General features: G+C 53.4%; 1 protein-coding gene across 1 annotated transcript; it reads right to left on the bottom strand.

Annotated features, from left to right (window-relative positions):
- Positions 1-42,031: 42,031 nt before the first annotated feature.
- Positions 42,032-67,315, bottom strand: CHMP1B (charged multivesicular body protein 1B). The gene is made up of 7 exons (XM_089665872.1): positions 67,082-67,315; positions 64,627-64,773; positions 61,171-61,239; positions 60,972-61,079; positions 57,343-57,386; positions 53,485-53,557; positions 42,032-43,192 (listed from the first exon to the last, which is right to left on the bottom strand). Exons 1-7 carry the CDS (start codon positions 67,298-67,300, stop codon positions 43,148-43,150), a joined length of 705 nt encoding a protein of 234 aa, XP_089521998.1. The 5' UTR covers positions 67,301-67,315; the 3' UTR covers positions 42,032-43,147.
- Between the last annotated feature and the right edge of the window lie 4,774 nt (positions 67,316-72,089).

Here is a 72,089-nt window from a genome sequence, read left to right as displayed (position 1 = left end):
CGGCAGAAATTGTGAAATGTTGGCATTGATATTGAAAATATGGCGGATCTGCCAAACATGCTCTTTTATTGGAGGACGGTGATCATGTGACGCCATTTATTATCACAGAGTTGTTTGGCTCCTTTTTAAATCATAATGATAACAGAAATCACCCAAATGGCCCGAATCAGAAGTCTCTGCCCCTGGATCAGAAGTCTCCGCCCCCGGATCAGAAGTCTCCAACCCCCGGATCAGAAGTCTCCACCCTCATATCCGAAGTCTCCGCCCCCTGGATCAGAAGTCTCCGCCCCCGGATCAGAAGTCTCCGCCCCCGGATCAGAAGTCTCCGCCCCCTGGAATGTTGGGCCTTGGTACAGACACACAAGGGGACACACATGGGGTACAATGCCAATTAGAGGTTCATGTCCCACATCTGTGGCTTCTTACATCACAATCGGTGTCAGTGTATAAATAGTCGGGGAGTTTGTTCGCTCTCACATGGAAGCACTGACTAGGCTAGATACTGAGCCATGGGGAGCAAAAAAGAACTGTCAAAAGTCCTGCATAACAAGGTAATGGAACTTTATAAAGATGGAAAAGAACATAAAAAGATGTCCAAAGCCTTGACTCTGCCAATCAGTTCTGTTATGTCACCTATTAAGAAGTGGAAAATTCGGGGATCTCTGGATACCAAGCCGAGGTCAGGGAGACCAAGAAAGATTGCAGCCACAACTGACAGAAGAATTGTCTGGGATACAAAGGGGAACCCCCCACAGGTGACCGCAGGAGGAATCCAGGCTGCTCTGGGAAAAGACGGTGCGGTTGTTTTTAATGAGTACAATAATACGGTGATACTTGAACAAAAATGAGCTGCATGGTGGAGGTGCCAGAAAGAAGCCTTTACTGCATCAATGACACATAAAAGCCCGGCTACAATATGCCTGACAACACCTTCACATGCCTAGCCGGGCCTTCTTGTGTCATTGATGCAGTAAAGGCTTCTTTCTGGCACCTCCACCATGCAGCTCATTTTTGTTGTAGTGTCATCATATTGTACAACCACAACGTCATTTTCCAGAGCAGCCTGGATTCCTCCAGCGGTCACCTGTGGGGGGTTCCCCTTTGTATCCCGGACAATTCTTCTGTCAGTGGTGGCTGCAATCTTTCTTGGTCTCCCTGACCTCGGCTTGGTATCCAGAGATCCCCGAACTTTCCACTTCTTAATAGGTGACATAACAGAACTGATTGGCAGATTCAAGGCTTTGGACATCTTTTTATGTTCTTTTCCATCTTTATAAAGTTCCATTACCTTGTTATGCAGGACTTTTGACAGTTCTTTTCTGCTCCCCATGGCTCAGTATCTAGCCTAGTCAGTGTTTCCACATGAGAGCCAACAAACTCCCCGACTATTTATACACTGACACTGATTGTGATGTAAGAAGCCACAGATGTGGGACATGAACCTCTAATTGGCATTGTAACCCGTGTGTGTCCCCTTGTGTGTCTGTACCAAGGCCCAACATTCCAGGGGGCGGAGACTTCTTATCCGGGGGCGGAGACTTCTAAAACGGGGCGGAGACTTCTGATACGGGGGTGGAGACTTCTGATCCGAGGGCCGGAGACTTCTGATCCGGGGGGGCGGAGACTTCTGATCCGGGGGGCGGATACTTCTGATCTGGGGGACGGAGACTTCTGATCCGAGGGCCGGAGACTTCTGATACGGGGGGCGGAGACTTCTGATCTGAGGGGCGGAGACTTCTGATCTGGGGGTGGAGACTTATGATCCTGGAGGTTGAGACTTCTGATCCGGGGGCGGAGACTTCTGATATGGGGTGGAGGCTTCTGATCAGGGGGCGGAGGCTTCTGATCCGAGGGTGCAGACTTCTGACCCGGGGGCAGAGACTTCTGGTCCGGGGGCGGAGACTTCTGATCCGGAGGCGGAGACTTCTGATCCGGGGGCGGAGACTTCTGATCCGGAGGCAGAGACTTCTGATCCGGAGGCAGAGACTTCTGATCCGGAGGCGGAGACTTCTGATCCGGTGGTGGAGACTTCTGATCCGGGGGCAAAGACTTCTGATCCAGGGGTGGAGACTTCTGATCCAGGGGGCGTAGACTTCTGATCCGGGGGTGGAGACTTCTGATTCGGGGGGCAGAGACTTCTGATCCGGAGGCAAGACTTCTGATCCGGTGGTGGAGACTTCTGATCCAGGGGGTGGAGACTTCTGATCCGGGGGCAAAGACTTCTGATCCAGGGGCGGAGACTTCTGATCCAGGGGGCATAGACTTCTGATCCGGGGGTGGAGACTTCTGATTCGGGGGGCAGAGACTTCTGATCCGGAGGCGGAGACTTCTATTCCAGGGGGCGGAGACTTCTGATCCGGGGGCAAAGACTTCTGATCCGGGGGCAAAGACTTCTGATCCGGGGGCGGAGACTTCTGATCCGGGGGCGGAGACTTCTGATCAAGGGGGCGGAGACTTCTGATCCGGGGGCGGAGACTTCTGATCCGGGGGTGGAGACTTCTGATCCGGGCGGTGGAGACTTCTGATCCGGGGGTGGAGACTTCTGATCCAGGGGCGGAGACTTCTGATCCCGGGGGCGGAGACTTCTGATCCGGGGGCGGAGACTTCTGATCCGGGGGCGGAGACTTCTGATCCGAGGGGCGGAGACTTCTGATCCAGGGGGCGGAGACTTCTGATCCGGGGGCGGAGACTTCTGATCCGGGGGCGGAGACTTCTGATCCAGGGGGTGGAGACTTCTGATCCGGGGGCAAAGACTTCTGATCCAGGGGTGGAGACTTCTGATCCAGGGGGCGTAGACTTCTGATCCGGGGGTGGAGACTTCTGATTCGGGGGGCAGAGACTTCTGATCCGGAGGCAGAGACTTCTGATCCGGTGGCGGAGACTTCTGATCCAGGGGGTGGAGACTTCTGATCCGGGGGCAAAGACTTCTGATCCGGGGGCGGAGACTTCTGATCCGGGGGCGGAGACTTCTGATCCGGGGGCGGAGACTTCTGATCCGGGGGCGGAGACTTCTGATCCGGGGGCGGAGACTTCTGGTCCGGGGGGCGGAGACTTCTGGTCCGGGGGGCGGAGACTTCTGATCCGAGGGTGGAGACTTCTGATCCAGGGGGCGGAGACTTCTGATCCGGGGGCAGAGACTTCTGATCCGGGGGCGGAGACTTCTGATCCGGGGGTGGAGACTTCTGATCCGGGGGCGGAGACTTCTGATCCGGGGGCGGAGACTTCTGGTCCGGGGGGCGGAGACTTCTGGTCCGGGGGGCGGAGACTTCTGATCCGAGGGTGGAGACTTCTGATCCAGGGGGCGGAGACTTCTGATCCGGGGGCGGAGACTTCTGATCCGGGGGCGGAGACTTCTGATCCGGGGGCGGAGACTTCTGATCCGGGGGTGGAGACTTCTGATCCGGGGGCGGAGACTTCTGATCCGGGCCATTTGGGTGATTCCTGTTATGATTATGATTTTAAAAGGAGCCGAACACCTCTGTGATAATAAATGGCGTCACATGACCATCATCCTCCAATAAAAGAGCATGTTTTGGCAGATCCGTCATATCTTCAATATCAATGCCAACATTTCACAATTTCTGCCGGGGGAGGGAAACTTTGGAGCACAACTGTATATATATATATATTTGGTAGCAGAGACCCTAGAGAATAAAATGGCGATCGTTGCAATTTTTTATGTCATGCGGTGTTTGAGCGTTTTTTCAAAAGCAATTTTTTATTTAGAAAAAATACACTTAAATTAAAAAAAAAAAGATTAAAAAACCTCATAAGATAGAAATAGTCCAGAGACGGGTAACAAAAATGGTGGAAGGTCTGGGGGGAAGGGGGGGGGGTGGTAAAACATCAGGAGACTTCAGGAACATAACATGTCCAGTCTGGAGGAAAGAAGGGAAAGGGGAGCCGTGACCAGGGGCGGACTTACCATTCGAGCACTTGGGCGCTGCCCGAGGGCCCGGGGTCAGAAGGGGGCCCCATGAGACGCCCCTGGTACCTTTCATTGGCTTTTTTGAGTATGGGTGAGGATACGGGGCCCATGATCCCCTATTGCCTGGGGGCCCCATGAGTTGTCAGTCCGCCCCTGGCCGTGACTGAAACCTTTACATACATCGCGGGTGGATACAGTTCAGGAGGGCGGGATTTCCACCATGCCACCAAAATCAGGAACACGAGGACAGGACCTCCAAGTAACGGGAGGAATGTTCAGAACTAATCTCAGAAAGTATTATTGTACTGAAGGAGTAGTGGATGCCGGGAATAAACGTCCAGCAGAGGCAGTGAGCCAATCAGCAGTAAACAGCTTCAAACAAACACAGATCTATAGTCAGACAAAAAGTTAAGAAAAAAAAATCCCCAAAAAACAAAACAAACAAAAAAAAAACTAAAAACAACAAAACTCGATGGACCACTCAGTCTTCTTCTGCCGTCACTTTTCTATGTTTCAAAAAAACAATAACAAAAAATATAACCCAATTTTTAGGTAAAATTTAAAAGTTAACGTTACGCCGAGTAAAAAGATGCCGAACATGTCACGCTTTAAAATTGCACACGCCTGTGGAATGGTGACAAACTACGGTAATTAGAAATCTCCCCTGGGGGATGCTTTACAAGCCTTTCCAGGTTACCAGTTTAGAGTTACAGAGGAGGTCTGGTGCCGGAATTATCGCTCTCGCTCCGACGTTCGTGGCGATACCTCACATGTGTGGTGCATTTACATATGTGTGCATGACCTACATATGTGTTCACCACTGTGCACGAGGGGATGGGGGCACTTTACATTTTTTATCACTTTTATTATGTTACTTTGTATCTCTCTATCTCCCGTCTGATCGATGTTTATAAACAATGTTACTTTGTATCTCTCTATCTCCCGTCTGATCGATGTTTATAAACAATGTTACTTTGTATCTCTCTATCTCCCGTCTGATCGATGTTTATAAACAATGTTACTTTGTATCTCTCTGTCTCCCGTCTGATCGATGTTTATAAACAATGTTACTTTGTATCTCTCTGTCTCCTGTCTGATCGATGTTTATAAACAATGTTACTTTGTATCTCTATCTCCCGTCTGATCGATGTTTATAAACAATGTTACTTTGTATCTCTCCATCTCCCGTCTGATCGATGTTTATAAACAATGTTACTTTGTATCTCTCCATCTCCCGTCTGATCGATGTTTATAAACAATGTTACTTTGTATCTCTCTATCTCCCATCTGATCGATGTTTATAAACAATGTTACTTTGTATCTCTCCATCTCCCGTCTGATCGATGTTTATAAACAATGTTACTTTGTGTGTCTCCATCTCCCGTCTGATCGATGTTTATAAACAATGTTACTTTGTATCTCTCTATCTCCCGTCTGATCGATGTTTATAAACAATGTTACTTTGTATCTCTCCATCTCCCGTCTGATCGATGTTTATAAACAATGTTACTTTGTATCTCTCCATCTCCCGTCTGATCGATGTTTATAAACAATGTTACTTTGTATCTCTCCATCTCCCGTCTGATCGATGTTTAAAAAAAATGAGCAGTATACAGAGAGGCAGACCAGTATATGGAGAGACTGCCAATCACCCGACGGGACACAACATGAATCTACTCCACTAACAGTCGCTGACGTGCCGCGGTGACCCCGAAGGGGGGAATGTCGCGTTTCTGGGGGCGCAGAGCCGAGGGGGGTCACTTTCTGGATGAAGACATTTTGATCGGACATAAAACAAGTGACATTCTCCATGTGACCTGATCCCGGAGCTTCCACCATTCCTCCGTGGTCGTGTCTTCCCTCCGTGGAGGTCGGCTGGACACGGTCTGTCTAACTGAAAGCAACAGAGACTGCATGACAGGAATCCTTTAGATTGTCAGCTCTGTGAGCCGGGCCCTCCCACTCCTTCTGTATTGCACCGTATTGGACTAGTACTGCCCCCCTAATATTGTACAGCGCTGCGTAAACTGTTGGTGCCATATAAATCCTGTATGATGCTGTACCGGCTGGGTGCTGGGTCACCGATAGGCCCCACCATGCAGCCAAGGATAGGCCCCGTCATGGAGCCGCCGAAAGGTCCCCGCCATGAAGCTGCCGATAGGCCCCAGCAGGGAGCCACCGATTGCCCACACCACGGACCACCGATAGGCCCTACCATGGAGCCATAGATTGGCCTCACCATAGAGCCACCGATAGGCCCCACCAGGGAGCCGCCGATAGGCCCCACCAGAGAGCCACTGATAGACCTCACCATAGAGCCACTGATAGGCCTCACCATAGAGCCACTGATAGACCTCACCATAGAGCCACCCATAGGCCTCACCATAGAGCCACTGATAGACCTCACCATAGAGCCACCCATAGGCCTCACCATAGATCCACTGATAGGCCTCACCATAGAGCCACCCATAGACCTCACCATAGATCCACTGATAGGCCTCACCATAGAGCCACCCATAGGCCCCACCATAGAGCCACCGATCGGCCCCACCATAGAGCCACCCATAGGCCCCACCATAGAGCCACCCATAGGCCCCACCATAGAGCCACCCATAGGCCCCACCATAGAGCCACCCATAGGCCTCACCATAGAGCCACCCATAGGCCCCACCATAGAGCCACCCATAGGCCCCACCATAGAGCCACCCATAGGCCCCACCATAGAGCCACCCATAGGCCTCACCATAGAGCCATAAATGTTACCAATATAGTGAATCACAAACTGGCTTTATCTGGCTCTCCACTGAGGCCTCTATGGTCAAGCCCCACAGGGGTGAAACATGTTAGAGAGGCTTTCCTGGTGAGTGGAGAGCGACATTTGTGCATTGTGCAGAGTCTGCAGTTTCTAATGATGTGAAACACCCACAATGCTCCTAGTACCCATACACCCCGAGGTCTAGGCTGCTGAGGTTTTAGGGAGACCTGGAAGTTCACTTCTTTTATCTGAGGAAGACGATAATAACAGAGAAATGGAAATGTGGCGCTTCAGATGCAAACGCAAAGCTTCCGTCGGAGGCCGGCCGTCTAAATAGGATGATAAAACGCCACCAAGAGCGGCCTATCCATGGCACGGCCGTGTCTGCGGAGTAACAAGGGGGGGCGCTCCGCCTCGGGAGGGACATGAAATCATAACAGTTGATTCAGCTGATGTCAGACGTGTCGGTCTCGGAGACGAGGAGGAAAGTTGGATCAGGCGGGACGACTTTGTGAGATTCCCGGAAAAGCCGAACGTTGCAGAGAAAACATCCCGCTTTCAGCTCCAGGCAATTATGAAATCATGCGCCCAATTAGAGCCGCGATGCAAATCAGCCGCCAGACTAATCCTTCGCAGTGGTTTTGGCCGAAGATCACAAAAGAGTTTCACAGGAGAGGAGCGATTACATGGCAGGAAGTCAGGAATTCTCCGGAGAGACGATCGACCCGCAGGGCCCTCCACCGGGATGTGTCACCTCGTCCTACAGCGCCCACAGAGGGAAGGGGGATGGGGATAATCACTGGACGATGGATCGAGGAGCGGTGTATCCTGAGACCACACCCGGGATAATCATTGGTCGATGGATCGAGGCGCGGCGTATCCTGAGACCACACCCGGGATAATCACTGGACGATGGATCGAGGCGCGGTGTATCCTGAGACCACACCCGGATAATCATTGGACGATGGATCGAGGCGCGGTGTATCCTGAGACCACACCCGGGATAATCATTGGACGATGGATCGAGGCGCGGTGTATCCTGAGACCACACCCGGGATAATCACTGGACGATGGATCGAGGCGCGATGTATCCTGAGACCACACCCGGGATAATCATTGGACGATGGATCGAGGCGCGGTGTATCCTGAGACCACACCCGGGATAATCATTGGACGATGGATCGAGGCGCGGTGTATCCTGAGACCACACCCAGGATAATCATTGGACGATGGATCGAGGCGCGATGTATCCTGAGACCACACCCAGGATAATCATTGGACGATGGATCGAGGCGCGGTGTATCCTGAGACCACACCCCGGATAATCATTGGACGATGGATCGAGGCGCGGTGTATCCTGGGACCACACCCGGGATAATCATTGGACGATGGATCGAGGCGAGGTGTATCCTGAGACCACACCCAGGATAATCATTGGCCGATGGATCGAGGCTCGGCATATCCTGAGACCACACCCGAATAATCATTGGACGATGGATCGAGGCGCGGTGTATCCTGAGACCACACCGGGATAATCATTGGATGATGGATCAAGGAGCGGTGTATCCTGAGACCACACCGGGATAATCATTGGACGATGGATCGAGGCGCGGTGTATCCTGAGACCACACCGGGATAATCATTGGACGATGGATCGAGGCGCGGTGTATCCTGAGACCACACCCGGGATAATCATTGGACGATGGATCGAGGAGCGGTGTATCCTGGGACCACACCCGGATAATCATTGGACGATGGATCGAGGCGCGGTGTATCCTGAGACCACACCTGGGATAATCATTGGACGATGGATCGAGGCGCGGTGTATCCTGAGACCACACCCGGGATAATCATTGGACGATGGATCGAGGCGCGGTGTATCCTGAGACCACACCCGGGATAATCATTGGCCGATGGATCGAGGCGCGGTATATCCTGGGACCACACCCGGGATAATCATTGGCCGATGGATCGAGGCGCGGTATATCCTGGGACCACACCCGGGATAATCATTGGACGATGGATCGAGGCGCGGTGTATCCTGAGACCACACCCGAATAATCATTGGACGATGGATCGAGGCGCGGTGTATCCTGGGACCACACCCGGGATAATCATTGGACGATGGATCGAGGCGCGGTGTATCCTGAGACCACACCCGGATAATCATTGGACGATGGATCGAGGCGCGGTGTATCCTGAGACCACACCCAGGATAATCATTGGACGATGGATCGAGGCGCGGTGTATCCTGAGACCACACCGGGATAATCATTGGACGATGGATCGAGTTCCAGAGACAGGTCCTCCTTACCAGCTGTGATGCGGGGGGAGGGGTATGGCAGGCAGAGAGGTTAGGCGGTTTGGCGGGTGGACAGGTGAGGCGGGGGGAGGGGTTTGGCAGGTGGAGGAGTTTGGCGGGTAGAGGGGCTGGTTTGTATTGTGAGATGGAGGAGTACAGGTGTCACCATATTATAGGGTCAGTGATGGGAGTACCAACATTCCAGGGATCTCAGAGAGGAGGATGGGGGGGGGGGGGGGGATTACATTTCGGTGATTTAGTGAAGGTTACTCAGGTCCAGGTGGGGGTCCCCTCATGCTGGGTGCGGGGTCAGTGGTGGGGGGAGGGGGTGGGGGGGACACTTGCTGCTGTCTGTCTCAGACACTAATTGATTTGAAGGCCAGAGAGCTGATGGAGGGAATTCAATTACAGGAACAGAAATGGGGGAGGGGCAACACTCTGACCTCTGTAATGTTAGCCCTCAGCGCAGCGAAACCTTCATCTGTGACCTCATGAAGGAGTCTGGATGTTGGAGGAGTTTAATGACAGCGCTGACACCGCCACCCTCCACTAGGGGGAGACACCGCCGCCCTTCTCTAGGGGGAGACACCGCCCGCCGCTAGAGGGAGACACCGCCCCCCTCCTCTAGGGGGAGACACCGCCGCCCTCCTCTAGGGGGAGACACCGCCGCCCTCCTCTAGGGGGAGACACCGCCGCCCTTCTCTAGGGGGAGACACCGCCGCCCTTCTCTAGGGGGAGACATCGCCGCCCTCCTCTAGGGGGAGACACCGCCGCCCTCCTCTAGGGGGAGACACCGCCGCCCTCCTCTAGGGGGAGACACCGCCGCCCTTCTCTAGGGGGAGACACCGCCGCCCTTCTCTAGGGGGAGACATCGCCGCCCTCCTCTAGGGGGAGACACCGCCGCCCTCCTCTAGGGGGAGACACCGCCGCCCTCCTCTAGGGGGAGACACCGCCGCCCTCCTCTAGGGGGAGACATTGCCGCCCTCCTCTAGGGGGAGACACCGCCGCCCTTCTCTAGGGGGAGACACCGCCGCCCTTCTCTAGGGGGAGACACCGCCGCCCTCCTCTAGGGGGAGACACCGCCGCCCTCCGCTAGGGGGAGACATCGCCGCCCTTCTCTAGGGGGAGACATCGCCGCCCTCCGCTAGGGGGAGACATCGCCGCCCTCCGCTAGGGGGAGACATCGCCGCCCTTCTCTAGGGGGAGACATCGCCGCCCTTCTCTAGGGGGAGACACCGCCGCCCTCCTCTAGGGGGAGACATCGCCGCCCTTCTCTAGGGGGAGACACCGCCGCCCTTCTCTAGGGGGAGACACCGCCGCCCTCCTCTAAGGGCAGACACCGCCGCCCTCCTCTAGGGGGAGACACCGCCGCCCTCCTCTAAGGGCAGACACCGCCGCCCTCCTCTAGGGGGAGACATCGCCGCCCTCCTCTAGGGGGAGACATCGCCGCCCTCCTCTAGGGGGAGACACCGCTGCCCTCCTCTAGGGGGAGACACCGCTGCCCTCCTCTAGGGGGGAGACACTGTCGGATTACGGAGCACCTCCAAGGGGAACTTGATCTAGAGCCAGGACACTGCCAGATTATGGAGCGCCTCCAATGGGAACTAGACATAGAGCCAAGACATTGCTGGATTTTGGAGTACTTCCAAGGTGAACTAGACCTAGAGACAGGACACTGCTGGATTATGGAGCCCTCCAATGGGAACTACACCTAGAGCCAGGACAGTGCTGGGTTGAGGACTCCAAGGACTCTGCCATCGGGGAAGGTATGCACTGGGCAGCCTGCAGTAGACAGTTAGGGATGAGCTCCTCCTCTGGTTGTTGCTGGGCTGTACCCTGTGGACATTCAATAAAAGTTCCTGGCCTGAAGTCACTGCGAGGGGTGCATGGCGGTGTACAGATGACCAAGAACACGGCCTGTTCCACGCACACCGGGATGAAGGGGGAGACATGTAGTTACCAAGGGCAACCAGTACTAAGGGCATGGCAGCCAGAGAGTGGAACATACCAGTGGGGGGAGGGGTTCTCTGCTGAGCGAGTTCTTTGATTCTCTCCTTAGTGGTCAGTGACCCAACGGACCGATCCCCCATAGCAGAGACCCAACGGACCGATCCCCCATAGCGGAGACCCAACGGACCGATCCCCTGACAGCAGAGACCCAACGGACCGATCCCCCATAGCAGAGACCCAACGGACCGATCCCCCATAGCAGAGACCCAACGGACCGATCCCCCATAGCGGAGACCCAACGGACCGATCCCCCATAGCAGAGACCCAACGGACCGATCCCCCATAGCGGAGACCCAACGGACCGATCCCCCATAGCGGAGACCCAACGGACCGATCCCCCATAGCAGAGACCCAACGGACCGATCCCCCATAGCAGAGACCCAACGGACCGATCTCCCATAGCAGAGACCCAACGGACCGATCCCCCATAGCGGAGACCCAACGGACCGATCCCCCATAGCGGAGACCCAACGGACCGATCCTCCATAGAAGAGACCCAACGGACCGATCCCCCATAGCGGAGACCCAACGGACCGATCACCCATAGCGGAGACCCAACGGACCGATCCCCCATAGCGGAGACCCAACGGACCGATCCCCCATAGCGGAGACCCAACGGACCGATCCTCCATAGAAGAGACCCAACGGACCGATCCCCCATAGCGGAGACCCAACGGACCGATCCCCCATAGCGGAGACCCAACGGACCGATCCCCCATAGCAGAGACCCAACGGACCGATCCTCCATAGCAGAGACCCAACGGACCGATCTCCCGAGAGCGGAGACCCAACAGACCAATCCCCCATAACGGAGACCCAACGGACCAATCCCCCATAGCAGAGACCCAACGGACCGATCCCCCATAGCAGAGACCCAACGGATCGATCCCCCATAGCAGAGACCCAACGGACCGATCCCCCATAGCAGAGACCCAACGGACCGATCCCCCATAGCGGAGAGCCAACGGACCGATCCTCCATAGCAGAGACCCAACGGACCGATCCCCCATAGCAGAGACCCAACGGACCGATCCTCCATAGAAGAGACCCATTACATACTAAATGCCCACATACAACGCTGAGCCTCCATGATGGAAAGAATGAATGAGGGGGGCGGGCAAGGATTGAAATCCAATGAATGAAGGGGGCGGGCAAGGATTGAAATCCAATAAATGAAGGGGGCGGGCCAGGATTGAAATCCAATGAATGAAGGGGGCGGGCCAGCGACAGTCAGGCTGGGGAGGTAAGTGCTAGATGATGCTGGATGTCCTCAAGCCAGGAAATGAGGCAGGCTCTAATGAATGAAAGAGGCAGGGTCAGGGACAGTCAGGCTGGGGAGGAAAGCGCTAGATGATGCTGGACGTTCTTCAGCCAAGAAATGGGGCGGAGCTCTATCTGGCTGCAGCTTCTAATGCAAATTGTCAGATGCTCCCAGTGTGCAGTGACACCAGAGGAAGCCATTCCAGTCCATGGGAGGAGCCGATACATCTGTGCAAGACTGAAGGGGAGGAGCTGGTACACCTGTGCAAGACTGAAGGGGAGGAGCCGATACACCTGTGCAAGACTGAAGGGGAGGAGCCGGTACACCTGTGCAAGACTGAAGGGGAGGAGCCGGTACACCTGTGCAAGACTGAAAGGGAGGAGCTGGTACACCTGTGCAAGACTAAAGGGGAGGAGCCGGTACACCTGTGCAAGACTGGAGGGGAGGAGCCGCTACACCTGTGCAAGACTGAAGGGGAGGAGCCAGGAGACATGTGCAAGACTGAAGGGGAGGAGCCGGTACGCCTGTGCAAGACTGTAGGGGAGGAGCCGATACACCTGTGCAAGACTGAAGGGGAGGAGCCGGTACACCTGTGCAAGACTGAAGAGGAGGAGTCGGTACACCTGTGCAAGACTGGAGGGGAGGAGCCGGTACACCTGTGCAAGACTAAAGGGGAGGAGCCGGTACACCTGTGCAAGACTGAAGGGGCGGAGCTGGTACACCTGTTCAAGACTGAAGGGGAGGAGCTGGTACACCTGTGCAAGACTTAAGGGGAGGAGCCAGTACACCTGTACAAGACTGGAAGGGAGGAGCCGGTACACCTGTGTGGAAGGGGAGGAGCTGGTACACCAGGGGAGGAGCTGAAGTAATGAATTCAGACTGAGGATGAGGCGGTGACACGTTTCCTGGAGACAAAGTTATTTGCATGTCTCCGCCCACCTCCTTCCATTTGAGGGCTGTCACAGTTACAATGTTTCAGTTTCACACCTTCCTATATCCTTGATGACGTCACGCCTTCCTATATCCTTGATGGCGTCACGCCTTCCTATATCTGTAGATGACATCACGCCTTCCTAAATCCTTGATGATGTCACGCATTCCTATATCATTGATGACGTCACGCCTTCCTATATCCTTGATGACGTCACGCCTTCCTATATCTTTGATGACGTCACGCCCTCCTACATCCCTAGATGACGTCACGCCCTCCTACATCCGTAGATGACGTCACGCCCTCCTATAAACGTAGATGACGTCACGCCCTCCTATGTCCCTAGATGACGTCACGCCCTCCTATGTCCGTAGATGACGTCACGCCCTCCTGTCTCCGTTGATGACGTCACGCCCTCCTACGTCCATAGATGAGGTCACGCCCTCCTACGTCCGTAGATGAGGTCACGCCCTCCTACGTCCGTAGATGAGGTCACGCCCTCCTACGTCCGTAGATGACGTCACGCCCTCCTACGTCCGTTGATGACGTCACGCCCTCCTACGTCCGTTGATGACGTCACGCCCTCCTACGTCCGTAGATGACGTCACGCCCTCCTACGTCCGTAGATGACGTCACGCCCTCCTACGTCCGTAGATGACGTCACGCCCTCCTACGTCCGTAGAGGACGTCACGCCCTCCTACGTCCGTTGATGACGTCACGCCCTCCTACGTCCGTTGATGATGTCACGCCCTCCTACGTCCGTAGATGACGTCACGCCCTCCTACGTCCGTAGATGACGTCACGCCCTCCTACGTCCGTAGATGGCGCCACGCCCTCCTACGTCCGTAGATGACGTCACGCCCTCCTACGTCCGTAGATGACGTCACGCCCTCCTACGTCCGTAGATGACGTCACGCCCTCCTACGTCCGTAGATGAGGTCACGCCCTCCTACGTCCGTAGATGAGGTCACGCCCTCCTACGTCCGTAGATGACGTCACGCCCTCCTACGTCCGTAGATGACGTCACGCCCTCCTACGTCCGTAGATGACGTCACGCCCTCCTACGTCCGTAGATGACGTCACGCCCTCCTACGTCCGTAGATGACGTCACGCCCTCCTATGTCCGTAGATGACGTCACGCCCTCCTACGTCCGTAGATGACGTCACTCCTTCCTACATCCGTAGATGACGTCACGCCCTCCTACATCCGTAGATGACGTCACGCCCTCCTACATCCGTAGATGACGTCACGCCCTCCTACATCCGTAGATGACGTCACGCCCTCCTACATCCGTAGATGACGTCACGCCCTCCTACATCCGTAGATGACGTCACGCCCTCCTACATCCGTAGATGACGTCACGCCCTCCTACATCCGTAGATCACGTCACGTCCTCCTACATCCGTAGATGACGTCACGTCCTCCTACATCCGTAGATGACGTCACGTCCTCCTACATCCGTAGATGACGCCACGCCCTCCTATATCCGTAGATGACGTCACGTCCTCCTATATCCGTAGATGACGTCACGTCCTCCTATATCCGTAGATGACGTCACGTCCTCCTATATCCGTAGATGACGTCACGTCCTCCTATATCCGTAGATGACGCCACGCCCTCCTATATCCGTAGATGACGTCACGCCCTCCTACATCCGTAGATGACATCACGCCCTCTTACATCCGTAGATGACGTCACGCCCTCCTACATCCGTAGATGACGTCACGCCCTCCTACATCCGTAGATGACGTCACGCCCTCCTACATTCGTAGATCACGTCACGTCCTCCTACATCCGTAGATCACGTCACGTCCTCCTATATCCGTAGATGACGCCACGCCCTCCTATATCCGTAGATGATGTCATGTCCTGCCACGCCCTCCTATATCCGTAGATGACATCACGCCTTCCTATGTCCGTAGATGACGTCACGCCCTCCTATGTCCGTAGATGACGTCACGCCCTCCTATGTCCGTAGATGACGTCACGCCCTCCTATGTCCGTAGATGACGTCACGCCCTCCTATGTCCGTAGATGACGTCACGCCCTCCTATGTCCGTAGATGACGTCACGCCCTCCTATGTCCGTAGATGACGTCACGCCCTCCTATGTCCGTAGATGACGTCACGCCCTCCTATGTCCGTAGATGACGTCACGCCCTCCTATGTCCGTAGATGACGTCACGCCCTCCTATGTCCGTAGATGACGCCACGCCCTCCTATGTCCGTAGATGACGTCACGCCCTCCTATGTCCGTAGATGACGTCACGCCTTCCTATGTCCGTAGATGACGTCACGCCTTCCTATGTCCGTAGATGACGTCACGCCCTCCTATGTCCGTAGATGACGTCACGCCTTCCTATGTCCGTAGATGACGTCACGCCCTCCTACGTCCGTAGATGACGTCACGCCCTCCTACGTCCGTAGATGACGTCACGCCCTCCTACATCCGTAGATGACGTCACGCCCTCCTACATCCGTAGATGACGTCACGCCCTCCTACGTCCGTAGATGACGTCACGCCCTCCTACGTCCGTAGATGACGTCACGCCCTCCTACGTCCGTAGATGACGTCACGCCCTCCTACGTCCGTAGATGACGCCACGCCCTCCTATGTCCGTAGATGACGTCACGCCTTCCTACGTCCGTAGATGACGTCACGCCCTCCTATGTCCGTAGATGACGTCACGCCCTCCTATGTCCGTAGATGACGTCACGCCCTCCTATGTTCGTAGATGACGTCACGCCCTCCTATGTCCGTAGATGACGTCACGCCTTCCTATGTCCGTAGATGACGTCACGCCCTCCTATGTCCGTAGATGACGTCACGCCCTCCTATGTCCGTAGATGACGTCACGCCCTCCTATGTCCGTAGATGACGTCACGCCTTCCTATATCCGTAGATGACGTCACGCCCTCCTATATCCGTAGATGACGTCACGCCCTCCTATGTCCGTAGATGACGTCACGCCCTCCTATGTCCGTAGATGACGTCACGCCCTCCTATGTCCGTAGATGACGTCACGCCCTCCTATGTCCGTAGATGACGTCACGCCCTCCTATGTCCGTAGATGACGTCACGCCCTCCTATGTCCGTAGATGACGCCACGCCCTCCTATGTCCGTAGATGACGTCACGCCCTCCTATGTCCGTAGATGACGTCACGCCTTCCTATGTCCGTAGATGACGTCACGCCTTCCTATATCCGTAGATGACGTCACGCCTTCCTATATCCGTAGATGACGTCACGCCCTCCTATATCCGTAGATGACGCCACGCCCTCCTATATCCGTAGATGACGTCACGCCTTCCTATATCCGTAGATGACGTCACGCCCTCCTATATCCGTAGATGACGTCACGCCCTCCTATATCCGTAGATGACGTCACGCCCTCCTATATCCGTAGATGACGTCACGCCCTCCTATATCCGTAGATGACGTCACGCCCTCCTATGTCCGTAGATGACGTCACACCTTCCTATATCCGTAGATGACGTCACGCCCTCCTATATCCGTAGATGACGTCACGCCTTCCTATATCCGTAGATGACGTCACGCCTTCCTATATCCGTAGATGACGTCACGCCTTCCTATGTCCGTAGATGACGTCACGCCCTCCTATATCCGTAGATGACGTCACGCCCTCCTATATCCGTAGATGACGTCACGCCCTCCTATGTCCGTAGATGACGTCACGCCCTCCTATGTCCGTAGATGACGTCACGCCCTCCTATATCCGTAGATGACGTCACGCCCTCCTATATCCGTAGATGACGTCACGCCCTCCTATATCCGTAGATGACGTCACGCCTTCCTATGTCCGTAGATGACGTCACGCCTTCCTATATCCGTAGATGACGTCACGCCTTCCTATGTCCGTAGATGACGTCACGCCCTCCTATGTCCGTAGATGACGTCACGCCTTCCTATGTCCGTAGATGACGTCACGCCCTCCTATGTCCGTAGATGACGTCACGCCCTCCTATGTCCGTAGATGACGTCACGCCCTCCTATGTCCGTAGATGACGTCACGCCCTCCTACGTCCGTAGATGACGTCACGCCCTCCTACGTCCGTAGATGACGTCACGCCCTCCTACGTCCGTAGAGGACGTCACGCCCTCCTACATCCGTTGATGACGTCACGCCCTCCTACGTCCGTAGATGACGTCACGCCCTCCTATGTCCGTAGATGACGTCACGCCCTCCTATGTCCGTAGATGACGCCACGCCCTCCTATGTCCGTAGATGACGTCACGCCCTCCTATGTCCGTAGATGACGTCACGCCTTCCTATGTCCGTAGATGACGTCACGCCTTCCTATATCCGTAGATGACGTCACGCCTTCCTATATCCGTAGATGACGTCACGCCCTCCTATATCCGTAGATGACGTCACGCCCTCCTATATCCGTAGATGACGTCACGCCCTCCTATATCCGTAGATGACGTCACGCCTTCCTATATCCGTAGATGACGTCACGCCCTCCTATATCCGTAGATGACGTCACGCCCTCCTATATCCGTAGATGACGTCACGCCCTCCTATATCCGTAGATGACGTCACGCCCTCCTATATCCGTAGATGACGTCACGCCTTCCTATATCCGTAGATGACGACACGCCCTCCTATATCCGTAGATGATGTCACGCCCTCCTATGTCCGTAGATGACGTCACACCTTCCTATATCCGTAGATGACGTCACGCCCTCCTATATCCGTAGATGACGTCACGCCTTCCTATGTCCGTAGATGACGTCAAGCCCTGCTATGTCCGTAGATGACGTCACGCCCTCCTATATCCGTAGATGACGTCACGCCCTCCTATGTCCGTAGATGACGTCACGCCTTCCTATATCCGTAGATGACGTCATGCCTTCCTATGTCCGTAGATGACGTCACGCCCTCCTATATCCGTAGATGACGTCACGCCTTCCTATGTCCGTAGATGACGTCACGCCTTCCTATATCCGTAGATGACGTCACGCCTTCCTATGTCCGTAGATGACGTCACGCCCTCCTATATCCGTAGATGACGTCACGTCCTCCTATATCCGTAGATGACGTCACGCCCTCCTATATCCGTAGATGACGTCACGCCCTCCTATATCCGTAGATGACGTCACGCCCTCCTATATCCGTAGATGACGTCACGCCCTCCTATATCCGTAGATGACGTCACGCCCTCCTATATCCGTAGATGACGTCACGCCCTCCTATGTCCGTAGATGATGTCACGCCCTCCTATATCCGTAGATGATGTCACATCCTCCTATATCCGTAGATGATGTCACACCGACCCGTCAGCGGGAAATCTCCGATCCGAGTATCGCCAGCGACACCCCCTCCCCTCCCCCCACCGAGGCTGCTAATGAGAAGCTGACAAATTTATTACTGACGGAAATTTACATAACGCGTCCCGTCCAAACGACGCAAATTAGAAGCAGAGATTTTCCAGAGCGAGGAATCCGCCGCCTGCAGTTCACCTGGACGCAGATCAGAGGCACGCCGGGGCCGCGACTGACCGGAATCGCTCTTCAGTATTTACATTCTTAAATCAAAGCCGCAAATCTCTGAATTCTAATTGGACCAATTACTCTGATTACAGCCACACGGCGGGCGGGGGAGGGGAGTATAGAATTCCCCCAGACAATATGGAATTGTAATCCAGGGTCACCCGAGGTCCCTGGGACGGGGAATGACTGCAGTGAGGTCACATGACTCCAACCAATCAGAGCGCAGCCAATCACAAACCTCCCTCCACCGAATGAGAGGAGATACCGAGAATGACACCCGGCACCCGGGACAGGAGAAGTGGGACTGTGCAGAGTCCATACATACAGAATGGTGACAGATACCGAGAATGACACCCGGCATCCGGGACAGGAGAAGTGGGACTGTGCAGAGTCCATACATACAGAATGAGAGGAGATACCGAGAATGACACCCGGCATCCGGGACAGGAGAAGTGGGACTGTGCAGAGTCCTTACATACAGAATGGGGACAGATACCGAGAATGACACCCGGCATCCGGGACAGGAGAAGTGGGACTGTGCAGAGTCCATACATACAGAATAGGGACAGATACCGAGAATGACACCCGGCATCCGGGACAGGAGAAGTGGGACTGTGCAGAGTCCATACATACAGAATGAGGACAGATACCGAGAATGACACCCGGCATCCGGGACAGGAGAAGTGGGACTGTGCAGAGTCCATACATACAGAATAGGGACAGATACCGAGAATGACACCCGGCATCCGGGACAGGAGAAGTGGGACTGTGCAGAGTCCATACATACAGAATAGGGACAGATACCGAGAATGACACCCGGCATCCGGGACAGGAGAAGTGGGACTGTGCAGAGTCCATACATACAGAATGAGGACAGATACTGAGAATGACACCCGGCATCCGGGACAGGAGAAGTGGGACCGTGCAGAGCCCATACATACAGAATGAGGACAGATACCGAGAATGGCACCCGGCACCCGGGACAGGAGAAGTGGGACCGTGCAGAGTCCATACATACAGAATGAGGACAGATACCGAGAATGACACCCGGCATCCGGGACAGGAGAAGTGGGACCGTGCAGAGTCCATACATACAGAATGAGGACAGATACCGAGAATGACACCCGGCATCCGGGACAGGAGAATTGGGACTGTGCAGAGTCCATACATACAGAATGAGGACAGATACTGAGAATGACACCCGGCATCCGGGACAGGAGAAGTGGGACTGTGCAGAGTCCATACATACAGAATAGGGACAGATACCGAGAATGACACCCGGCATCCGGGACAGGAGAAGTGGGACTGTGCAGAGTCCATACATACAGAATGGGGACAGATACCAGGAATGACACCCGGCATCCAGGGCAGGAGAAGTGGGACTGTGCAGAGTCCATACATACAGAATGGGGGCAGATACCGAGAATGACACCCGGAATCCGGGACAGGAGAAGTGGGACTGTGCAGAGTCCATACATACAGAATGGGGACAGATACCAGGAATGACACCCGGCATCCAGGGCAGGAGAAGTGGGACTGTGCAGAGTCCATACATACAGAATGGGGGCAGATACCGAGAATGACACCCGGAATCCGGGACAGGAGAAGTGGGACTGTGCAGAGTCCATACATACAGAATGGGGACAGATACCAGGAATGACACCCGGCATCCAGGGCAGGAGAAGTGGGACTGTGCAGAGTCCATACATACAGAATGGGGGCAGATACCGAGAATGACACCCGGCATCCGGGACAGGAGATACCGAGAATGACACCCGGCATCCGGGACAGGAGAAGTGGGACTGTGCAGAGTCCATACATACAGAATGGGGACAGATACCGAGAATGACACCCGGCATCCGGGACAGGAGAAGTGGGACTGTGCAGAGTCCATACATACAGAATGGGGACAGATACCGAGAATGACACCCGGCATCCAGGACAGGAGGAGTGGGACTGTGCAGAGTCCATACATACAGAATGGGGACAGATACTGAGAATGACACCCGGCATCCGGGACAGGAGAAGTGGGACTGTGCAGAGGGTGTGGTTTCCTGTGGAGCAGCTGCAGGCTGTGTGGTGCTGACCTCCTCTGATGTCTGATACAAGCCCAGGGTTGGGCTGCCCTGGGCTGGGACGCCTCCCAGGAGAGTCCCAGGCTTCTCGGCCTGCTCATGGAGGTGAAGCTGTGGTTGGTGGTGAAGCGGGAGGACGGAGTTCAGTGAATGGAAAGCAAATGGCAGAGACTGTGAGTAGATGGGGGAATGTTGGTGATGGAAAGTCCAGTGTGAGAAGTTCTGGTAATACAGAGAAGATGAAGTCAGTCCAGCAGTGTGAGAATGTCTCTCAGCAAAGTGTGAGTTCTGGAAGTGCAGCACATGGCAGTCCGCCATTGCAGCCACAGCAAGCTCAGCAGAGAAGGGCCCAGTCAGTTCAGTCCAAACAGCAATGTAAGGCTGTCACCAAGCAAACTCCAAGTTCTGGAGTAGCAACCCAAGGCAGTCCGCCTTTACAGGCACAACAAGCCAAGCAGAGGAAAGTTCAGTCTGTCCAGCAATGTGATGTTGTTACCCAGCCTAGTCCAAGCCTTGGAGGTCCAACTCCGGGCAGTCCACCATTACAGGCACCGCAAGCCCAGCAGAGCAAAACCCATGCCGTGCAGAGCGGGGCCCATGCCGTGCAGAGCGGGGCCCATCCAGTTCAGTCAAAACAGCCATGTAAGGGTGTCACCCAGAGCACTCCAAGCTCTGGAGAAGCAATGCAAGGCAGTCAGCCATTGCAATTACTGGAAGCCCAGCAGAGCGGAGCCCATGCCGTGCAGAGCGGGGCCCATCCGGTTCAGCCTAAACAGCAATGTAATGTTGTCACCCAGCGCACTCCAAGCTCTGGAAGTGCAACTCAAGGCAGTCAGCCATTACAGTCGCAGCAAGACCAGCAGATCAGAGCTCAGTCAATTCTGTTTAAACAGCAATGTAATGTTGTCACCCTGCACAGTCCAAGTCATGGAGGCCTAACTCCATGCGGTCAGCCATTACAGGCACCACAAGCTCAGCAGAGTGGGGCCCATGCCGTGCAGAGCGGAACCCATACAGTCCATGCAGCTCAGGAATGTAAGGTTGTCACTCGGCATGCTTCAAGTTCTGGAACTGTAAATCAAGGCAGTCAGGCATTGCAACAAAAGCAAGTCCAGCAGAGTAGAGTCCATGCCATACAGTGCAAAGTCCATGCCGTGCAGAGTGGTGATCACACAGTCCATATGGCTCAGGAAAGTGACACTATCACCCAGCACACTACCAGCTCTGGAGTAGCAACAAAAGGCAGTCAGCCATTGCAAACAAAGCAAGCCCAGAAGAGTGGAGCCCATGCCGCACAGAGTCCAGCACAGGCCGCTCAGAGCGGGGCCCATACAGTTCAGAGCGGAGTAGAGACACCTGTCGCTCCCAGTACTCCGCGCAGATCTGCAAGGACTACGTTGGAGCAGAAAACCTTGAAGGAGAACTTACAGCAGTGTGTAATGGTGGGCAGTGGCCAGGAACGCTCATTACGCCCCAGGTCCCGGCAGAAGAAAGATGATGGAGCCAATAAGCCTCCACAGTCTGGCCCGGAGAGTCCTTCTACATCCAGCAGAGACCCTTCACCCAGTACCGCTGATGGGGATCAGAATTTCAAGCGTCCCGCGGATAGGAAGCAGAAAGTGTTAAAGTCACCTGTGCTGCGCCTGGCTGACAGGATTCCTGCTCTGGAGAAGAGAATGAAGACCTTGAGGAAAGCTAAGGCTTCGACCCAGAAAAGGATTGACTCCATCTACAGACTCAAGGCTGCCGACCCCGGGAATGAAGTCCTACATGACAGCGAGCTTAACGCCCTGGGCATTGAACTGGCCGGTATATCGAGGAACATTGATGCTGTTCTGGAAGAACTGGGACCAGGGGGGGAGGTGTATCGGGATTGCGATCGGGTTGGGGCACAATTAAGTGTAAAGATGGAGTCTTCTTCAGAGTCGGACTCCGGGGAACTGATCCAAGGCACGCTACCAGCAAATGTGCTCCCTGAAAGACAGACTCCAGCTCTGGAGGACAGCGGTAGCGTCAGCTTCACCCAGCAGACTTTCATAGTGCAGGAAACCCAGAGAAGTGACATGGACTCCCAGCACATGGACTATGAGGACGGTGTTGCTCCCCCCGGTTCTCATGGTGGGACCAATGCTGAGGGGACTGGTGTTCGGGATGGGGTAGTTGATAATTATGCAGATGAAGCTGCTGATGCTAGTGGTGATGTGGCCAGTGCTGATATCACTAATATTGATGTTGGGGTTCCTGATGTCATTAACACTGAGGTAGGTATGTCTGGATGGGGTCAGGACCAGTCTGAGGACCCTGTGAATGTGGCGATGGAGGAGTCAGTTCAGGATAACCCCCGTGATTTCCCCCCTTTGGTTGAGCCGCCACCTGCATCACAAGAGAATAGTGGTCCATCTGGCCATGTCCCTCCTCGGAATGCCTGGAGCCGTGGGGCTCCTTCTTTTTCCAACAATGCCGGTTATACTGGTCAGGCCTTCAAGAGGAGGAACGTGGTCAGGTTGAAGCATAGGGGTTCCAGAGAAGAGCTCCCTGATAGGAGGTTTGTAGTTAGGGAGTTGCTGTGTCAGCAGATGGGGTTTGTGCCCCAGATATTTTGGCAGTCATCAACCTCCCTGACAGACGGGATGATGTCAGCTTCAAGCTCATGTCTGGCTTGGACAGGTTCTGGGCCGGCTTTAGTGGGTTTCGGGATAAAGAGGGGTGGAAGATTTTCACCTTCATCCCCATCTCCAAACCTGACACAGCAAACGTTAACATCATTTTCTGGAATGAGTCTGTGCCCCCCCAGGATATTGTAGTCTGTGCCCCCCCCCAGGATATTGTAGTCTGTGCCCCCCCCCAGGATATTGTAGTCTGTGCCCCCCCAGGATACTGTAGTCTGTGCCCCCCCAGGATACTGTAGTCTGTGCCCCCCCAGGATACTGTAGTCTGTGCCCCCCCAGGATATTGTAGTCTGTGCCCCCCCAGGATATTGTAGTCTGTGCCCCCCCAGGATATTGTAGTCTGTGCCCCCCCCCCCAGGATATTGTAGTCTGTGCCCCCCCCAGGATACTGTAGTCTGTGCCCCCCCCAGGATACTGTAGTCTGGCTCAGAAGGCATTGTGAGATGGTCTCTGATCTGACCAAAACTAGGGACAGTGATGGGATCTGGACTGGAGGTTGGAGGGTTCTTGTCAAGCTGAGGCAGAGTAACAATGTCACCCATCACCTTCCAAACTCCTTCTTCATTGGGCGGGAGAGGGGAGTTTGCTTCTATGCAGGTCAGCCCAGGCTATGTTTCAAATGCGGTAGGTCGGGTCATGTGGCGAGTGTCTGCTCTGTCATGAAGTGTCATCTGTGTGGGGAGGTCGGCCATGTCAGTTCTACCTGTGAGAACATCAAGTGCAATCTATGTGGTAGGCTTGGCCATTTGCACAGAGATTGCCCAGTGGCTTTCCACAATAGGGATGAGGAATCAGTGGATGAGGAATTTCTGGTGGCAGCAGAACACCTGGAGGAGGAAGCCTTAATGAATGGGGTCATATCAACTGAGGGGGAGGTAAACCCAGAAGTCCAAGGGGCCAGCCTCGGGCAGGAGGGCAGTGTTCAGCAGACTGAGGAGCAGCGGCCATCTGTGGCCATCCCATCCGTTTCAGTTCCTGCCTCTGTGGAGAACATTCCCAGGCAGAAGAGAAGGAATAGGAAGGACAAGGCCACCCGTAAACCTGAAAGTGAATGGACCCGAGTGCAGAAATCCGCTAAGAAGGTGAGAAGGGCGCCAGAAGGTAGTATGGCAGTCAGCAACCAGTATGACGTCCTATCAGAGTCAGATGCCGACTCCTGTGATCTAGAGGACCAAATGGGGGAAGAAGTAGAAAGGGAATCTGCAGCTAGTTCAGGGGAGGACCCGCCCACTAAGAAGCGCCCGCCCCCGGCTCCCGTATTTGTAGAATCCGATATGGAAACTGGTAGTCGGCGGAGTGACTCAGATTCCGATTTATAAAAAGAGTTTAGAGCCGAAAGGAATATAAAATGGGAGGAATTTATTTACAGCATCAAATTCTATGCAGAACTTTCATTAGTTTAATTTGTTGACTTTCTGTCGTGAAGATGTAGGCAGTTGTTACATTGTTGGTTTGTGTGTTTTATGATGATGATTACAGTTTTGTTACCTTGTAATTTGTTTGTTTATACAAATAAAAATATCCATACATACAGAATGAGAGGAGATACCGAGAATGACACCCGGCATCCAGGACAGGAGAAGTGGGACTGTGCAGAGTCCATACATACAGAATGGGGACAGATACCGAGAATGACACCCGGCATCTGGGACAGGAGAAGTGGGACTGTGCAGAGTCCTTACATACAGAATGGGGACAGATACCGAGAATGACACCCGGCATCCAGGACAGGAGAAGTGGGACTGTGCAGAGTCCATACATACAGAATGGGGACAGATACCGAGAATGACACCCGGCATCCAGGACAGGAGAAGTGGGACTGTGCAGAGTCCATACATACAGAATGGGGACAGATACCGAGAATGACACCCGGCATCTGGGACAGGAGAAGTGGGACTGTGCAGAGTCCTTACATACAGAATGGGGACAGATACCGAGAATGACACCCGGCATCCAGGACAGGAGAAGTGGGACTGTGCAGAGTCCATACATACAGAATGGGGACAGATACCGAGAATGACACCCGGGATCCGGGACAGGAGAAGTGGGACTGTGCAGAGTCCTTACATACAGAATGGGGACAGATACCGAGAATGACACCCGGGATCCGGGACAGGAGAAGTGGGACTGTGCAGAGTCCATACATACAGAATGAGAGGAGATACCGAGAATGACACCCGGGATCCGGGACAGGAGAAGTGGGACTGTGCAGAGTCCATACATACAGAATGAGAGGAGATACCGAGAATGACACCCGGCATCCAGGACAGGAGAAGTGGGACTGTGCAGAGTCCATACATACAGAATGAGAGGAGATACCGAGAATGACACCCGGCATCCGGGACAGGAGAAGTGGGACTGTGCAGAGTCCTTACATACAGAATGGGGACAGATACCAAGAATGACACCCGGCATCTTGGACAGGAGAAGTGGGACTGTGCAGAGTCCATACATACAGAATGGGGACAGATACCGAGAATGACACCCGGCATAGGGGACAGGAGAAGTGGGACTGTGCAGAGTCCATACATACAGAATGGGGACAGATACCGAGAATGACACCCGGGATCCGGGACAGGAGAAGTGGGACTGTGCAGAGTCCATACATACAGAATGGGGACAGATACCGAGAATGACACCCGGCATCCAGGACAGGAGAAGTGGGACTGTGCAGAGTCCATACATACAGAATGAGAGGAGATACCGAGAATGACACCCGGCATCCAGGACAGGAGAAGTGGGACTGTGCAGAGTCCATACATACAGAACAGGGACAGATACCGAGAATGACACCCGGCATCCGGGACAGCAGAAGTGGGACTGTGCAGAGTCCATACATACAGAATGGGGACAGATGCCGAGAATGACACCCGGCATCCGGGACAGGAGAAGTGGGACTGTGCAGAGTCCTTACATACAGAATGGGGACAGATACCGAGAATGACACCCGGCATCCGGGACAGGAGAAGTGGGACTGTGCAGAGTCCATCCATACAGAATGGGGACAGATACCGAGAATGACACCCGGCATCTTGGACAGGAGAAGTGGGACTTTGCAGAGTCCATACATACAGAATGGGGACAGATACCGAGAATGACACCCAGGATCCGGGACAGGAGAAGTGGGACTGTGCAGAGTCCATACATACAGAATGAGAGGAGATACCGAGAATGACACCCGGCATCCAGGACAGGAGAAGTGGGACTGTGCAGAGTCCATACATACAGAATGGGGACAGATACCGAGAATGACACCCGGCATCCAGGACAGGAGAAGTGGGACTGTGCAGAGTCCATACATACAGAATGGGGACAGATACCGAGAATGACACCCGGCATCCAGGACAGGAGAAGTGGGACTGTGCAGAGTCCATACATACAGAATAGGGACTGATACCGAGAATGACACCCGGCATCCGGGACAGGAGAAGTGGGACTGTGCAGAGTCCATACATACAGAATGGGGACAGATACCGAGAATGACACCCGGCATCCGGGACAGGAGAAGTGGGACTGTGCAGAGTCCATACATACAGAATGGGGACAGATACCAGGAATTCCACCCGGCATCCGGGACAGGAGAAGTGGGACTGTGCAGAGTCCATACATACAGAATGGGGACAGATACCAGGAATTCCACCCGGCATCCGGGACAGGAGAAGTGGGACTGTGCAGAGGGTGTGGTTTCCTGTGGAGCAGCTGCAGGCTGTGTGGTGCTGACCTCCTCTGATGTCTGATACAAGCCCAGGGTTGGGCTGCCCTGGGCTGGGACGCCTCCCAGGAGAGTCCCAGGCTTCTCGGCCTGCTCATGGAGGTGAAGCTGTGGTTGGTGGTGAAGCGGGAGGACGGAGTTCAGTGAATGGAAAGCGAATGGCAGAGACTGTGAGTAGATGGGGGAATGTTGGTGATGGAAAGTCCAGTGTGAGAAGTTCTGGTAATACAGAGAAGATGAAGTCAGTCCAGCAGTGTGAGAATGTCTCTCAGCAAAGTGTCAGTTCTGGAGGAGCAGCTCAAGGCAGTCAGCCATTGCAACCACAGCAGGCCCAAGCCATGCAGAGCGGAGCCCATGCCGTGCAGAGCGGGGCCCATCTAGTTCAGTCTAAACAGCAATGTAAGGCTGTCACCAAGCAAACTCCAAGTTCTGGAGTAGCAACCCAAGGCAGTCCACCTTTACAGGCACAACAAGCCAAGCAGAGGAAAGTTCAGTCTGTCCAGCAATGTGATGTTGTTACCCAGCCTAGTCCAAGCCTTGGAGGTCCAACTCCGGGCAGTCCACCATTACAGGCACCGCAAGCCCAGCAGAGCAAAACCCATGCCGTGCAGAGCGGGGCCCATGCCGTGCAGAGCGGGGCCCATCCAGTTCAGTCAAAACAGCCATGTAAGGGTGTCACCCAGAGCACTCCAAGCTCTGGAGAAGCAATGCAAGGCAGTCAGCCATTGCAATTACTGGAAGCCCAGCAGAGCGGAGCCCATGCCGTGCAGAGCGGGGCCCATGCCGTGCAGAGCGGGGCCCATCCAGTTCAGCCTAAACAGCAATGTAATGTTGTCACCCAGCGCACTCCAAGCTCTGGAAGTGCAACTCAAGGCAGTCAGCCATTACAGTCGCAGCAAGACCAGCAGAGCAGAGCTCAGTCAATTCTGTTTAAACAGCAATGTAATGTTGTCACCCTGCACAGTCCAAGTCATGGAGGCCTAACTCCATGCGGTCAGCCATTACAGGCACCACAAGCCCAGCAGAGTGGGGCCCATGCCATGCAGAGCGGAACCCATACAGTCCATGCAGCTCAGGAATGTAAGGTTGTCACCCAGCATGCTTCAAGTTCTGGAACTGTAAATCAAGGCAGTCAGTCATTGCAACAAAAGCAAGTCCAGCAGAGTAGAGCCCATGCCATACAGTGCAAAGTCCATGCCGTGCAGAGTGGTGATCACACAGTCCATATGGCTCAGGAAAGTGACACTGTCACCCAGCACACTACCAGCTCTGGAGTAGCAACAAAAGGCAGTAAGTCATTGCAAACAAAGCAAGCCCAGAAGAGTGGAGCCCATGCCGCACAGAGCCCAGCACAGGCCGTTCAGAGCGGGGCCCATACAGTTCAGAGCGGAGCAGAGACACCTGTCGCTCCCAGTACTCCGCGCAGATCTGCAAGGACTACGTTGGAGCAGAAAACTCTGAAGGAGAACTTACAGCAGTGTGTAATGGTGGGCAGTGGCCAGGAACGCTCATTACGCCCCAGGTCCCGGCAGAAGAAAGATGATGGAGCCAATAAGCCTCCACAGTCTGGCCCGGAGAGTCCTTCTACATCCAGCAGAGACCCTTCACCCAGTACCGCTGATGGGGATCAGAATTTCAAGCGTCCCGCGGATAGGAAGCAGAAAGTGTTAAAGTCACCTGTGCTGCGCCTGGCTGACAGGATTCCTGCTCTGGAGAAGAGAATGAAGACCTTGAGGAAAGCTAAGGCTTCGACCCAGAAAAGGATTGACTCCATCTACAGACTCAAGGCTGCCGACCCCGGGAATGAAGTCCTACATGACAGCGAGCTTAACGCCCTGGGCATTGAACTGGCCGGTATATCGAGGGACATTGATGCTGTTCTGGAAGAACTGGGACCAAGGGGGGAGGTGTATCGGGATTGCGATTGGGTTGGGGCACAATTAAGTGTAAAGATGGAGTCTTCTTCAGAGTCGGACTCCGGGGAACTGATCCAAGGCACGCTACCAGCAAATGTGCCTTCTGAAAGACAGACTCCAGTTCTGGAGGATAGTGGTAGCGTCAGCTTCACCCAGCAGACTTTCATAGTGCAGGAAACCCAGAGAAGCGACATGGACTCCCAGCACATGGACTATGAGGACGGTGTTGCTACCCCCGGTTCTCATGGTGGGACCAATGCTGAGGGGACTGGTGTTTGGGATGGGGTAGTTGCTAATTATGCAGATGAAGCTGCTGATGCTAGTGGTGATATGGCCAGTGCTGATATCACTAATATTGATGTAGGGGTTCCTGATGTCATTAACACTGAGGTAGGTATGTCTGGATGGGGTCAGGACCAGTCTGAGGACCCTGTGAATGTGGCGATGGAGGAGTCAGTTCAGGATAACACCCGTGATTTCCCCCCTTTGGTTGAGTCGCCACCTGCATCACAAGGGAATAGTGGTCCATCTGGCCATGTCCCTCCTCGGAATGCCTGGAGCCGTGGGGCTCCTTCTTTTTCCAACAATGCCGGTTATACTGGTCAGGCCTTCAAGAGGAGGAACGTGGTCAGGTTGAAGCATAGGGGTTCCAGAGAAGAGCTCCCTGATAGGAGGTTTGTAGTTAGGGAGTTGCTGTGTCAGCAGATGGGGTTTGTGCCCCAGATATACTGGCCGTCATCAACCTCCCTGACAGACGGGATGATGTCAGCTTTAAGCTCATGTCTGCTTTGGACGGGTTCTGGGCCGGCTTTAGTGGGTTTCGGGACAAAGAGGGGTGGAGGAACTTCACCTTCATCCCCATCTCCAAACCTGACACAGCAAACGTGAACATCATTTTCTGGAATGAGTCTGTGCCCCCCCAGGATATTGTAGTCTGTGCCCCCCAGGATATTGTAGTCTGTGCCCCCCCAGGATATTGTAGTCTGTGCCCCCCCAGGATATTGTAGTCTGTGCCCCCCAGGATATTGTAGTCTGTGCCCCCCCAGGATATTGTAGTCTGGCTCAGAAGGCATTGTGAGATGGTCTCTGATCTGACCAAAACTAGGGACAGTGATGGGATCTGGACTGGAGGTTGGAGGGTTCTTGTCAAGCTGAGGCAGAGTAACAATGTCACCCATCACCTTCCAAACTCCTTCTTCATTGGGCGGGAGAGGGGAGTTTGCTTCTATGCAGGTCAGCCCAGGCTATGTTTCAAATGCGGTAGGTCGGGTCATGTGGCGAGTGTCTGCTCTGTCATGAAGTGTCATCTGTGTGGGGAGGTCGGCCATGTCAGTTCTACCTGTGAGAACATCAAGTGCAATCTATGTGGTAGGCTTGGCCATTTGCACAGAGATTGCCCGGTGGCTTTCCACAATAGGGAGGAGGAATCAGTGGATGAGGAATTTCTGGTGGCAGCAGAACACCTGGAGGAGGAAGCCTTAATGAATGGGGTCATATCAACTGAGGGGGAGGTAAACCCAGAAGTCCAAGGGGCCAGCCTCGGGCAGGAGGGCAGTGTTCAGCAGGCTGAGGAGCAGCGGCCATCTGTGGCCATCCCAGCCGTTTCAGTTCCTGCCTCTGTGGAGAACATTCCCAGGCAGAAGAGAAGGAATAGGAAGGACAAGGCCACCCGTAAACCTGAAAGTGAATGGACCCGAGTGCAGAAATCCGCTAAGAAGGTGAGAAGGGCGCCAGAAGGTAGTATGGCAGTCAGCAAGCGGTATGACGTCCTATCAGAGTCAGATGCCAACTCCTGTGATCTAGAGGACCAAATGGGGGAAGAAGTAGAAAGGGAATCTGCAGCTAGTTCAGGGGAGGACCCGCCCACTAAGAAGCGCCCGCCCCCGGCTCCCGTATTTGTAGAATCCGATATGGAAACTGGTAGTCGGCGGAGTGACTCAGATTCCGATTTATAAAAAGAGTTTAGAGCCGAAAGGAATATAAAATGGGAGGAATTTATTTACAGCATCAAATTCTATGCAGAACTTTCATTAGTTTAATTTGTTGACTTTCTGTCATAAAGATGTAGGCAGTTGTTACATTGTTGGTTTGTGTGTTTTATGATGATGGTTACAGTTTTGTTACCTTGTAATTTGTTTGTTTATACAAATAAAAATATCCATACATACAGAATGGGAACAGATACCGAGAATGACACCCGGCATCCGGGACAGGAGAAGTGGGACTGTGCAGAGTCCATACATACAGAATAGGGACAGATACCGAGAATGACACCCGGCATCCAGGACAGGAGAAGTGGGACTGTGCAGAGTCCATACATACAGAATGAGAGGAGATATCGAGAATGACACCCGGCATCCGGGACAGGAGAAGTGGGACCGTGCAGAGTCCATACATACAGAATAGGGACAGATACCGAGAATGACACCCGGCATCCAGGACAGGAGAAGTGGGACTGTGCAGAGTCCATACATACAGAATGAGAGGAGATATCGAGAATGACACCCGGGATCCGGGACAGGAGAAGTGGGACTGTGCAGAGTCCATACATACATAATGGGGACAGATACCGAGAATGACACCCGGCATCCGGGACAGGAGAAGTGGGACTGTGCAGAGTCCATACATACAGAATGAGGACAGATACCGAGAATGACACCCGGCATCCAGGACAGGAGAAGTGGGACTGTGCAGAGTATCAAAATTCTGTGTATAACTTTTCATTTCATTTAAACTGATGTGTTTTTGACGTGAAGAAGATGTAGGCAGTTGTTACATTGTTGGTTTATGTGTTTTATGATGACGGTTACAGTTTTGTTACCTTGTAATTTGTTTGTTTATACAAATAAAAATATCCATACATACAGAATGTTATCTGATATATGACCAGTAGATGGCGGCAGAGGAGCTCAGAATTAATTCTCTGGTTACAGAATCTCATCAGAGAAACTTCAGCTAAAGCCAAAATGTCCAGATATTAGGGAGGGGGAGGGGTCTTATCAGAGGGGGGGGAGGGGGTCTTATCAGAGGGGGGGAAGGGGGTCTTATCAGGGGGGGTCTTATCAGAGGGGGGGAGGGGTCTTATCAGAGGGGGGAAGGGGGTCTTATCAGGGGGGGTCTTATCAGAGGGGGGGAAGGGGGTCTTATCAGGAGGGGTCTTATCAGAGGGGGGGAGGGGTCTTATCAGAGGGGGGAAGGGGGTCTTATCAGGGGGGGTCTTATCAGAGGGGGGGAGGGGTCTTATCAGAGGGGGGGAGGGGGTCTTATCAGAGGAGGGGAAGGGGGTCTTATCAGAGGAGGGGAAGGGGGTCTTATCAGAAGGGGGGGTCTTATCTGGTGGGGGGGGGAAGGGGGTCTTATCAGGGAGATTTCATTTCCTGTCATTTAGAACAGGAAGTAGGAAGGAAATCTCTTTTCTATTTCCAGTTCCGATACTTTGTAACTTTTTGTCGTTTCACTCCATTTATAGGAAGAAAATCTGACCAATGATTTCCTTTCACTTTGTGACACCAGAAGGCAATGTGCTGGGAATGGTGAGTGACACCAGAAGGCAATGTGCTGGGAATGGTGAGTGACACCAGAAGGCAATGTGCTGGGAATGGTGAGTGACACCAGAAGGCAATGTGCTGGGAATGGTGAGTGACACCAGAAGGCAATGTGCTGGGAATGGTGAGTGACACCAGGGGGCAATGTGCTGGGAATGGTGAGTGACATCGGGAGGCAATGTGCTGGGAATGGTGAGTGACACCAGAAGGCAATGTGCTGGGAATGGTGAGTGACACCAGGGGGCAATGCGCTGGGAATGGTGAGTGACACCGGGAGGCAATGCGCTGGGAATGGTGAGTGACACCGGGAGGCAATGCGCTGGAAATGGTGAGTGACACCGGGAGGCAATGCGCTGGAAATGGTGAGTGACACCGGGAGGCAATGCGCTGGAAATGGTGAGTGACACCGGGAGGCAATGTGCTGGGAATGGTGAGTGACACCAGAAGGCAATGTGCTGGGAATGGTGAGTGACACCAGGGGGCAATGCGCTGGGAATGGTGAGTGACACCGGGAGGCAATGCGCTGGGAATGGTGAGTGACACCGGGAGGCAATGCGCTGGGAATGGTGAGTGACACCGGGAGGCAATGTGCTGGAAATGGTGAGTGACACCAGGTGGCAATGTGATGGAAATGGTGAGTGACACCAGGTGGCAATGTGCTGGAAATGGTGAGTGACACCAGGTGGCAATGTGCTGGAAATGGTGAGTGACACCGGGTGGCAATGTGCTGGAAATGGTGAGTGACACCGGGTGGCAATGTGCTGGGAATGGTGAGTGACACCAGAAGGCAATGTGCTGGGAATGGTGAGTGACACCAGGGGGCAATGCGCTGGGAATGGTGAGTGACACCTGGAGGCAATGCGCTGGGAATGGTGAGTGACACCGGGAGGCAATGCGCTGGAAATGGTGAGTGACACCAGGTGGCAATGTGATGGAAATGGTGAGTGACACCAGGTGGCAATGTGCTGGGAATGGTGAGTGACACCAGAAGGCAATGTGCTGGGAATGGTGAGTGACACCGGGAGGCAATGTGCTGGGAATGGTGAGTGACACCCACAGGAAGGGGTTGTTGCTGTACGGCCCGCGGCATGCGTTTGGCTCTATGAGGGCCCCGTGCAGCACAAATGTGCGTTTAGCTTTGTTTCCGCGTTGATCCATCCAAGGCTCAGAAATCCTCCGTCGGGTCCCTGGAATCCATGAACACGCACACGCCTGACACCGAAACCAGCTGAAATGCAGCAATTCATGGATTTACATGCATTTATGTGGGGGGTGTATGGGGTGGGAGGAAATGGGGGGGACGGGCAGGCGATGTACAGGGAGGAGATGGATGGGGGTGTAAAGAGGGCAAGAGAGACACAGGTGGGGGCTGTATAGGGATGGAGAGAGACGGGTGTGGGGTGTACGGGGGGGAGAGAGACGGGTGTGGGGTGTACGGGGGGGAGAGAGACGGGTGTGGGGTGTACGGGGTCTCCGGGGTCACGCGGCGGGTACGATGGACTCCGGGGTCACGCGGCGGGTACGATGGACTCCGGGGTCACGCGGCGGGTACGATGGACTCCGGGGTCACGCGGCGGGTACGATGGACTCCGGGGTCACGCGGCGGGTACGATGGACTCCGGGGTCACGCGGCGAGTACGATGGACTCCGGGGTCACGCGGCGGTATGATGGACTCCGGGGTCACTCAGTTTCATTGGAAGCTCATAAAATGTTAATTGCTGGAGGTTGGGAATAGATTTGCAATGTGATGAGTGTCCACCGGATGGCGATCCTTCACCACCAGACACTTCTATGGACTTAGTAAACAAAGAGATGCATGGATAATAGAAGAGGAGGATGATGATGATGGGGGGGGGGCTATGACTTCACCTGACACAAGAAACAGCTTCTATTATCTTCTTATAGTGTTATTGACTTCCCCCAACATTGGTCTCCATGTTATGTCTGATCGATGTGTATGGGGATCATCCCCCGCACTATGTCCGCAGTCTCCGGTCATCTCCTGTACCGTGTCCGCAGTCTCTGATCATCTCCTGTACTGTCCGCAGTCTCTGGTCATCTCCTGTACTGTGTCCGCAGTCTCTGGTCATCTCCTGTACTATGTCTGCACTCTCTGGTCACCTCCTGTACTGTGTCCGCAGTCTCTGGTCATCTCCTGTACTATGTCCGCAGTCTCTGGTCATCTCCTGTACCATGTCCGCAGTCTCTGATCATCTCCTGTACTGTCCGCAGTCTCTGGTCATCTCCTGTACCATGTCCGCAGTCTCTGATCATCTCCTGTACTGTCCGCAGTCTCTGGTCATCTCCTGTACTATGTCCGCAGTCTCTGGTCATCTCCTGTACTGTGTCCGCAGTCTCTGGTCATCTCCTGTACTATGTCTGCAGTCTCTGGTCATCTCCTGTACTGTGTCCGCAGTCTCTGGTCATCTCCTGTACTGTGTCTGCAGTCTCTGGTCATCTCCTGTACCGTGTCCGCAGTCTCTGGTCATCTCCTGTACTATGTCTGCAGTCTGTGGTCATCTCCTGTACTATGTCCGCAGTCTCTGGTCATCTCCTGTACTATGTCTGCAGTCTCTGGTCATCTCCTGTACCGTGTCCGCAGTCTCTGGTCATCTCCTGTACTATGTCCGCAGTCTCTGGTCATCTCCTGTACTGTGTCCGCAGTCTCTGGTCATCTCCTGTACTGTGTCCGCAGTCTCTGGTCATCCCCTGTACTATGTCTGCAGTCTCTGGTCATCTCCTGTACTGTGTCCGCAGTCTCTGGTCATCCCCTGTACTGTGTCCGCAGTCTCTGGTCATCTCCTGTACTGTGTCCGCAGTCTCTGGTCATCCCCTGTACTGTGTCCGCAGTCTCTGGTCATCTCCTGTACTGTGTCCGCAGTCTCTGGTCATCTCCTGTACTGTGTCCGCAGTCTCTGATCATCTCCTGTACTTTGTCCGCAGTCTCTGGTCATCCCCTGTACTGTGTCCGCAGTCTCTGGTCATCCCCTGTACTGTGTCCGCAGTCTCTGGTCATCTCCTGTACTGTGTCCGCAGTCTCTGACAAATTTCTGTTACAAATTACAATTACTGAATGTTATTTTTGGCCCTTCGGTGATGTTGGGGGCCAGTCTCAAGTTCCCCCCTTAATATCAAGAAACTTGGCTGCCACTGAGCTACAGGCTTGACCAGTGACATTGTTGATAGCCACGCCCCTCTGCAACATCTCCTCCCACTGTAGTGCAGGCTGGCACAGCCTACATGAGGGTGACAACTCTGCTCTGAATACACAAGCGGTGCAGAATTGTTGTCACCCCATCGCAGGAAGTGTTATGTGGGCAGCACTGGCAGGATGAACAGGCATTTGTGGGACTTTGCAGACGCAGAGTCTCCAGCCCCCCACCAGTCGAACCTCCATTTACAGGACTAGCGGCATTCTGCCTGAACCTCCTCCTCAAATCCAATTCCTGCCGTCCCTCCGGACATGTATTATTAAAGGAAGGAGTTAGAGGCTGCATAGAATATAAATGAGAATGAAATGATGTCCGTCCTCGCAGCGCAGCCTCCGCTATATCATGCATCCTCGCAGCGCAGCCTCCGCTATATCATGCATCCTCGCAGCGCAGCCTCCGCTATATCATGCATCCTCGCAGCGCAGCCTCACGCTATATTACCGTCCGTCCTCGCAGCGCAGCCTTGCACTATAATATCATGCATCTCGCAGCGCAGCCTCGCACTATAATACGATCTGTCCTCGCAGCGCAACCTCCGCTATATCATGCATCCTCGCAGCGCAGCCTCCGCTATATCATGCATCCTCGCAGCGCAGCCTCGCACTATAATACGATCTGTCCTCGCAGCGCAGCCTTCACTATATCATGCATCCTCGCAGCGCAGCCTTGCACTATAATACGATCCGTCCTCGCAGCGCAACCTCCACTATATCATGCATCCTCGCAGCGCAACCTCCGCTATATCATCCATCCTCGCAGCGCAGCCTCGCATCATAATACCGTCCGTCCTCGCAGCGCAGCCTCCGCTATACTGTAATACGATCCGTCCTCGCAGCGCAGCCTCTGCTATATCATGCATCCTTGCAGCGCAGCCTCTCACTATAATATCATGCATCCTCGCAGCGCAGCCTCATGCTATAATACCGTCCATCCTCGCGGCGCAGCCTCATGCTATAATACCGTCCATCCTCGCGGCGCAGCCTCACGCTATAATACCGTCCGTCCTCACAGAGCAGCCTCGCATTATAATACGGTCCGTCCTCGCAGTGCAGCCTCACGCTATAATACGGTCTGTCCTCGCAGCGCAGCCTCGCACTATAATACGGTCTGTCCTCGCAGCGCAGCCTCGCACTATAATACGGTCTGTCCTCGCAGCGCAGCCTCACGCTATAATACATTCCGTCCTCGCAGCGCAGCCTCACGCTATAATACGTTCCGTCCGCGCAGCCTCGCACTATAATACGTTCCGTCCTCGCAGCGCAGCCTCACGCTATAATACGTTCCGTCCTCGCAGCGCAGCCTCGCACTATAATACGTTCCGTCCTTGCAGCGCAGCCCCACGCTATAATATGGTCTGTCCTCGCAGCGCAGCCTCACGCTATAATACGTTCCGTCCGCGCAGCCTCGCACTATAATACGTTCCGTCCTCGCAGCGCAGCCTCACGCTATAATACGTTCCGTCCTCGCAGCGCAGCCTCACGCTATAATACGTTCCGTCCTCGCAGCGCAGCCTCACGCTATAATACGTTCCGTCCTCACAGCGCAGCCTCACGCTATAATACGTTCCGTCCTCGCAGCGCAGCCTCACGCTATAATACGTTCCGTCCTCGCAGCGCAGCCTCGTGCTATAATACGTTCCGTCCTTGCAGCGCAACCTCACACTATAATACGGTCTGTCCTCGCAGCGCAGCCTCGCGCTATAATACGGTCCGTCCTCGCAGCGCAGCCTCGCGCTATAATACGTTCCGTCCTCGCAGCGCAGCCTCGCGCTATAATACGGTCTGTCCTCGCAGCGCAGCCTCTCGCTATAATACGGTCCGTCCTCGCAGCGCAGCCTCACGCTATAATACGTTCCGTCCTCGCAGCGCAGCCTCGCGCTATAATACGGTCTGTCCTCGCAGCGCAGCCTCTCGCTATAATACGGTCTGTCCTCGCAGCGCAGCCCCACACTATAATACGGTCTGTCCTCGCAGCGCAGCCCCACACTATAATACGGTCTGTCCTCGCAGCGCAGCCCCACACTATAATACGTTCCGTCCTTGCAGCGCAGCCCCACACTATAATACGGTCTGTCCTCGCAGCGCAGCCTCGCGCTATAATACCGTCCATCCTCGCCCTATAACATCTGCCCTTCTGCTGTTGTTCTCATGCAGTCACTCATCAGCTCCCAACATCCAATCAAACAGCAGTTGTGACTTCCTTTTGTCAAGATTTTGTTCCACCCCTTCCCATTAATCCAAGCTGGAATGTTTCCTGTGCCCCCCCCCCGTAAGGAACAGAACATTTGGGGTGATTTGGGGAAAAAAAAAAAACCTTGAGCTGAAGAAACCACGAGAGAAGAACGTACCCTGAACTTTGCTGGGTTGTTGGACACGGATTCCCTGGATGGGCTACAACTGACTGCAGAAAATCCAGGTAGGTAGTTGGAGCGCCAAGTAAGAGACAATCCTTATGCTTGACAGTTTGTCTAATATCTATAATAAACGAGAACGGCAAAACCAACCAACACGTTTAGGCCAATGGACTCTCCACCCAACACGTTTCGGCCAATGGACTCTCCACCCAACATGTTTCAGCCAATGGACTCTCCACCCAACACGTTTCAGCCACTGGACTCTCCACCCAACACATTTAGGCCAATGGACTCTCCACTCAACACGTTTGGGCCAATGGACTCTCCACCCAACACGTTTTGGCCGCTGGACTCTCCACCCAACACGTTTTGGCCGCTGGACTCTCCACCCAACATGTTTAGGACAATGGACTCTCCACCCAACACGTTTCAGCCACTGGACTCTCCACACAACACGTTTCGGCCAATGGACTCTCCACCCAACACGTTTAGGCCAATGGACTCTCCACCCAACATGTTTCGGCCACTGGACTCTCCACCCAACACGTTTCGGCCAATGGACACTCCACCCAACATGTTTAGGCCAATGGACTCTCCACCCAACACGTTTAGGCCAATGGACTCCCCTTCTTCATGGCTTGAACAGTGATTTGTCCGTGAAGAAATGTCCTCTGAAGCCCACACTAAGGCTGGATATGGGCCGAATGTCAACAGGACCTGACTACAAGTGAGGACAGCTGACTGGATTAAGCTGACTTGTTACAAAGTGCCTGAAGGAGCCCATTCCCCCGAAACATGTTGGTTTTATCTGATGCTCGTGTTCAATAGACATTCTACACAAACTTCCAACCACATACTTGGGACTTGATCTTCTGATGAGTGCTTCCTCCATCACAATCAGAGAGGCAACAGCCTAGGAACTTCACCAGGTCTACACATTGCTGACGGCCATCATGGGTTTATCTCCTCCAAGGAGTCCGCCCCCTCTTCTTGAATTTACACCAGACCACCAATTCTCATTTCTGCCGGTCCAGTGATAACGCACAATTATGTAGGTTCCTCCAGGAACACAGCATGCTTGGTCCACACACTGGTTCCTGTGCTGCCCTCTTCTATACCAGTGTCAAAGATGGCCACACCACGCCACTCCACCCCCCCTTTACATCAGATGTTATCAGAGAGCCGGGTGTTTTGTCTGGGTTCTTGCACCTTGCCCCTGATGAGGCATATCTGTACATGCACAGTCCTGTTTGAAATGGTCCTGAAGCCTCCAGAGATACTTATATCATCTAAGGAGGTTTCAGGACCATTTCAAAGCCTCCTGAGATAAGTATCTCAGGAGGCTTTAGGAATGGTGATGGTGGAGGAGGCGATGCTAGCACTGCTAGCATGTCAGGGTCCTGTCCACGGCAGAAGTTCTGGAAGATCTGGCATTTCTGCCAGTACTCTGCATGGCCGCAGAAGTACACATCAGCCTCAGTCTGGTGCCAGACAGCCTTTATAAGGAGGCTCATCACTTCCTCTAGTTGTTGAATGATTTCTAGCTCCCCATGCCCTGTTCCTCGTTCCTGCGATTCTGACTTGTGATTTCCTGTTACCAACTGGGCTTGCTCCTGGACCTGTCTACTCTGATTTACCCTGATCTGACCTTGGCTTGGCTTACGACAGTGTTTCTCAACTTCAGTCCTCATGGACCCCCAACAGGTCATGTTTTCAGGATTTCCATTATTTTGCACAGGTGATTTGATCAGTTTCACTGCCTTAGTAATTACCACAGCTGTTTCATCTGAGGGAAATCCTGAAAACATGACCTGTTGGGGGTCCAAGAGGACTGGAGTTGAGAAACACTGGCTTACGGATACTCTCATTCTCTCTCTCTCCTCTGTGTATGACCTCGGCTATCCCATCTGACTACGTCTGCTCTGATTCCCACCCGGTACCTGACCTTGGCTTGAACTGACTACCCAGAAAACACCCAAATCCCGGAAGTTCTTGCATACCACGCACAGGCACCTCCTGTCTGCAGACCTATCTCCGTGCACCAGCTGTGCTCCTGCGTGGACCACCAACCAGCACTCCTACAGGTGACCTGTGCAACTTTGGGCCTGACTCCCGCTGTTCCACTCTCAGGGGAGTCTGGGACTTAGCCGCAAGGGAAGCCCTCTCTCCATTGGCCTCCATCACCAGGTACGTGATATAGCACCACAGCCCAGGTTTTATTCTGGTGTAAAAAGTCAACTACCTTTTTAGTTTTTTTGGGGGGAGGTAAAGTTCCTGAAGAAGGTGAAGGTCTCCTTTACAAGACACGCATAAACCTCAGAACAAAGGATTGAAAACATTTCTGCTGCGGACAGTTAGTCTAAATCTCTTTTAAAGCTGAACGCCATCAGGTAACACACAAATGATGAATCCATTGATTGGTAATCGTTTCCCATTCTAGAAGGACCATCCCAAACCTTCCAGTATGAAGGGTCTATTCCTCATCGATGATGGTGGGACCCAGAGGGGACAGAAGAACACCAACACGCCCACAGAGAAAACAAAACAAAAGTTTATTAAAAGCAAGGCAGAGAAGAGAACAGATCGGCGGGAAGAGGGAGGCAGACCGAGTGCCGGATGGTTATATACAAGATGTCGTCAGACGCGGGAAATGGAATTCTGCAGCCAAAAGTCCAACGCGTTACATACACACCCAATATACACAAAGAGAGACGAGGATGAGGACAGACCGGAGGGGTGGATGGAGTCTGGGGACAGACCGGAGGGGTGGATGGAGTCTGGGGACAGACCGGAGGGGTGGATGGAGTCTGGGGACAGACCGGAGGGGTGGATGGAGTCTGGGGACAGACCGGAGGGGTGGATGGCGTCTGGGGACAGACCGGAGGGGTGGATGGCGTCTGGGGACAGACCGGAGGGGTGGATGGCGTCTGGGGACAGACCGGAGGGGTGGATGGCGTCTGGGGACAGACCGGAGGGGTGGATGGAGTCGGGGGACAGACCGGAGGGGTGGATGGAGTCGGGGGACAGACCGGAGGGGTGGATGGCGTCTGGGGACAGACCGGAGGGGTGGATGGCGTCTGGGGACAGACCGGAGGGGTGGATGGAGTCGGGGGACAGACCGGAGGGGTGGATGGCGTCTGGGGACAGACCGGAGGGGTGGATGGAGTCGGGGGACAGACCGGAGGGGTGGATGGCGTCTGGGGACAGACCGGAGGGGTGGATGGCGTCGGGGGACAGACCGGAGGGGTGGATGGAGTCGGGGGACAGACCGGAGGGGTGGATGGAGTCTGAGGACAGACCGCAGGGGTGGATGGAGTCTGTGGACAGACCGGAGGGGTGGATGGAGTCTGGGGACAGACCGGAGGGGTGGATGGCGTCTGGGGACAGACCGGAGGGGTGGATGGAGTCTGAGGACAGACCGGAGGGGTGGATGGAGTCTGTGGACAGACCGGAGGGGTGGATGGCGTCTGGGGACAGACCGGAGGGGTGGATGGAGTCTGGGGACAGACCGGAGGGGTGGATGGCGTCTGGGGACAGACCGGAGGGGTGGATGGAGTCTGAGCTCCTCCATATTCGTCAGGAGGAAACTCGCGGAAGCGCCATCACCGCCCACCGAACTCACACCCATCAGATGCGTCAGGAATTCTCAGGATGGACAGAGAGGAAATAAATCTTCGGATTGCTCAATGGAGGTTCCATAATAATTCGACCTGCCCTCGCTCCATCCGACTTTAGAGCATAGAATGGGGGTTTACTTTTATGATTTAATTTTCCTTGAAGAGAATTTGCTGTTTTTTTCTACACTCGGTCCTGTTCCGTCATCGGCCTGATAAATAATCACAGACTTTGTTCTTAGAGTTTATTGTAGTTGCTGAAAAGAGCAATTTTAAATACAAACTAAGCCATCAAAACACAACGAACGCACGCGGCGATGAGCCGGGTCTGAGCTCTTCCAATCACAGCAAGACAAACAGTATCATCAATGACCCTGGGAACTGCGGGGGCGGGACTATGTGCATAGCTGCCCAATCCAAGAGGACAGTATCATCAATGACCCTGGGAACTTCAGGGGCGGGACTATGTGCATAGCTGCCCAATCCAAGAGAACAGACAGTAACATCAATGACCCTGGGAACTGCGGGGGTGGGACTATGTGCATAGCTGTCCAATCCAAGAGAACAGACAGTAACATCAATGACCCTGGGAACTGCGGGGGTGGGACTATGTGCATAGCTGTCCAATCCAAGAGAACAGACAGCATCATTAATGACCCTGGGGACTGCGGGGGCAGGACTATGTGCATAGGTGCCCAATCCAAGAGAGTACACAGATCATCGATGATCCTGGGGACTGTGGGGACGAGACTATGTGCATAGGTGCCCAATCCAAGAGAACAATCAGTATCATCAATGATCCTGGGGGGTGGGACTATGTACATAGCTGCCCAATCCAATAGACCAGGGTGACTTGCAGAGGGGCAGAACTATGTGCATGGCATCCAATCCAGGATACTGTCCAATCCAGGACAGTATTATCAATGATCTGGGAGACTCCGAGGGGCGGAACTATATGTAAAGCTGTCCAATCCAGAAAAGAGAACGGGCAGTATCATCACTGTCCCGGGGGACTGCAGGAGGCGGGACTCTGGGCATAGCCATCCAATCTAGGAGAGAGAATCAGACTTCCTATTAAAGTGCTAGAAGAGACATAATCAATTCCCAGAGGAATGGGGTGGTCAGTGGTGCCCCGCAGGGGACGTCCCTCCTGCATCTTCATCAATATGGCGGATGGATGGCGAGGTCACCAGGCTCGGTTGGGTCTTTGATGAAGCCGTCAGTAAGGAAGCATCTTGGGGATATTATTTTTGTTTTTATATGGAAATATAGAAAGAAAACACATTTGGTATGTACCATATATACACAGCAAAATGCAGATAATGCACTTCGGGGAAAAGGCTCCGCCTACACCTGATCACGCAGACGCGCCAACCGCTGCGACAGCTCGTCCTGCAAGACAAACCGAAGGAATATTACAGACGAAGAACAATAAAGTCAGCCAGTTACAGTCACCTACCTGGTGATACATATTTAATGAATCCTCCATGACAGCACACAGGAGAGAGATCCGCTCCAAACATGAACACACCACGCACGCGCGCGCATGCACACACACACCACTCCCCCCCCCAGGACTTTAAAGGAGATCTCCTCCCTACCGCCTCAGATCAGAAACTAGCAAACCAAACCCTTCCCATACAATACAGAGAGAGGGATCTGCTGTCCTGGAGGATTCCTGGAAGATCAGACATAACTGACTGGTCTCAGCCATTCTCCAGGATGGCTCAGAGGATTCATGAACATGCCATTTATAACCAGACTGACAGCTATATGTTCAGGGGGCAAGAACCCCCCCCCCCCCCCCCGGGGCATGTCATGCTGAGAGTGAAAATGGGGGATTTCCTGAGCCACAGTCATGGGGGTCCCGTGCCGCCATCTTGGTTCTTTCTCAGTCAGTTGCCTCTTCCAGGTTCAGGTTGCCTGGCCCCAATGACAAGTCTGGTGCTGCCCTCCTGTGATGAGAGTCACTTTGGGTGGGGGGCCCATGGAACACAGCTCACTTTGGAGAGGTGGGGAGACCCGTCTCAACTCCCCATATCCCTCCTATGTGTGAGTCACCCTGTGCCTGTTAGAGGTACAGGGTGGTCTGTCCTGCTATTGTGTAGAGATGTCTAGGTGGGGAGTGGGGGTTGTTCATTGTTTAATGCCATGTGGTGTATCCCATTGTTCTATTGTGTGTCTTGCTTGGGAGCAAACTATTATGGGATGTATGTGTTTGTGTATTGGCTTGGTGGGGGGTGTCTGCTGTGTGTCTCGTTACTAAATGTATTGCCCCGCCCTGTGTGTATATCTTGTGTCTGTGTTAATATAAACTATTTCCTGGTTTCCTTCAAGTCTGGTGTTGTCTCGTCTTGTATGGCCAGCGGTGGTGTCCGGGGATCTGTGTTGGGACAGGGAAGCTGGAGTCTAACGGAAATACCCGAGTGCAGTCGGGGTCCGGTTCCTTTACAACCCCCCGGCCACTCTGCGTGGGCTCCTGTAGCCTCCTGGGATACATGAGGAGGGAGCTGATGGATCAGGACACATTATACCAAGCCATCAGCAGGCGGGTTGTTCGGGTTCTTGCACCTAGCCCCTTGATGATGCGCCACTGTACATACAGTGTGCAGGCGATTGCCCCAGAGCCTCCTGGGAGGACAGAAGTATCTCAGAAGGGTTTGGGAAGGGGGAGGTGGGAAATAAATGTAATATCTGTTTTATGAGGGATTGGGGGGATCCTCCTAGTCGCGTGCCCTAGTAGCGGATGACGGATCAGTATAAAGGGCCGGTATCATGTGACTACTATGACCAATCACAGCAGTCACATGACATTTGTACACAATGAATGGCATGCACAGCCATTCTTTGTGTACTTTTGTGATTATCTCTGCGATTGGTCACAAGGATCACATGGTACAGACATGTACCATGTGATTACCTGTGGCCAGTCACAACTCATCACAAGACTATTCAAAAAATGGCTGTATGGCTTATAAGCAATGATAATGTAATGTATATATATTCCCTCCTAGATTGTAAGCTCCAAGGAGCAGGGCCCTCGGGCCCCTCGTGTGTTGTATTGTTACTGTACTGACTCCCATTATATTGTACAGCGCTGAGCACACTGTTGGCCCCATAAACCCTGTATAGTAATATATATATCCTGGTCACCCCCCTCAGAGTAGTACAGTGTCACTATGGTAACACTGCACGGATCTGGTGAATGTTAAAAAAAAAAAATTTACAAAATTAAAAAAATTTACAACTTCAAAAAAAACTCGCTACGCCTTTTATTAAATAGCTCAGGGACTGTCTACTTTCCAAAAAGGGGTCATTTTGGGGGGTACTTGTACCGTCCTGACATTTGGGGGGATATCTGTACCGTTCTGACATTTGGGGGGATATCTGTACCGTCCTGACATTTGGGGGGATATCTGTACCGTCCTGACATTTGGGGGGATATCTGTACCGTCCTGACATTTGGGGGGATATCTGTACCGTCCTGACATTTGGGGGGGTACTTGTACCGTCCTGACATTTGGGGGATATCTGTACCGTCCTGACATTTGGGGGGGTACTTGTACCGTCCTGACATTTGGGGGATATCTGTACCGTCCTGACATTTGGGGGGATATCTGTACCGTCCTGACATTTGGGGGGATATCTGTACCGTCCTGACATTTGGGGGGATATCTGTACCGTCCTGACATTTGGGGGGATATCTGTACCGTCCTGACATTTGGGGGGATATCTGTACAGTCCTGACATTTGGGGGGATATCTGTACAGTCCTGACATTTGGGGGGATATCTGTACAGTCCTGACATTTGGGGGGATATCTGTACCGTCCTGACATTTGGGGGGATATCTGTACCGTCCTGACATTTGGGGGATATCTGTACCGTCCTGACATTTGGGGAATATCTGTACCGTCCTGACATTTGGGGGAATATCTGTACCGTCCTGACATTTGGGGGATATCTGTACCGTCCTGACATTTGGGGGGATATCTGTACCGTCCTGACATTTGGGGGATATCTGTACCGTCCTGACATTTGGGGGGGTACTTGTACCGTCCTGACATTTGGGGGATATCTGTACCGTCCTGACATTTGGGGGGGTACTTGTACCGTCCTGACATTTGGGGGATATCTGTACCGTCCTGACATTTGGGGGATATCTGTACCGTCCTGACATTTGGGGGGATATCTGTACCGTCCTGACATTTGGGGGGATATCTGTACCGTCCTGACATTTGGGGGATATCTGTACCGTCCTGACATTTGGGGGATATCTGTACCGTCCTGACATTTGGGGGGATATCTGTACCGTCCTGACATTTGGGGGGATATCTGTACCGTCCTGACATTTGGGGGATATCTGTACCGTCCTGACATTTGGGGGATATCTGTACCGTCCTGACATTTGGGGGATATCTGTACCGTCCTGACATTTGGGGGGGTACTTGTACCGTCCTGACATTTGGGGGATATCTGTACCGTCCTGACATTTGGGGGGGTACTTGTACCGTCCTGACATTTGGGGGATATCTGTACCGTCCTGACATTTGGGGGATATCTGTACCGTCCTGACATTTGGGGGGATATCTGTACCGTCCTGACATTTGGGGGATATCTGTACTGTCCTGACATTTGGGGGATATCTGTACCGTCCTGACATTTGGGGGGATATCTGTACCGTCCTGACATTTGGGGGGATATCTGTACCGTCCTGACATTTGGGGGATATCTGTACCGTCCTGACATTTGGGGGATATCTGTACCGTCCTGACATTTGGGGGGGTACTTGTACCGTCCCGACATTTTAGGGCCTCAAGAAATTAGATCAGCCGTCTCCATAACTTTCCTACAGACTAAATAAACACGGATTTGGGGTGTTTTCACCCAAGAAATGGAGCCGAATACGTTTTGGCCTAAATTTATGAAGAAAAATTATTTATCTGCAAAATTTTATAACAAAGACTAAAAAACCTTTTTTTTCCACATTTTCTGTATTTTTTTGTTTATAAAGCAAAAACTAATAAACCAGCGAGGTGATTAGATACCACCAGAAGAAAGATCTATTTGTCTACAAAAAAAACAGAATTGTCATCTGGTTACAATGTTGCATGGTGGAGTCCTTGTCACTGAAGGTGTGACAGTGGATTGGGCAGGAAGGGCTGGAAGTGTCCGGAACTGAAGGGGTTAAAGCTGAAGAGGATACAGAAAAGTCATCGGCTTCCCTTCTGCAGAATGATTTCTAGTCTGACCAATCACTCGTCTCTTCTCTCGGGTCCTAACATTCACATTCCCTGTTCAGTGACCGGACATCCCGGCCTCTCTGTGTTCTGCGGGACCACCAGTCACATGACCGCCCTCCTGACATCAGAACCGAAAGCTGGGCCTTTGTACCGCCTCTGCCTACCCAGCTCCGCCTATCCTCCTCCTGCTCCACCAATCCTCGCCCAGCTCCGCCTATCCTCCTCCTGTTCCACCAATCCTCGCCCAGCTCCGCCTATCCTCCTCCTGCCCCACCAACCCTCGCCCAGCTCCGCCTATCCTCCTCCTGCCCCACCAACCCTCGCCCAGCTCCGCCTATCCTCCTCCTGCTCCACCAACCCTCGCCCAGCACAGCCTGTCCTCCTCCTGCTCCACCAACCCTCGCCCAGCTCCGCCTATCCTCCTCCTGCCCCACCAACCCTCGCCCAGCTCCGCCTATCCTCCTCCTGCCCCACCAACCCTCGCCCAGCTCCGCCTATCCTCCTCCTGCTCCACCAACCCTCGCCCAGCACAGCCTGTCCTCCTCCTGCTCCACCAACCCTCGCCCAGCTCCGCCTATCCTCCTCCTGCCCCACCAACCCTCGCCCAGCTCCGCCTATCCTCCTCCTGCCCCACCAACCCTCGCCCAGCTCCGCCTATCCTCCTCCTGCCCCACCAACCTTCGCCCAGCTCCGCCTATCCTCCTCCTGCTCCACCAACCCTCACCCAGCTCCGCCTATCCTCCTCCTGCTCCACCAACCCTCACCCAGCTCCGCCTATCCTCCTCCTGCTCCACCAACCCTCACCCAGCTCCACCTATCCTCCTCCTGCTCCACCAACCCTTTCCCAGCTCCGCCTATCCTCCTGCTCCACCTATCCTTACCCAGCTCTACCTATCCTCCTCCACCAAGCCTCACCCAGCTCCGCCTATCCTCCTCCACCAATTCTCACCCAGCTCCGCCTATCCTCCTCCACCAATTCTCACCCAGCTCCGCCTATCCTCCTCCACCAATTCTCGCCCAGCTCCGCCTATCGTCCTCCTCCACCAACCCTCGCCCAGCTCCTCCTATCCTCCTCCTGCTCCACCAACCCTCGCCCAGCTCCTCCTATCCTCCTCCTGCTCCACCAATCCTCACCCAGCTCCGCTTATCCTCCTCCACCAATCCTTGGCCTGCTTCGCCTATCCTCCTGCTCCACCTATCCTCACCCAGCTCCGCCTATGCTCCTCCTGCTGCACCTATCCTCACCTAGCTCCGCCTATACTCCTCCTGCTCCACCAATCCTCGCCCAGCACCGCCTATCCTCCTGCTCCACCAATCCTCACCCAGCTCCGCCTATCCTCGCCCAATTCCTACCCCCGAGGAGCACAGCCATGTAAAAACACACAGGAGTGAAAAAAAAAGAGAAGAAATGAGTAAAGAAGTGAAGATGAAAACAGGGTTCACAGGGGGAGAGGTGGAAACACATCGGTGCAGTGCCAGGGCAATGTCCATTACCGCCCCCCAGGTGTAAAATGTAAAGTGCTCCCCCTGCCTATGATCTGTGAACTTCCTCAGCAGCATAGTTCGCAGGCCCTGGCCTTTTTGCCCCCCACCCCCCCCTAGTTCTGCCTACCCCCTGGCCCGCCCGGCGCTGTGTCTGAGACATGGATATGATGGCGGTCTGCAGTCCGGAGCTGTGATCTGCTGCCATTATCAGATAACTGACACATACAGCACTCTGCTCTACTGCCATTTATTTACAGAAGATAAAAGGCAAGATAAGTGGCAGTTTCACAAGCTGGATCTGAATGGAGGTTCTGTCTGTTAACCCTTCACACATGGAGCAGAGAATCCGTGCAATATACTGCCATTACCACCCCCCCCCCCCCACAGGAGGTGACTGATCTCCGCTCTTATTTCTTTACAGAAGATAAAAGCTGAGTGCACTATATGTGGGTGACGGAGTCCGCACATCGCAGGTCCGGGCTGCCAGCATCCTGATGTCTCAGATGAGTCTCTGCTTCCCCCTAATGTAATGTGAACGATGGGATCCACCACTGCCGGGCTGTACATTTACCCGATTCCAGGGCTGGCCAATGTACATTTACCCGATTCCAGGGCTGGCCAATGTACATTCACCCGATTCCAGGGCTGGCCAATGTACATTCACCCGATTGCTAGGCTGGCCAATGTACATTCACCCGATTGCTAGGCTGGCCAATGTACATTTACCCGATTCCAGGGCTGGCCAATGTACATTCACCCGATTGCTAGGCTGGCCAATGTACATTTACCCAATTCCAGGGCTGGCCAATGTACATTTTCCCAATTCCAGGGCTGGCCAGTGTACATTTACCCAATTCCAGGTCTGGCCAATGTACATTCACCCGATTTCCAGGGCTGGCCAATGTACATTCACCCGATTTCCAGGGCTGGCCAATGTACATTCACCCGATTTCCAGGGCTGGCCAATGTACATTCACCCGATTTCCAGGGCTGGCCAATGTACATTCACCCGATTTCCAGGGCTGGCCAATGTACATTTACCCGATTCCAGGGCTGGCCAATGTACATTTATCCGATTTCCAGGGCTGGCCAATGTACATTTATCCGATTGCCGGGCTGACCGATGTACATTTGCCCGATTGATCCTGCTGGAAGCGACTGACAGCGGCTCCCGACAGCAAGGTTATGACAGGCCTGACACTCCCTTCCAGGAGTAAAAGACAGCGGCTACTGATAGCACGGGATGACAAGGCTGATGTACACCCCGCCCAGTCCTGCTGGAAGCGACTGACAGCGGCTTTGACAGCAAGGTATGATGGGCCTGACACACCCTCTGCCCTTCCAGTAGTAAAGGACAGTTGCAAGGAATGATAGGGCCACCATGTCCCCGGCCCTTCCAGGAGTGACTGAGAGCAGCACCCAATAGTAAGGGATGATAGGGCCACCATGTCCCCGCCCCTCTAGGAGTGACTGACAGCGGCACCCAATAGTAAGGGATGATAGGGCCACCATGTCCCCGGCCCTTCCAGGAGTGACTGACAGCGGCACCCAATAGTAAGGGATGATAGGGCCACCATGTCCCCGGCCCTTCCAGGAGTGACTGAGAGCAGCACCCAATAGTAAGGGATAATAGGGCCACCATGTCCCCGCCCCTCTAGGAGTGACTGACAGCAGCACCCAATAGTAAGGGATGATAGGGCCACCATGTCCCCGGCCCTTCCAGGAGTGACTGAGAGCAGCACCCAATAGTAAGGGATGATAGGGCCACCATGTCCCCGGCCCTTCCAGGAGTGACTGAGAGCAGCACCCAATAGTAAGGGATGATAGAGCCACCATGTCCCCGCCCCTCTAGGAGTGACTGACAGCAGCACCCAATAGTAAGGGATGATAGGGACACCATGTCCCCGGCCCTTCTAGGAGTGACTGACAGCAGCACCCAATAGTAAGGGATGATAGGGACACCATGTCCCCGGCCCTTCTAGGAGTGACTGACAGCAGCACCCAATAGTAAGGGATGATAGGGCCACCATGTCCCCGGCCCTTCTAGGAGTGACGGACAGCGGCACCCAATAGTAAGGGATGATAGGGCCACCATGTCCCCGCCCCTTCTAGGAGTGACGGACAGCGGCACCCAATAGTAAGGGATGATAGGGCCACCATGTCCCCGCCCCTCTAGGAGTGACTGACAGCAGCACCCAATAGTAAGGGATGATAGGGCCACCATGTCCCCGGCCCTTCTAGGAGTGACGGACAGCGGCACCCAATAGTAAGGGATGATAGGGCCACCATGTCCCCGCCCCTTCTAGGAGTGACGGACAGCGGCACCCAATAGTAAGGGATGATAGGGCCACCATGTCCCCGCCCCTCTAGGAGTGACTGACAGCGGCACCCAATAGTAAGGGATGATAGGGCCACCATGTCCCCGGCCCTTCCAGGAGTGACTGACAGCGGCACCCAATAGTAAGGGATGATAGAGCCACCATGTCCCCGCCCCTCTAGGAGTGACTGACAGCAGCACCCAATAGTAAGGGATGATAGGGCCACCATGTCCCCGGCCCTTCTAGGAGTGACGGACAGCGGCACCCAATAGTAAGGGATGATAGGGCCACCATGTCCCCGGCCCTTCCAGGAGTGACTGAGAGCAGCACCCAATAGTAAGGGATGATAGGGCCACCATGTCCCCGCCCCTTCTAGGAGTGACTGACAGCGGCACCCAATAGTAAGGGATGATAGAGCCACCATGTCCCCGCCCCTCTAGGAGTGACTGACAGCAGCACCCAATAGTAAGGGATGATAGGGCCACCATGTCCCCGGCCCTTCTAGGAGTGACGGACAGCGGCACCCAATAGTAAGGGATGATAGGGCCACCATGTCCCCGCCCCTCTAGGAGTGACTGACAGCAGCACCCAATAGTAAGGGATGATAGGGCCACCATGTCCCCGGCCCCTCTAGGAGTGACGGACAGCGGCACCCAATAGTAAGGGATGATAGGGCCACCATGTCCCCGGCCCTTCTAGGAGTGACGGACAGCGGCACCCAATAGTAAGGGATGATAGGGCGACATGTCCCCGCCCCTCTAGGAGTGACTGACAGCGGCACCCAATAGTAAGGGATGATAGGGCCACCATGTCCCCGCCCCTTCTAGGAGTGACGGACAGCGGCACCCAATAGTAAGGGATGATAGGGCGACATGTCCCCGCCCCTCTAGGAGTGACTGACAGCGGCACCCAATAGTAAGGGATGATACAGCCGACAAATCATGGGCACTGGCATTGGCTGGATGCTGCAGACGGGACTCTCCCCATCTCAGCATAGATACAAAGGAGGTGCTGTGAGCCGCAGTCACATGACCAGCTACAATCCTGCGAATACGGGACAGATTGATACAAATAAAAAATGACGACTTTGGTTACTAATAAGGATTGCAATGGGGATAAGACGGGGAAATTCACATAACAACAAGGCCAACTGACATGCAGGGTGGAGTGTCAGAGGAGGGGACCAGCCGGGAGGGGGGATCAGCCGGGAGGGGGGGGGACCAGCCGGGAGGGGGGGGGGACCTGCCGGGAGGGGTGGAGACCAGCCGGGAGGGGGGGGGGGACCAGCCGGGAGGGGGGGGGGGGACCAGCCGGGAGGGGGGGGGGGGACCAGCCGGGAGGGGGGGGGGGGGACCAGCCGGGAGGGGGGGGGGGACCAGCCGGGAGGGGGGGGGGACCAGTCGGGAGGGGTGGACCAGTCGGGAGGGGTGGACCAGTCGGGAGGGGTGGACCAGTCGGGAGGGGTGGACCAGTCGGGAGGGGGGGGACCAGCCGGGAGGGGGGGGACCAGCCGGGAGGGGGGGGACCAGCCGGGAGGGGGGGGACCAGCCGGGAGGGGGGGACCAGCCGGGAGGGGGGGACCAGCCGGGAGGGGGGCACCAGCCGGGAGGGGGGCACCAGCCGGGAGGGGGGCACCAGCCGGGAGGGGGGGGACCAGCAATCTTCCACTCTCTGAGGGAGCACAGACATATAAAGTGGTTGTAAACCTCAGACATGAAATATGAACAAAGCACATCCCTCTGTAGTGTGTCCTTGTCTCAGTCCAGAGCACTGAGTGTCATTTCTGTCTGCTGCCTCCTTCCTCTGCTCTCAGAATGAGTCACTATTGACAAGTTTTTCCGACACCAAGAGAAAAATGGTGACAGGGGGAGAAGCTCCAGCACACAGCCTGTGATTGACAGCCTTAGCTCTGTTCCTGTAAGCTGTGTGAAGGGGGAAGGGGGTGTCTCTTTCCTCCAATCAGCTCTCAGAGCTCGCCTCACTGATGTAACAATAGCTCCCCGCCCCCAGAGCTGAGAGATCCTGTGTAAACTCTGCACTGTGAATGGATATAGGGGAAAGATAGTACAGATAAAAAGGTACAACTTATGTAGGAGGATTTGGAGAGATCCTGTGTAAATTCTGCACTGTGAATGGATGTAGGGAAAAGATAGTACAGATAAAAAGGTACAACTTATGGAGGAGGATCTGTATATCACCTGAGGCCAGTCACTTCACTGAGTATATGGAGGGTTTGCAACCACTTTACCAATAGACTCTCTTGCACCATCCTCCTGTCGGTGGCGGGGCCTGTGCACACCTGACCAGGGGTGGACTGACCATTTGAGCACTCGGGCGTGGCCCGAGGGCCCGTGGTCAGTAGGGAGCCCCAGTGAGATGCCCCTGATACCTTTAATTGGCTTTTTCGGGTGTTGGCGAGGACAAAGGGGCCCCATGATCCCCTATTGCCCGGGGGCCCCATGAATTGTCAGTCCGCCCCTGCACCTGACTATATCCACTGTGCAGCAGTGATGAGGTTTCTGAAGGGGAGGAGGATACCCTGTCTGGTGGGCGGAGCTATGTGTTGTCCTGGACGATGACCACCAGGGAAGGGATTGGGTGTCGCATTTCTATGAAGTCTATGAGGATGAGACGTCTCACCTGTTCTGTAGATGCTACACTGGTTCCTACAGAGCCCGTCTGTCCCTGAGGAAGCTCCATGTTCAAGTCGAGTCTGGAAACACAGAAAGACAACACATGAGTGACAGATATTCAGCCAATCACACAGCATCCGGATACAATCAGCCAATCAGATTAGGAACTGCACTGCAAAGTGACAGCTGCAATCTGGGCATTGGCTGTGTGACGAAAAAACAGACAGTTCTTATTTCAGATACTTTGTAACAGTTTTGTACAGATATATAGTAGTAGCTACACCATATTGCCGAAAGTATTGTCCCCGCCCCCCATATCATGTGATTCAGGTGTTCCAATCCCCTCCCGATCATGTGATTCAGGTGTTCCAATCCTCTCCCAATCATGTGATTCAGGTGTTCCAATCCCCTCCATATCATGTGATTCAGGTGTTCCAATCCCCTCCCTATCATGTGATTCAGGTGCTCCAATCCCCTCCATATCATGTGATTCAGGTGTTCCAATCCCCTCCCCATCATGTGATTCAGGTGTTCCAATCCCCTCCCCATCATGTGATTCAGGTGTTCCAATCCCCTCCCTGTCATGTGATTCAGGTGCTCCAATCCCCTCCCAATCATGTGATTCAGGTGCTCCAATCCCCTCCCAATCATGTGATTCAGGTGCTCCAATCCCCCCCATATCATGTGATTCAGGTGTTCCAATCCCCTCCATATCACGTGATTCAGGTGCTCCAATCCCCTCCATATCATGTGATTCAGGTGTTCCAATCCCCTCCATGGACACAGGTGTATACAATCCATCCCCTAGGCATGCAGACGGCTTCTACAAACATTGGTGAAAGAATGGGTCGCTCTCAGGAGCTCAGTGACTCCAAGCGTGGTCCCGTGATAGGTGGCCACCTGGGCAATAAGTCCATCCGTGACATTTCCTGGCTACTAAATATTCCACGCTCAACTGTTAGTGGGATTATAACAAAAGTGGAAGCCACTGGGAACAACAGCCACTCAGCCACCAAGTGGTAGGCCACGTCACATGATAGGGCGGGGTCAGCGCATGCTGAAGCGCACAGTGCGCAGAAGTCACCAACTGTCTGCAGAGTCAATAGCTAAAGACCTCCAAACTTGGTGTGGCCTTCAGATGAGCCCAACAACAGTGCGTAGAGAGCTTCATGGAATGGGTTTCCATGGCTGAGCAGCTGCATCCAAGCCTTCCATCACCAAGTGCAATGCAAAGCGTCGGATGCCGTGGTGTAAAGCACGCCGCCACTGGACTCTAGAGCAGTGGAGGCGTGTTCTCTGGAGGGACCAATCACACTTCTCTGTCTGGCAATCCGATGGACGTGTCTGGGTTTGGCGGTGGCCAGGAGAACGATACTTGCCTGACTGCATTGTGCCAAGTGTAAAGTTTGGTGGAGGGGGGATTATGGTGTGGGGCTGTTCCTCAGGGGTTGGGCTTGGCCCCCTAGTTCCAGTGAAGGGAACTCTTATGGGACAATTTCCTGCTCCCACCTTTGTGGGAGGAGTTTGGGGATGGCCCCTTCCTGTTCCAACATGACTGCCCACCAGTGCACAAAGCAAGGTCCATAAAGACATGGAGGAGCCAGTTTGGGGTGGAGGAACTTGACTGTCCTGCACAGAGTCCTGACCTCAACCCCATAGAACACCTTTGGGATGAATTAGAGCGGAGACTGCGAGCCAGGCCTCCTCCCCCGACACCAGTGCCCCTCCCCCGACATCAGTGCCTGACCCGACAAATGTGCTTCTGGAAGAATGGTCCAACCTTCCCATAGACACCCTCCTAAACCTTGTGGACGGCCTTCCCAGAAGAGGCAAAGGGCGGGGCCAACTCAATATTGAACCCTACGGACTAAGACTGGGGGGCCATTACAGGTCATGTGTGTGGAAAGGGAGGGGCCAACTCAATATTGAACCCTACGGACTAAGACTGGGGGGCCATTAAAGGTCATGTGTGTGGAAAGGGCGGGGCCAACCCAATATTGAACCCTACGGGCTAAGACTGGGGGGCCATTACAGGTCATGTGTGTGGAAAGGGAGGGGTCAACTCAATATTGAACCCTACGGACTAGGACTGGGGGGCCATTAAAGGTCATGTGTGTGGAAAGGGCGGGGCCAACTCAATATTGAACCCTACGGACTAAGACTGGGGGGGCCATTAAAGGTCATGTGCATGGAAAGGCCAGCGGCCCGATACTGCGGGCAAAATGGTGTCTATACGGGGGGCGGGGACAATACTCGGGGCAATGTAGTGTACATACGGGGGGAAGGGGGGGGCGGGGACAATGTAGTGTATATACGGGGGGGGGCGGGGACAATACTTCGGGCACGGTGACTACACTGCCGATACACCGTAAGCCCCAGAGGAAGGATCTACAAACCTAAACATGGTTTCTTGCTGCATCAGAGGAAGGGAATTTCCTTCATTCAGAAGCCAGAGGGAGATTTAGAGCCACTGGGGCAAAGGAGACAATATTCATGGGGTGGGGGAGGAGGCCGAACCCCTTATAGGAGAATGGGGGAGGGGAATGGGAGCTGTAAAGGGTCTCTGATTCTGTAAGGGGGTCTCCAATGCTGCACCTGTTCAGGAGAATAAGGGGGAGGGGTCTGTGAGCTATAGGGGGCCTCCAATGCTGCACCTGCACAGGAGAATAGGGGGAGTTGTCTGAACTATAGGGGGTCTCCAAGGCTGCCCCTGCACAGGAGAATAGGGGGAGGGTCTGTCAACTATAGGGGGTATCCAAGGCTGTCCCTGCACAGGAGAATAGGGGAAGGGGTCTGTCAACTATAGGGGGTCTCTAGTGTTGCCCCTGTACAGGAAAATAAGAGGAGGGCTCTGTGAAATGCATCAAAGCTGATTGGACGATGCTTCACAGTACAGGTGGACAATGATCCAAAACACACTGCAAAAGCAACCCAGGAGGAAGGAAAAGAAGTGGAATATTCTGCAATGGCCGAGACAGTCATCTGATCTCAACCCCATTGAGCAAAACTAAAGGAAGAAAGACCCCTAACCATGGCTTCCAGACTTCAGGCAAAGCATCAGAAAGGAGGAAGCCCAGTCTTTGGTCATGTCCATGGGTTCCAGACTTCAGGCAAAGCATCAGAAAGGAGGAAGCCCAGTCTTTGGTCATGTCCATGGGTTCCAGACTTCAGGCAAAGCATCAGAAAGGAGGAAACCCAGTCTGTGGTTATGTCCATGGGTTCCAGACTTCAGGCAAAGCATCATGGTAACAAGCACATAATGAGCTCTTCCCTCCTTGTGGACACGATGACGTCATCTTGGCATTTCTATCCGTCATTATTCATGTCTTTACATTGTATCATATTCATCTTTACCATCTGCTATGAGGTGCTGAGTTTTGCCTTTACATGCCAGCGGCTCCCCATCATTCTCCTATGATATTGGGGTGCGCTCGCTCATGCATTTGTTATGTGTATACAGACGGTCGCGGTCCCTGAAACTTGTGCCTGATATTTATGTTCGACCCCTTGGACTAAAGCTGAACGTCTGCGCTTCGCATTCATTCCGATTGTTTGGTTTCAATTTATTCTGGTGGCTTACAGAGCCAAAAGGATGAAAATTGTGTCCGTGTCCAATATATACATATGTTGTGTAGGAGGAGATCGGACCCCTTCCAGAGGAACAATGAGGGCTTGGGGGGGGGGGGTCTTTCAGCTGTCTGGGGGTCTTGCACAGAGATTGTGTAGATAGAGGAGGTCCTGTGACAGAGGGCTTTGAGCATACGGTCCCTGACAAGGGGAGAGATGCAGAGGAGGAAGACCTCCGGATAGCAGTCGGGGGAGGGGAAATCAACGGATCGACTTCTTATACCGAAGAATGACTCACCCGGCTTCATCCGCCATCTCCTGTAATAGATTGTCCACCTGACCCTGAAATCAGAGAAGAGAGATTGTGACGGATCAAAGTTCTGATAGATATCTACAAGCAGGAAGAGAATCAGTACCAGGGACCACACACAGAGATCAGTCAGAGATCAGGGACCGCACACAGAGATCAGGGGCCACACACACACACACACACACACACACACACACACACACACACACAGAGATCAGGGGCCGCACACAGAGATCAGGGACAGCACACAGAGATCAGTCAGAGATCAGTGACCACACACAGAGATCAGTCAGAGATCAGGGACGGCACACAGAGATCAGGGACCGCACACAGAGATCAGTCAGAGATCAGAGGCGGCACACAGAGATCAGGGATCACACACAGAGATCAGGGACGGCACACAGAGATCAGGGACGGCACACAGAGATCAGGGACGGCACACAGAGATCAGTCAGAGATCAGGGACGGCACACAGAGATCAGTCAGAGATCAGGGGCGGCACACAGAGATCAGGGACAGCACACAGAGATCAGTCAGAGATCAAGGGCGGCACACAGAGATCAGCGACCACACACAGAGATCAGGGGCGGCACACAGAGATCAGGGACGGCACACAGAGATCAGGGGCGGCACACAGAGATCAGGGGAGGCACACAGACATCAGGGGAGGCACACAGACATCAGGGGAGGCACACAGACATCAGGGGCGGCACACAGAGATCAGGGGCGGCACACAGAGATCAGGGGCGGCACACAGAGATCAGGGGCGGCACACAGAGATCAGGGGCGGCACACAGAGATCAGGGGCGGCACACAGAGATCAGGGACGGCACACAGAGATCAGGGACGGCACACAGAGATCAGGGACGGCACACAGAGATCAGGGACGGCACACAGAGATCAGGGACGGCACACAGAGATCAGTCAGACATCAGGGGCGGCACACAGAGATCAGTCAGACATCAGGGGCGGCACACAGAGATCAGTCAGACATCAGGGGCGGCACACAGAGATCAGGGACGGCACACAGAGATCAGGGACGGCACACAGAGATCAGTCAGAGATCAGGGACGGCACACAGAGATCAGTCAGAGATCAGGGACGGCACACAGAGATCAGTCAGAGATCAGGGACGGCACACAGAGATCAGTCAGAGATCAGGGACGGCACACAGAGATCAGGGGCGGCACACAGAGATCAGGGGAGGCACACAGACATCAGGGGAGGCACACAGACATCAGGGGAGGCACACAGACATCAGGGGCGGCACACAGAGATCAGGGGCGGCACACAGAGATCAGGGGCGGCACACAGAGATCAGGGGCGGCACACAGAGATCAGGGGCGGCACACAGAGATCAGGGGCGGCACACAGAGATCAGGGACGGCACACAGAGATCAGGGACGGCACACAGAGATCAGGGACGGCACACAGAGATCAGGGACGGCACACAGAGATCAGGGACGGCACACAGAGATCAGTCAGACATCAGGGGCGGCACACAGAGATCAGTCAGACATCAGGGGCGGCACACAGAGATCAGTCAGACATCAGGGGCGGCACACAGAGATCAGGGACGGCACACAGAGATCAGGGACGGCACACAGAGATCAGTCAGAGATCAGGGACGGCACACAGAGATCAGTCAGAGATCAGGGACGGCACACAGAGATCAGTCAGAGATCAGGGACGGCACACAGAGATCAGGGAGGGCACACAGAGATCAGGGAGGGCACACAGAGATCAGGGAGGGCACACAGAGATCAGTCAGAGATCAGGGGCGGCACACAGAGATCAGGGGCGGCACACAGAGATCAGGGAGGGCACACAGAGATCAGTCAGAGATCAGGGACGGCACACAGAGATCAGTCAGAGATCAGGGACGGCACACAGAGATCAGTCAGAGATCAGGGACGGCACACAGAGATCAGTCAGAGATCAGGGGCGGCACACAGAGATCAGTCAGAGATCAGGGACGGCACACAGAGATCAGTCAGAGATCAGGGGCGGCACACAGAGATCAGTCAGAGATCAGGGGCGGCACACAGAGATCAGTCAGAGATCAGGGACGGCACACAGAGATCAGGGGCGGCACACAGAGATCAGTCAGAGATCAGGGGCGGCACACCGACATCAGGGGCGGCACACCGACATCAGGGGCGGCACACCGACATCAGGGGCGGCACACCGACATCAGGGGCGGCACACCGACATCAGGGGCGGCACACCGACATCAGGGGCGGCACACCGACATCAGGGGCGGCACACCGACATCAGGGGCGGCACACCGACATCAGGGGCGGCACACCGACATCAGGGGCGGCACACCGACATCAGGGGCGGCACACCGACATCAGGGGCGGCACACCGACATCAGGGGCGGCACACCGACATCAGGGGCGGCACACCGACATCAGGGGCGGCACACCGACATCAGGGGCGGCACACCGACATCAGGGGCGGCACACCGACATCAGGGGCGGCACACCGACATCAGGGGCGGCACACCGACATCAGGGGCGGCACACCGACATCAGGGGCGGCACACCGACATCAGGGGCGGCACACCGACATCAGGGGCGGCACACCGACATCAGGGGCGGCACACCGACATCAGGGGCGGCACACCGACATCAGGGGCGGCACACCGACATCAGGGGCGGCACACCGACATCAGGGGCGGCACACCGACATCAGGGGCGGCACACCGACATCAGGGGCGGCACACCGACATCAGGGGCGGCACACCGACATCAGGGGCGGCACACCGACATCAGGGGCGGCACACCGACATCAGGGGCGGCACACCGACATCAGGGGCGGCACACCGACATCAGGGGCGGCACACAGACATCAGGGGCGGCACACAGACATCAGGGGCGGCACACAGACATCAGGGGCGGCACACAGACATCAGGGGCGGCACACAGACATCAGGGGCGGCACACAGACATCAGGGGCGGCACACAGACATCAGGGGCGGCACACAGACATCAGGGGCGGCACACAGACATCAGGGGCGGCACACCGACATCAGGGGCGGCACACCGACATCAGGGGCGGCACACCGACATCAGGGGCGGCACACCGACATCAGGGGCGGCACACCGACATCAGGGGCGGCACACCGACATCAGGGGCGGCACACCGACATCAGGGGCGGCACACCGACATCAGGGGCGGCACACCGACATCAGGGGCGGCACACCGACATCAGGGGCGGCACACCGACATCAGGGGCGGCACACCGACATCAGGGGCGGCACACAGACATCAGGGGCGGCACACAGACATCAGGGGCGGCACACCGACATCAGGGGCGGCACACCGACATCAGGGGCGGCACACAGACATCAGGGGCGGCACACAGACATCAGGGGCGGCACACAGACATCAGGGGCGGCACACCGACATCAGGGGCGGCACACAGACATCAGGGGCGGCACACAGACATCAGGGGCGGCACACAGACATCAGGGGCGGCACACAGACATCAGGGGCGGCACACAGACATCAGGGGCGGCACACAGACATCAGGGGCGGCACACAGACATCAGGGGCGGCACACAGACATCAGGGGCGGCACACAGACATCAGTCAGAGATCAGGGACTGTACCTGTGGGGTAGTCAGTGTTGTCGTGTTGCTCATGGAGTCCTCCATCTGTTGGGTCTGAACATCGAGGGTCTCGAATTGGTGCTCAAATTTGTCCATTAATGCGGAGATCTACAATGAAGGAATCAGGATGTGATCTTCAGAGAAATACAAAAAAAAATAAAAAATCTTCAAACACGAGAATTTCTCCTCCACATCTCACCTTCTCCAGGTTCATACTCTTCAGTGTGGCGTCCATCGATTTCACCACTCCGGCCATCGACTTGGTGACCTGGAATAGAGGACGAATAAAGCAGATAAACCACAAAGCAAGGAGGTCCCGAGTCCCCTATACAGATCCTATCACTAGAGGGGTCACCGGCAGGAGGAAGGAGGTCCTGATTCCTCTATATAGATCTTTATATCACTAGAGGGGTCACAGGCGGGAGGAAGGAGGTCCCGATTCCCCTATATAGATCTATCACTAGAGGGGTCACCGGCAGGAGGAAGGAGGTCCCGAGTCCCCTATACAGATCCTATCACTAGAGGGGTCACCGGCAGGAGGAAGGAGGTCCTGATTCCTCTATATAGATCTATCACTAGAGGGGTCACCGGCAGGAGGAAGGAGGTCCTGATTCCTCTATACAGATCCTATCACTAGAGGGGTCACCGGCAGGAGGAAGGAGGTCCTGATTCCTCTATATATCTATATCCCAATAAAATCAGCTCCAGATAGATCATTGGTGTCAGTGGGAGGAATAGTGCCCCATCATTGGTGTCAGTGGAAGGAATAGTGCCCCATCATTGGTATCAGTGGGAGGAATAGTGCCCCATCATTGGTGTCAGTGGGAGGAATAGTGCCCCATCATTGGTGTCAGTGGGGGGAATAGTGTCCCATCATTGGTGTCAGTGGGAGGAATAGTGCCCCATCATTGGTGTCAGTGGGAGTAATAGTGCCCCATCATTGGTGTCAGTGGGAGTAATAGTGCCCCATCATTGGTATCAGTGGGAGGAATAGTGCCCCATCATTGGTGTCAGTGGAAGGAATAGTGCCCCATCATTGGTGTCAGTGGGAGGAATAGTGCCCCATCATTGGTATCAGTGGGAGGAATAGTGCCCCATCATTGGTGTCAGTGGGAGGAATAGTGCCCCATCATTGGTGTCAGTGGGAGGAATAGTGCCCCATCATTGGTGTCAGTGGGAGGAATAGTGCCCCATCATTGGTGTCAGTGGAAGGAATAGTGCCCCATCATTGGTATCAGTGGGAGGAATAGTGCCCCATCATTGGTGTCAGTGGGAGGAATAGTGTCCCATCATTGGTGTCAGTGGAAGGAATAGTGCCCCATCATTGGTGTCAGTGGGAGGAATAGTGCCCCATCATTGGTGTCAGTGGGAGGAATAGTGCCCCATCATTGGTGTCAGTGGAAGGAATAGTGCCCCATCATTGGTATCAGTGGGAGGAATAGTGCCCCATCATTGGTATCAGTGGGAGGAATAGTGCCCCATCATTGGTGTCAGTGGGAGGAATAGTGTCCCATCATTGGTGTCAGTGGAAGGAATAGTGCCCCATCATTGGTATCAGTGGGAGGAATAGTGCCCCATCATTGGTATCAGTGGGAGGAATAGTGTCCCATCATTGGTGTCAGTGGAAGGAATAGTGCCCCATCATTGGTGTCAGTGGAAGGAATAGTGCCCCATCATTGGTGTCAGTGGGAGGAATAGTGCCCCATCATTGGTGTCAGTGGGAGGAATAGTGCCCCATCATTGGTGTCAGTGGAAGGAATAGTGCCCCATCATTGGTATCAGTGGGAGGAATAGTGCCCCATCATTGGTATCAGTGGGAGGAATAGTGCCCCATCATTGGTGTCAGTGGGAGGAATAGTGTCCCATCATTGGTGTCAGTGGGAGGAATAGTGTCCCATCATTGGTGTCAGTGGGAGGAATAGTGTCCCATCATTGGTGTCAGTGGAAGGAATAGTGCCCCATCATTGGTGTCAGTGGGAGGAATAGTGCCCCATCATTGGTGTCAGTGGGAGGAATAGTGCCCCATCATTGGTGTCAGTGGAAGGAATAGTGCCCCATCATTGGTATCAGTGGGAGGAATAGTGCCCCATCATTGGTATCAGTGGGAGGAATAGTGCCCCATCATTGGTGTCAGTGGGAGGAATAGTGTCCCATCATTGGTGTCAGTGGAAGGAATAGTGCCCCATCATTGGTATCAGTGGGAGGAATAGTGCCCCATCATTGGTATCAGTGGGAGGAATAGTGTCCCATCATTGGTGTCAGTGGGAGGAATAGTGCCCCATCATTGGTGTCAGTGGGAGGAATAGTGCCCCATCATTGGTGTCAGTGGGAAGGTAAGATACCAAGGGACAGATAAAGGAACGCAAAGGGCCGCAGTTTGGAGACCGCTGGTATAGAAGCGAATGACAGTGTCATGATATAGAAATCGGGATTTGGAGATCAGTGGCCTATCAATTCATTTGTGAATACTCCTTGGAATCCAGTTGGTTCCTCCGGGATTTGGGCTGCTACCAGCATTTCCCAGCTGCCCTCCACCTTCCTCCTCGTGGACAGATATGACAGCTCAGCCAAGCGGAGAATCTGCATTCCTGAAAGATCAGGACTACGCATGTGCCACAGGAGGGCCAGGCTGGGCCTGAACATCTCTTAGCCCTTTCAGGTGCGGGTGCAACTTTAATATATTTTTATTTATTACATAGGAACCAAAAGCCCCCCCGTGATACTCTTCTGTCGTGACAGGTTCTCTTTACTGTTCTGCTGTGACAGGTTCTCTTTACTGTTCTGCTGTGACAGGTTCTCTTTACTGTTCTGCTGTGACAGGTTCTCTTTACTGTTCTGCTGTGACAGGTTCTCTTTACTGTTCTGCTGTGACGGGTTCTCTTTACTGTTCTGCTGTGACGGGTTCTCTTTACTGTTCTGCTGTGACAGGTTCTCTTTACTGTTCTGCTGTGACAGGTTCTCTTTACTGTTCTGCTGTGACGGGTTCTCTTTACTGTTCTGCTGTGACAGGTTCTCCTTAGTGAGACCTCAGAGTTGTACCGCCCCCCAATGTCTCCCCTGTCCTCTATTAAAGTGAATGCAGCACGGATCATACTCCAGTCACTTCTTCCCCGGCCACAGCGACCAGAGAGAGAAACACCCTGGACCCCGGCGGGATGGAATCTAAGCCCCTCCTGCATTTTTATCAGCCAGCCAATGGATTTTCTCTGGTCTCCCTTTACCTGGCAACACCCTCCATGCAATTCCTGAACACACAAGTGGGAAACTGGAGCCCGACAAACATGGGGGTGGGGGGGGGGGGTGCATGGAAGCGATCAGAAGGCTATACAGTTGCCCAATTACTTTCACACAGTGTGGTCACCATAGAACAGGAAGTGTGTTGCTGGCAGGATCAAAGGAAAAAAAAAAGAAAAAAAAGAAAACTAATGCAGCCGCCACATCGAAGGACTGATAATCTGCAATATCTGACATTTCTCTTCCCTAGATACACTTTATCTTTGCAGCCGTCATTGGTATGAATATCCGACAACATAAAATGCGGATTTCACCGCCATCCATGAAGAGGTCGCTCTACGGGCCGCAGAATGTGAACAAAGAGCGCAGGAACGCAGCGTGCGTCATAACCCGCTGAACCCGCACTGCCTGCCCCGCTCACCTTGCCCATGGTCACCGCTGTCTGCACTCTCGCCGCTACCGCGTCCACTCTGGCGCTCATCCGCAGGAAGTTTATGCCCTGATTCTTCTGCCGGATGGCGTTCTCCGCGTGGATGCGAGCGATCTCCGTATTCCCCTTCTGAATCGCCTGCAGAGAGCAACATCCGCGGAGCGAGAGAGACCGTCAGAAAAGAGAAAACAACAACAACATCCTGAGTGTCCGATACAAGAATAATAATAATAACAACAACAACAACGACATCCTGAGTGTCCGATACAAGAATAATAATAATAACAACAACAACAACATCCTGAGTGTCCGATACAAGAATAATAATAATAACAACAACAACAACGACATCCTGAGTGTCCGATACAAGAATAATAATAATAACAACAACAACGACATCCTGAGTGTCCGATACAAGAATAATAATAATAATAACAACAACAACATCCTGAGTGTCCGATACAAGAATAATAATAATAATAATAAATAATAATAACAACAACAACAACAACGACATCCTGAGTGTCCGATACAAGAATAATAATAATAATAATAATAATAACAACAACAACAACAACATCCTGAGTGTCCGATACAAGAATAATAATAATAATAATAATAATAATAACAACAACAACAACAACAACGACATCCTGAGTGTCCGATACAAGAATAATAATAATAACAACAACAACAACGACATCCTGAGTGTCCGATACAAGAATAATAATAATAACAACAACAACAACGACATCCTGAGTGTCCGATACAAGAATAATAATAATAATAATAACAACAACAACAACGACATGCTGAGTGTCCGATACAAGAATAATAATAATAATAAAATATAATAATAATAATGTCTGATATCGGACTATGTACAATAATAACAACAACAACAGCCTGACTGTCCGATACAAGAATAATAATAATAATAACAACAACAACATCCTGACTGTCCGATACAAGAATAATAATAATAATAAAATATAACAATAATAATAAGTGTCTGATACCAGACTATGTACAATAATAATAATAAATAATAATAATAATAATAATAATAATGTCTTTTAGTGTTCCATACTCAGCTATGTATAATAAAATGAGTTTTCCATACCTGGCTGTGTATTATAATAATCATAGTGTCTGATACCAGAGTATGAAGAATAATAACAATGTCCTGAGTTTTCCATAACCGGCTAAAAATAATATTAATAATGATAATAGTGTCCTGAGGGTCTGATCCCGGAGTATGAAGAAGAATGTCCTGAGTGCTCCATACCCAGCGATATATTATAATAATAATAATAATAGTGTCCCGAGTGTCTGACAGATGACTGTGAAGAATAATATTAATAATAATAATGTCCTCAGTGGTACATACCCAGCTATATATAGTAGTAATAATTATTAGACCTAGTTTGGTATCAGACACTCGGGACATTATTATCATCATTATTATTATCAGTATTATTATTCTTCTTAGTAAGGTATCAGACATTATTATTATTATTATTATTATTATTATTATTATTAAGGTATTGGACACTATTATTATTATTTTTATTAAGGTATTGGACACTATTATTATTATTAAGGTATTGGACACTATTATTATTTTTATTATTATTTTTATTATTATTAAGATATCGGACACTATTATTATTATTATTTTTATTATTATTAAGGTATCGGACACTATTATTATTATTATTATTTTTATTATTATTAAGGTATTGGACACTATTATTATTTGTTATTAATATTATGCATAGCTGGGTATGGAACACAGAGGACATTGTTATTATTATTATTATTATTATGTCCTGAGTGTTCCATACCCGGCTAGGTATAATAATAATAGTGTTCAATACCTGACAATGTACAATAATAATAGTAACAACAACATCCAGAGTATGAATAATAATAATGTCCTCAGTGTTACATACCCAGCTATATAATATTACTAATCATAACAACACAGTGTCCAATACCTGATGATAATAATAATACTCCTTTTGTGTAGAGGTGCACTTTAACATTCTTTGATGGACAGACAACAACATTTTTTGGTCTCGGAACATCTCAGATGAGGCAAAAATAAAATGAAACTCTCCGTACAGCGGGAAGGGACGCCGGGAAGGGACGGTGGGAAGGGACAGCGGGAAGGGACAGCGGGAAGGGACACGGGGAAGGGACACGGGGAAGGGATGGGGTATGTGGACCCGGCCTGTGAAGGAAGTACACCGAGCCCAATGGGGGAGTCTGAGCCGTGTACTCTTTGCCAGTCTGGCTTTTCCTCCCCCAGGCAGTGATGCATTATGGGAATGGTGGTAATCTCAGCGGTAGGTCCTCCTATCAGGGGACGAAGAATACGTAGGAGTAGGGTGTGTGGCGGGGGGCCCCTTTATGTGACATTTGTGGTTTCCCGTTTCCTCACCTTCTTGATCTTGGCCTTCTCCGTCTTCTCCTCCTTGTCGCATTTCTTGGCGTTGCGATGAAGTTCTTTGGCCGCAAACTTCAGATTGAAGAGGTGTTCTGGGTGAGATGTGTTAAGGATCGGAACCGGCAGATGAATTGTACAAAACACAGAGAATCCCGAGGACAGACATGACCGATACAAGGCGGTGCTCAAGGTATCAAGACTTTCAAAAGCCATATCTGAATGCTTAGAGAAGAAAACCTGAGGACTGGGAAAGTCCCACAGAAACAGAAACCTGGCCGTTCCCGGCTCAGCATACGGACAACATATATCCATCCGACAGAACACATTTACATACATGAAAAAAGCGTGTCTTGATAACATTCCAAGCAAACTACGAAAAGCAAAGATTTGCCCAAAGTGCCCCCCTCAGTGGCCTCCCCCCAGTGGCCTGAGGCATCATGAGGGCCTCACGTTACATAGCTGGCTCCATGTACCAGACGTGTAGGTATGACACGTCTCCAATGACAGGATATACACGGGACAATGAGCAGCACATGCAGCATGGCGGGGGGCGGGGCCACTGACACATTTTGGATCCTTAGTCCTTTGGATAGTTGGATGTCCCCTGGATTGGCCAACCTGAGATCTCTGGTCTTTCTTCTGCTGGGTTTACTATACTCTCCGGCCACCTACTTATCAACCCAGATATACCCTCACCGGCCCCTATCAGGTCCTCCTGTTCAATGGCTCGAAAACACAAATGGCTAATCAGCCAATCACAGGGCAGCAACTCAATACATTTAAGCATCTAGACGCGGTGAAGAAGACTTACTGAAGTTCAAACCGAGGAAGAAAGGGGATTTAAGTGACTTTGAACGTGGCATGGTGGTCGGTGTCAGACGGGCTGGTCTGAGGATTTCACAAACTGCTGATCTCCGGGGATTTTCCCGCACAATCATCTCTAGGGGTTACAGAGAATGGTCCAAAAAGGAGGAAATCTCCATCGAGTGGCAGTTGTGTGGAGGAAAATGCCTTGTTGGTGTCAGAGGTCAGAGGAGAATGGGCAGACTGGTTCCAGATAATAGAAAGGCAACAGGAACTCCAATAACCCCTCGTCACACCCAAGGTATGCAGAATACCATCTCTGACCGCACAACACGTCCAACCTTGAAGTAGATGGCCTACAGCAGCAGAAGACCACATCCAGGTGCCACTCCTGTCAGCTAAGAACAGGAAACGGAGGCTACAATTCGCACAGGATCACCAAAATTGGACAATAGAAGATTGGAAAGAACATTGCCTGGTCTGATGAATCTGAACTTCAGCTGCAACATTCAGATGGTCGGGTCAGAATTTGGTGTAAACAACATGAAAGCATGGATCCATCCTGCCTTGTATCAATGGTTCAGGCTGGTGGTGGTGGTGTCATGGTGTGGGGGATCCATCCTGTCTTGTATCCATGGTTCAGGCTGGTGGTGGTGGTGTCATGTTGTGGGGGATCCATCCTGTCTTGTATCCATGGTTCAGGCTGGTGGTGGTGGTGTCATGGTGTGGGGGATCCATCCTGTCTTGTATCCATGGTTCAGGCTGGTGGTGGTGATGTCGTGGTGTGGGGGATCCATCCTGTCTTGTATCAATGGTTCAGGCTGGTGGTGGTGTCATGGTGTGGGGGATCCATCCTGTCTTGTATCTATGGTTCAGGCTGGTGGTGGTGGTGTCATGGTGAGGTGGATTTATCCCGCCTTGTATCAATGGTTCAGGCTGGTGGTGGTGGTGTCATGGTGTGGTGGATCCATCCTGCCTTGTATCAATGGTTCAGGCTGGTGGTGTCATGGTGTGGGGGATCCATCCTTCCTTGTATCCATGGTTCAGGCTGGTGGTGGTGGTGTCATGGTGAGGTGGATCCATCCCGCCTTGTATCAATGGTTCAGGCTGGTGGTGGTGGTGTCATGGTGTGGTGGATCCATCCTGCCTTGTATCAATGGTTCAGGCTGGTGGTGGTGTCATGGTGTGGGGGATCCATCCTGCCTTGTATCAATGGTTCAGGCTGGTGGTGGTGTCATGGTGTGGGGGATCCATCCTGCCTTGTATCAATGGTTCAGGCTGGTGGTGGTGTCATGGTGTGGTGGATCCATCCTGCCTTGTATCAATGGTTCAGGCTGGTGGTGTCATGGTGTGGGGGATCCATCCTGCCTTGTATCAATGGTTCAGGCTGGTGGTGGTGTCATGGTGTGGGGGATCCATCCATCCTTGTATCCACGGTTCAGGCTGGTGGTGGTGGTGTCATGGTGTGGTGGATCCATCCCGCCTTGTATCAATGGTTCAGGCTGGGGGTGGTGGTGTCATGGTGAGGGGGATCCATCCTGCCTTGTATCAATGGTTCAGGCTGGTTGTGTCATGGTGTGGTGGATCCATCCTGCCTTGTATCAATGGTTCAGGCTGGTGGTGGTGGTGTCATGGTGTGGGGGATCCATCCTGTCTTGTATCAATGGTTCAGGCTGGTGGTGGTGTCATGGTGAGGGGGATCCATCCTGCCTTGTATCAATGGTTCAGGCTGGTGGTGGTGTCATGGTGAGGGGGATCCATCCTGCCTTGTATCAATGGTTCAGGCTGGTGGTGGTGGTGTCATGGTGTGGGGGATCCATCCTGCCTTGTATCCATGGTTCAGGCTGGTGGTGGTGGTGTCATGGTGTGGGGGATCCATCCTGCCTTGTATCCATGGTTCAGGCTGGTGGTGGTGGTGTCATGGTGTGGGGGATCCATCCTGCCTTGTATCAATGGTTCAGGCTGGTGGTGGTGGTGTCATGGTGTGGGGGATCCATCCTGCCTTGTATCAATGGTTCAGGCTGGTGGTGGTGGTGTCATGGTGAGGTGGATCCATCCTGCCTTGTATCAATGGTTCAGGCTGGTGGTGTCATGGTGTGGGGGATCCATCCTGCCTTGTATCAATGGTTCAGGCTGGTGGTGGTGGTGTCATGGTGAGGGGGATCCATCCTGCCTTGTATCAATGGTTCAGGCTGGGGGTGGTGGTGTCATGGTGAGGGGGATCCATCCTGGTGGTGTCATTAACAGTATAAAATGATCTTCTAGCATTAAATCCTCTATAATATAAGATTCTCAGGAGATACAATGTATACAAGCTCCGTATATCGCTCTTCTCATATTCAGGAGATACAATGTATCTGAATGTAAACCAATGACAGGAGAGCTGATCATCGGCCAATCACAAAGGAGTAAAACACAAGTTATCCATCTGGCAGCAGCTCCGCTATTAATACAGATCCCTCATTCCTTTCTACACCAATCATCTGTCTGTGCCCAGAATACTCCCCTAGGATTGGCCGGTGATCAGCGCCCGTCATTGGTGTACATTTGGATACATTGTGTCTCCGGAATATGAGAAGAGTGATATACGGAGCTGGTTGTCTCCAGATGTGTCGGGATATAAATAGCTCCAGAAGAGGGTCAGGCTGATCCTTGGTGACGCACGGAAATAACATCCGCCACCGCCAGAGCCGCGTCCGTGTCTTCTGTCTTTTTATAGATCCCCCGGAATATTCTCGGAGAACAGAACCTGACCGGGGGGGGGGTTCCGGAGAGTTCTGCGGGTTTATTAACCACTTCCCGTCCAGCCCATGTACATAAAGGTCCTCCCCACCCCCTGCTTGTGCGCGCTCCCTGGGACACAGCGGAACACCGATCGTCATACGGGACCTCTGTGCGAGGTCCGGATCATGTGATCACTGATTGGCCAATCAGTGATCACATGCAGAGTAGTAAGCAAGATGTCACTTCTGACATCATTGCTTACTACGTGTGAAATCTGTGAATGATCACAGAGGTCACATGGTACAGGACCATTCACAGCAGCCTTGTACCATGTGACAAGCTGTGACCAATCACAGCTCTCACAGTATTTCTCAATGGATGCAGGAATGCAGCCAGAGAGGAGAAATGATTCCTCTTACAGCCTTTATGGGTATAAAAATAAAATCTTCATCACCCCCACAAGTAGTACAGGGTCACCATGGAGACACTACTGCTAGGGTGACAGTATGGGAAAAAAAAAACAAATATAAAAATATGAAATAAAAATGTAAAAAAATGTTTTAAAAAATTATAATTTTTGGTTATAAACTAATTTGGGTTTTTTTTTTTTTTTTTTTCTACTAAAAAGATAACTGAATACATTTTGGCCGAGATTTATGAAGAAAGATTATTTATTTGCAAATTTTTTTAACTTTTCCATTTATATAGCAAAAAAATAAAACTCCCAGCGGGGAATAAATATCACCAAAATAAAGCTTTATCGGTCTCAAAAAATGCTCATCTGGGTACAGTGTTGCATGACCGCGCAATTGTCATTCAAACTGTGATAGCGCTTGGCCTAGGGGGGGGAAGCGTCCGGACTGGAAGGGGGGGGGGGGAAGCGTCCGGACTGGAAGGGGGGGGGGAAGCGTCCGGACTGGGGGGGGGGGGAAGCGTCCGGTCTGAAAGGGGGGGGGGGGGGGAGCGTCCGGACTGGAAGGGGGGGGGGGAGCGTCCAAGCTGGAAAGGGGGGGGAAGCGTCCGGACAGGAAGGGGGGGATGGGGAAGCGTCCGGACTGGAAGGGGGGGGGGGAGCGTCCGGACAGGAGGGGGGGGGGGGAGCGTCCGGACTGGAAGGGGGGGGGGGGAGCGTCCGGACTGGAAGGGGGGGGGGGGAGCGTCCGGACTGGAAGGGGGGGGGGGGGAGGAGCGTCCGGACTGGAAGGGGGGGGGGGGGAGGAGCGTCCGGACTGGAAGGGGGGGGGGGGGGGAGGAGCGTCCGGACTGGAAGGGGGGGGGGAGGAGCGTCCGGACTGGAAGGGGGGGGGGGGAGCGTCCGGACTGGAAGGGGGGGGGGAGCGTCCGGACTGGAAGGGGGGGGGGGGAGCGTCCGGATTGGAAGGGGGGATGGGGAAGCGTCCGGACAGGAAGGGGGGGATGGGGAAGCGTCCGGACTGGAAGGGGGGGGGAGCGTCCGGACAGGAGGGGGGGGGGG

Source organism: Staurois parvus, unplaced genomic scaffold (genome assembly GCF_062004578.1).
Source record: "Staurois parvus isolate SC_StPar_1 unplaced genomic scaffold, SC_StPar_1.0 ptg002386l, whole genome shotgun sequence".
Taxonomy (NCBI): domain Eukaryota; kingdom Metazoa; phylum Chordata; class Amphibia; order Anura; family Ranidae; genus Staurois; species Staurois parvus.
Note: the sequence above shows the minus strand (reverse complement) of the source record. Positions and strands in the feature narration are given on the sequence as shown.

Excerpts from the sequence above, each read along its gene's own strand:
- CHMP1B (XM_089665872.1), bottom strand. The coding sequence starts at position 67,300 with ATGGCTTTTGAAAGTCTTGATACCTTGAGCACCGCCTTGTATCGGTCA. Across the intron at positions 64,774-67,081 it reads AGAAGGCCAAGATCAAGAAG|GCGATTCAGAAGGGGAATAC; the intron begins GTGAGGAAACGG and ends TGCTCTCTGCAG. Across the intron at positions 57,387-60,971 it reads CAACACTGACTACCCCACAG|GGTCAGGTGGACAATCTATT; the intron begins GTACAGTCCCTG and ends CTCTGATTTCAG.